Source organism: Aethalodelphis obliquidens, unplaced genomic scaffold (assembly GCF_003676395.1).
Source record: "Aethalodelphis obliquidens isolate GAN/ISIS:26980383/991018 unplaced genomic scaffold, ASM367639v1 scaffold2, whole genome shotgun sequence".
NCBI classification, from domain to species: Eukaryota; Metazoa; Chordata; class Mammalia; order Artiodactyla; family Delphinidae; genus Aethalodelphis; species Aethalodelphis obliquidens.
The window spans coordinates 72,079,752-72,151,840 of NW_020837946.1; the positions used below are offsets into that span (position 1 = coordinate 72,079,752).

General features: G+C 41.9%; 1 protein-coding gene across 1 annotated transcript; it reads right to left on the minus strand.

The window, feature by feature from the left end:
* Positions 1–14,411: 14,411 nt before the first annotated feature.
* Positions 14,412–35,112, minus strand: DAPL1 (death associated protein like 1). Its single transcript, XM_027130766.1, has 4 exons — positions 35,055–35,112; positions 26,840–26,927; positions 22,424–22,484; positions 14,412–14,694 (listed from the first exon to the last, which is right to left on the minus strand). Exons 1-4 carry the CDS (start codon positions 35,110–35,112, stop codon positions 14,578–14,580), a joined length of 324 nt encoding a protein of 107 aa, XP_026986567.1. The 3' UTR covers positions 14,412–14,577.
* Between the last annotated feature and the right edge of the window lie 36,977 nt (positions 35,113–72,089).

The following is a 72,089-nucleotide window of genomic DNA, read 5'->3' on the forward strand; positions in this document are numbered from 1 at the left end:
TTCTCTATCCTACAACCTTGGTGATTTTATCAGTAATCTTGTTCCCTTCTCCAGCTTCACTTAATCACCGACCTCCGTGGCCACAGCCTAGAGCCTGCCCTCAAGGGGCTCTGACCACAACCTTCCTTACCGCCTCCCTCCTACCATGCCAGGTCACTGACCCCATGGAGACCCTGAACCCTTGAGCCTTTTATTGTCTTCTTGTTGTCAGCACCTTTTGTTTCTTAGCTCATCCAGATGGGATCGCAGTTACTCATCTGAAAATCAGGGCCAGATTAGATGACCTAGGTGCTGAAAAAACTACGGTGCCCTTGTCCTAGATGTAATTCAAAAAGTATAAAGAGGGACTTCCTTGGTGGCGCAGTGGTTAAGAATCCTCCTGCCAATTCAGGGGACACGGGTTCGAGCCCTGGTCTGGGAAGATCCCACATGCCGCAGAGCAGCTAAGCCCATGTGCCACAACTACTGAGCCTGGGCTCTAAACCCCACGAGCCGCAGCTACTGAGCCCACGTGCCACAACTACTGAAGCCCACGCGCCTAGAGCCCGTGCCCCACAACAAGAGAAGCTACCACGGTGAGAAGCCCGCGCACCGCAATGAAGAGTGGCCCCCGCTCGCCACAACTAGAGAAAGCCCTCGCACAGAAACAAAGACCCACACAGCCAAAAATAAAAATAAATAAATAATTAAAAAAAAAAGATGTTCAGCTATAAAAAGTCCGGGAAAAACAACAAAACACACACATGCACATACAAACACCCCCTGCCATGGGCTGTCAGGTTTTATTTGGCCTGGACAGCATTTGAAGCAGCATGTAACTAGTTGCCAATATTTTTGATTGGATGACTTCATCTAAAAAGTTATATTTCTGCCTTCTCTTGGGGTCTCGGTGACACTGGGCTGTGACAGTCACCAGGACCCATTTTGGATAATCCTGACTGCCCCAGTTTGCTGAAGCCCCCTCTTGGTCCCTACCACACTCACCTTATGGCCCAGCCCCTAAGGGCATTTGTAACCTCCATCCTCGACAATCGTTTTCATTTACCCTCAATGTCCTTCCTCATCATACCTCTTAAAACTTATTCCAGGGGCTTCCCTGCTGGCGCAGTGGTTGAGAGTCCGCCTGCCGATGCAGGGGACACGGGTTCGTGCCCCGGTCCGGGAAGATCCCACATGCCGCGGAGCGGATGGGCCCGTGAGCCATGGCCGCTGAGCCTGCGCGTCCGGAGCCTGTGCTCTGCAACGGGAGAGGCCACAACAGTGAGAGGCCCACGTACCGCAAAAAAACAAACAAACTTATTCCAGATCTTTGCATTTTCCTTAAACTCCCTACCCTCCCCAACATTTGTTCCCCTGCACTCTCATCAGATAACCTATTTTATTGACAAAACTGAGACCAAAGTTACTGACTCTTCTATCTGCTGTCCAACCTACAAAGTTTTCTATAACTGTCCATATCTTGCTTCCACTCTCAGAGAATGGACAGTCCTCCTTTTAGATGAAGCAACCTCTTCAGTTATGTTATTTTAAAAACATAATGTTTTTTATAATTATAGAAATGATGTACCCTCATAACCATTCAGCCAAAGTTAAAAATAAAAGTAGTCCCCTCCACAAACCCACAATGATCCTACTCCTCAAAAGTAAATACTGTTAAATTACTGTTAAGTATTTGGACGAAATCCTGGTTTGTGCACATGCGCACACACGCACAGAGACATACACATCCTCGTATATACCTAAACATATATGTATACACAAAATTGTATTGTATTTTTCCAAAACTATGATTGTATATTTTTGTGTAATTTGTGTTTCTCTACTTAACAGTGCTTGTGAATGCCTTTATGTGTCAGTACGTGTAAATCTGCTTCTAATAGCTGTATAGTGTTCCATTGTTTGCGTATGCCATGCTTATTCAAACCCATTCCAAAATTCCAAAAGTAGTGTATGCTTACTAAAAATAATCCAAATTATACAGAGTATAAAAAGTTAAAGATGCTTCCCTTCCCATATTCCCCAGTCCCATTCTCCAAGGGGTAACTATTATTAACAACTTGCTGGGAATCTTTATGAACTTTTAAAAAAGTCAGATTTACCGGAGTATAATTCACATACAGTAAAATTCACGTTTTGTAGCCTACAAATGTACAAACGCATATAGTTGTGGAACCATCACCATAGTTGAGATATGGAACATTTCCATCACCCCAAAAAAAACTTCCCTCATGCCCTTTTATAATGACTTTCTTTCCAACGCTCAGCCCTCTCAACCATTGATCTGTTTTCTGTTCCTATAATTTTGCTTTTGCTTTTTCCAGAGCAAATATATTTATATTTGTGTCATATAAACAGAATACACAATGTGTGACTTTTTGAGTGTGGCTTCTTTCATTTAGCATAATACATCTGAGATTCATCTGTGTTGATGTATGTATTATCAAGTCCTTATTTTGTCTAGTACACAGAAATAGTTTTTTTTTTTTTTTGCGGTATGCGGGCCTCTCACTGCTGTGGCCTCTCCCGTTGCGGAGCACAGGCTCCAGACGCGCAGGCTCAGCGGCCATGGCTCATGGGCCCAGCCGCTCCGTGGCATGTGGGATCCTCCCGGACCGGGGCACGAACCCGCGTCCCCTGCATCGGCAGGCGGACTCTCAACCACTGCACCACCAGGGAAGCCCAGAAATAGTTTTTGTTTCCAAAAATGGAATCATGCTATACCTGGAATTAAGCTATTTGATTTTTGCTTGTTTACTTAAATATTATAAACCTACTTCCATATAATTTACTACATCTAGATCTAATTCTTTCTTTTGAATAGCTGCCCAGTATTCCATTATACACGTGTTACAGATGTATTTAGCTGCTCTTCTTGTATTGGACATTCAGGTCATGTCCAAATTTTCACCATTCCAGGCAAGTAAAAATGTATGAACCAGTAAAACACAGACTTGTTCATAATTTCTTGTGTATGTATAGAGTATTTCTATAAGATAGATTCTTAGAAGTGGAATTGCTAAGTTAAAAGTCAGGTACATTAAATATTTTGATAAATACTACCAAATTTCTCTATAAAACTTGTATATATTTAAATTCCATCAACCCTGTTTGAGAATGTCCTTTTCTCCATAAATTTACCAACAACAGATAACAATCTTTCTAATTTTTGTTGACCTTATAGACAAAATGATGGTATCTCATTGCATATCTCTCATCTCTAATGACATTGATTACAAAAAATATATATTTATTAGCTATTTGATTTTTTTCTCTGAAATGCTAGTTTATAGCTTTTGACCATTTTCCTGTTAGGCTGTCATTTAAAAATGCATTTGAAGGAATTCTTTATATATTAGGTAGACTAGAAATGTTTTTTTTCAAGTATCTACTTGATTATGGGGCCTATAGAAACTGTATATTTTATTATCTATTCTGTAATACCTTTCTTTATGATGTCTGTAAATCATATCATACACAGGGAAACCTTTCCACTCTAAGATTTTAAAGCTATTCTCAACTCCAGAGCTTAACTAATCCTTTGCTGATAGACAAGTAAGTTGTTTCCAGTTTTCCCTGTTATAAGCAATGTTGCCTTGAACACTCTTGTACATCTTCTGCCTTTGAAGAATCTTGTACATTTTTTCCTCTTATGTAAGCATTTTCATAAGATTTTTTTGTAAGATAAATTCCTAGAAGCTGGATCAAAGGATAGGCCTATTTCAAATTTTGTTTATCTGTGCTCTTGGAGTTCATATCCTTCAGCCTATTTTGGGACCTCATTCTATCAGGTATTCCCACTCTTGCACAAATATTTAGCCTCTCCCACCTTTGGGCTCTTCTGTGCAGCCCACAAGCATACTCCAGACTCAAATCGTTTTAGAAACAAAGTAGAATAAAACAAAATAACTTCCACTGAGTCTGCACTGCTTTCTAGCTGCCATCAGTTTTTCCTTCTCCCATTCTTTTTCTTTTTAACGTCTTTATTGGAATATAATTGCTTTACAATGGTGTGTTCATTTCTGCTTTATAACGAAGTGAGTTAGCTATACGTATACATATATCCCCATATCCCTTCCCTCTTGCGTCTCCCTCCCACCCTCCCTAACCCACCCCTCTAGGTGGTCACAAAGCACCAAGCTACCTTCCTGTGCTATGCAGCAGCTTCCCACTAGCTATCTATTTCACATTTAGTAGTGTATATATGTCAGTGCTACTCTCTCACTTCGTCCCCACCTTTCCTTATTGCCCATTACTACTATCCACTGCCATCTGTTTTCTATCCCTGTACTCCACTGATGGAGAAGATACCCAGGGACCTCCACATGGTTTATCCAGCTTCACCTGCAGCTCTTGACTACTCCCTCCTCCCTATTACTCCAGGCTCTCCCGTCTCCCTGACACTAGCTCTTTCCTGGTACTGCCCTTCTTGGTCAGACTTCCTTCTCCATCTCCTTTGGGTTCCTTCTTCCAACATTCACTCCTTTAACTTTGATGTTCCCAGTGCTCTCTTCTTGATCTAATGCTCTTCTCTCCATACACATCCATCCCATTGATTGTACATACTCTCGTGAACTTAATGCCAACAACACATATAGTAGGCTGAATAACTGCCCCCCAATATATCCAGGTTCTAACCTTTGGAACTTGTGAATGTTACCTTTTTTGGCAAAAGGGACTTTGCAGATGTGATTAAGTTAAGGATCTTGTGATGCAAAGATTATCCTGGATTATCTGTGTGGACCCAGTGTAATCACAAGTATCCTTATGAAAGGGAGGCAGAGGGAGACTTGACTATAGCAGAAGAAACCAATGTGATGCCACACACACTGAAGCAAGATGCCACACTTGTGGCTTTGAAGATGGAGGAGGGGCCACCAGCCAAGAAATGTAGGTGGCCTCTAGAAGCAGGAAAAGCAAGGAAAGTATTCTCTCCTAGAGCCGCCAGAAGGAACCAGCCCTGCTGACACCTTGACTTTAGCCCAGCCAGACTGATTTTAGACCTCTGACTGCTAAAACTGTAAGAAAGAAGTTGTATGGTTTTAAGCCATTAGCTTTGTGGTAAGTTGTTACAGCAGCCTCGGGACCCTAATACAATGCCCAAATCTATAGCTCTAACATCAGAACTCTCCTCTGATCATCAGTCACAGTCATCTGCCTGCTATCTTCAATTCAACGTGACCCAAAAAGAACTCATCACCGTCTCCCTCCTCCTTCTGTGTTTCCCTGTTTCATTTAATGGAACCACCATTCCCTGAGTCACGCAACTCAGAACCCATGGGTCTTCCTGGCCTCCTCCCACCCACAACCAATAACCATCCAACCCTACAGAGTTTGTTGTCCAAACCTTTTTCAAATATGCTTCCTCCTCTCCACCCTTATGTCTCTCTGCCTATGGATTGATCCCCTCCTCCAAACCACCCTCCATATCAAAGTCAAGAGGAAGATGAGCCTTCTAAAAGGCAAACATGCCAAAGCTCCTTCCTTTAACAACCACCCAGAGTCAAGTCCCAGCTCCTTGGCAGACCATACAAGAGCCCCCCCTTTCCAGCCACATCTTCTGCTATTCCCTGCCTTGAGTTATAGTGGCACTGAGTTGTTTGCCATTTCCCTGCCTATACTAGGTACTCTCATGTCTTCATGGACACAGACCCAGACGCAGGAGTTTGGTCTTCCTGTGAAGGATACCTGTTAGGTAATTATAATAGCTGTGGCCTGAGGGTCAGGCTTCTAATTAAACATGCATCTAGGGGTTGACTCTAATCCTTTCCAGAGACCTTAGAGGAAAGTGCTGTCTTTGCACTCTCCCTCCGTTATGCTTCAAAGCACCAGTGTTCCTTCCCTAAAGGGGAGATTTGCATGCATCTGGCACCCTGGTTTTTATGTCTGTTGCCCCAGGTTTTGTGGTAATTGCCCAGGGAATGTACCTTGATTGCCTTGCTCTGGTGGCCAGAGGGGCTTGCGTTCCTGGGTCCTGCAGGAACTGGAGTGATGATTCTTGGCAGGCTGCCACCCGCAGGATACTGTACAGACAGCAGACTGGGTCACTCCCCACCATCCTTCTGTGAAGGAGGCCTGTTTGCCTGTGCTGGAGCTCTGGCCTGAGGGGCAGGCTTTGTGTTGGGCACACATCTAGTAGCCTACAGAGCTGCTCTCAAGGAATGTAGGCTGTAGATGTGATCTTGGCCTCACTCCAGCTTGCTGGTATCGTCCAGAGAAGAACTTATATACTTGTCTGGAGCCCCTATATTCGTGACTGCTGCCCAGAGGATACGTCCAAATTGCCTGTCTGTGGTGGCCAGCAGGGCTTATGCTTGTGGTCCTACAGGATTGCATATTTTGTATATATTTTTGTGTGTGTGGTACGTGGGCCTCTCACTGTTGTGGCCTCTCCCGTTGCGGAGCACAGGCTCCGGACATGCAGGCTCAGCGGCCATGGGTCACGGGCCCAGCCGCTCCACGGCATGTGGGATCTTCCCGGACCAGGGCATGAACCCGCGTCCCCTGCATCGGCAGGCGGACTCTCAACCACTGCGCCACCAGGGAAGCCCCCTTGTATACTTTTAAAAGCTGCTCGCTGAAAGTCTGGCTTTCAATCAGCCTGAATCTAGGTGCTGAGAGCCTCCCCTCTTGAACACTGAAGTCTCGGCACATCCTCAATTACTGGGAGCTACTGAAAATATAACAGGCTGCTTAAATAATTACCAAAGTCTGAGAGACAACTATGAGCTAGGGGAGGTGTGAATGACAAGATTCATCTCCTACAGGAGGCCACTCCTTCAAGACTGGAAGAGGTGGTTTCTTTATCTACTGCATAGAAACCAAAACAGAGAGTCAAGCAAAATGAAGAAACAGAAGAATATTTCCCAAAGGAAAGAACAAGATAAAACCTCAGAAAAAAACCTTAATGAAACAGATGTCATTTATCTGATAAAGAGTTCAAAGTAATGGTCATAAACTTGCTCACTGAACTGGGGAGAAGAATGAAAGAACACAGTGATGGAACAAAGAGATGGAAAATATAAGAAAGTACCAGTTGAAGTCACAGAGCTGGAGAAGACAATAGTAGGATTGAAAAATACACTAGAGGGGTTCAAAAGCAGATTAGATGAAGAACGAATCAGTGAACTTGAAGACAAGGCATGGAACCCACCCAATCAAAGTAGCAAATAGAAAAAAAAATTTCGGGACTTCTCTGGTGGCACAGTGGTTAAGAATCTGCCTGCCAATGCAGGGGACACGGGTTCAAGCCCTGGTCCGGGTAGATCCCACATGCCACGGAGCAACTAAGCCTGTGCACCACAACTACTGAGCCTGCACTCTAGAGCCCACGAGCCACGACTACTGATCCTGTGTGCCACAACTACTGAAGCTGGCATGCCTAGAGCCCGTGCTCTGCAACAAGAGAAGCCACCACAATGAGAAGCCTATGCATCGCAATGAAGAGTAGCCCCCGCTCGCTGCAACTAGAGAAAGCCTGTGCACAGCAACGAAGACCCAATGCAGCCAAAAATAAATAAATAAGTGTATTTATTTTAAAAAAAGAATTAAAAAATTGAAGATAGCTTAAGGAACATATGGGACAACATCAAACAGACTAACATTTGCATTATAAGGCTCCCAGAAGGAGAAGAGAGAGAGAGGGGCATAAATTTTATTTGTAGAAATAATGGCTGAAAAATTTTTTTTACTTTGTTGAGCATTCTGCTATGCAAGGGAAAATTTCCTACAAAAGCCTCCTATTTTTTTTTTAATTAATTTATTATTTATTTATTTATTTCTGGCTGTGTTGGGTCTTCGTTGCTGTGCAACGAAGACCTCTTGCTTGCCATGCAAGCTCAGTAGTCATGGCTCCTCTTGCTTGCCATGCAAGCTCAGTAGTCATGGCTCGTGGGCTCTAGAGCGCAGGCTCAGTAACTGTGGCACATGGACTTAGTTGCTCCGCGGCATGTGGGATCTTCCCGGACCAGGGATCAAACCCGTGTCCCCTGCATTGCCAAGCATATTCTTAACCACTGTGCCACCAGGGAAGTCCCTATGTTCCCTATTCTGTCCTTATAAAGAGAGTGGTGTCTAGTTCCCAACATCTGCCCTCTTTCCTTTTTAAATGATCACTGGCTCCTTGTTTCCCTGTACAGGTCACTTCACCTTCCTCTCAAGTGTATGCTGTGGAAAAGTGCGGTTGGCTAGGTTTTTAAAAGCTTGGAAGAACTGAGCAGCATGTCGGCCAGACCCAGAAGTGTGTCCTTGCTTCAAAATCTGCCTCCCTTAGAACCACTTGACCCATGATATTCTCTGTCAGATGGCTTGTTTCTTCATCAGCCCACAGCCAAGCTCATCGCTCAATCTTTCCTTACACTTGATGAGTTTGGTTAAACCCTTCCATTATCTCTAGACTCTCTTTTGGTACCTTATTCTGCCCATTTTAATCTTGCAGCAATCCTCTCTCTTCTTTAGCTTTCAGAGGGAGTAGTTTTGTTCTTCTGTGACCTTTTTCTGCTCTCATCGTCTCCATTCTGTTTTATCTATTCTTTGATTTCACTGTTCCTGCCCCAGTGTCTTTACCTTGATTTTAGCTGTCTGTGCTCTCCCCTAAATGCCTTTGTGACAATATCTATTTTACTCTTGAAAATCTTTGGCTGTATTTCTTTGGAGAGCTCTCTTTATGTCATTAAAAAATGTTTCACTTTTCTGAAATCTTTAAAGGGAAGCACTACTTTGGTTCTTCACTTCTCTACCCAATTCCCTAAGTTTTAAGAAATTAATTTCAACCTCAATCATTGCATGAATAGAAGTGATAAAATCTTTCACTTCAATTTTATGACCTCTAGCATTTTTGCTTGTGATACTCAAGTCTACTATATTCAGATGGCTAGCCAGCATGGACAGCTAAACAAATCTCTCTCTCTCCAATCTAGTAATTTTTAAACTTGAATAATTGACGGACCCTTTTTTTAAAAAAAGAAAAATTTTCTTGACCTACAGTATTGATCTAAATTATTTTATTTATGATAAATTGCTGTTTTAATACAGATATGGTTCTGGCTAGTGTGGGTAGTTTCCTGACTTTAGCAAGCCTACGAAAATTAATTCTCTCACATTCTTTTCTTTTCAAACTATCCTAAAACTTTTGTTCATGATGAACATTTATGTGGTAAGGCTTCCTTTTTTTTTTTTCTTTTCTCATAGGTCTCTGATAATTATAGTAGTGATATGATCGACCCCAGTGAGACTGAGGTTGAAAACACCGGCGCAAACTTGTGCCTGAGGTCTTGTTTAACACCTGCTGATAAAGCGGGCACACAGGTCATCCAAATACGCTTTTGCAATTATTCAGATTGATTTGGAAAGCTCTTATAGAAGACATTCACATCTCTGTATCTACCTCTTATGGGCTGATAACAAATACTTCACTGAAGGGGTCACCTTTTGTTTATCTACTGCCCCAGCTCCTTTCCCAAGATGCATGTGGCATCTCCCCCAGCCTCATGCCTTTTCTGCACACTGGAGAGGCATCCTGTGCACATTTTCCTTTTTTAGCTTTCATTCTTTCTTTTGAGGGTTCAGATCTAAAAACTGTATCTTTTCTCCCAACCTGGTTGACTTCCATGACCTTTCCAAACTTTTAAACAAAAATCTGGAAATCTGAACTTAGGTGGCTCTTCTCCCACTGAGGAACTTGATTCGTCCCCAAGCAGTCCTTCCATACACCGATTTCTCTCTTCAAATTCAGCTCTATTTCTTAAGCCCAAGTTACATTCAGATCCTCTCTTTGTGGAGATTTCTAAGCTTTAGCTCCAGCCTGTGTTCTTATGGGGTAATGGAGACAGTGCTAGATTTGAGACGACAAGATTCCCAGAGAAGTTCCACCACTTAACAAGCTATAAAACCTCGGGGAATCTCTTCACTTCCATAAGACTTATTTTTCTCATCTATAAAATGGGATGATAGCTACCATCCCTCATGATTGTTGTGAGGATTTCATGAAATACTGTACTCATTTAGTTAAAGCGCTGCTCACCTTAGTCATGTGTGTGTGTGTGTGTGTGTGTGTGTATGTGTGTGTATGTGTGTGTGTATGTGTGCGTTTTCTTTTAGTCTTCTAATGTTTCCTTTGCAAGTTTTCCTCTTTCCTTTGGCGCTTCATTTTTCTTGGCTCAGGTTCTCTGTCACTTTGCTTTTTCTAATTAACTAATTAATTGATGGATCATTCATCCATTCTATTGTATCTGGATGAAAATGTTGACCTCCTGAGAGTTGATGTCAGACTTGCTGGAGGCAGGGAGATGATTTGGAGGTAAGGTGACTCCCTAAGGACGTAGTTTTTCTGGAGTCGAGACAACTACAGAAATACTAATTGCTGATTTGGGATGGAATAGAAATCAGGAGGAGGGGGAGAGGAGAAGAGTGAGGAAAGGGAGAGTGGGAGAGAGGAAAGCATCCAGGAAGATGGTGTGAGGAATAGGAGACTGCCAAGGGTGCAATGAGCAGTGAACAAAATCCAGGTTGCGGGAGAGTGAGAAGTGAGTGGGGCTATCTAATACTCTATTGGAAGCTGTCTGGTTCCTGTGATGTAAATCTATGCCAAATCTTTGGTAAGGCTTATCGTGGAAAAGGGCTAAGTCCCAAGCCAAGAGCAGGGTGGTAGGATATGGGGACAGCAAGTAATGAACAAATCTATTGGAAATCAGAAGTGACCATGACAATGTAGCCCCCTAGAGGCTCACAGATACCATGGGGAGGGCTTTGAACATCCAGTAGAGGCAGGATGGGCATCTGAGCTAATCTTACTTGAAGGGAGTGGCAGTTCCTGCTGACATCTAGACATTCATTTTATTTTTTAATTAATTAATTAATTTTTGGCTGCATTGGGTCTTCGTTGTTGCACGTGGCCTTTCTCTAGTTGCAGCGAGCGGGGGCTACTCTTCATTGCGATGCGCGGACTTCTCACTGCAGTGGCTTCTCTTGTTGCAGAGCACGGGCTCTAGGCGTGCCAGCTTCAGTAGTTGTGGCACGTGGGCTCAGTAGTTGTGGCACATGGGCTCAGTAGTTGTGGCTCGTGGGCTCTAGAATACAGGCTCAGTAGTTGTGGCACACAGGTTTATTTGCTCCATGGCATGTGGGATCTTCCCGGACCAGAGCTTGAACCTGTGTCCCCTGCATTAGTAGGCAGATTCTTAACCACTGTGCCACCAGGGAAGCCCTAGACATTCATTTTAAAACATAATATGTACAAATGCCATAGCCTCTTTGGACTTGGGTTCCAACTAAAGAAAGTCTATCGCACAGGAGGAACTTGATCGATGTTTGTTGAATAAATCGACTTTAATTTTTACTGCCATTTATTTACCCTCCTTTACTCCTATCATACTCTGTTTTTTTTTTTTAATCTGAGTGACCTCAGAACTAGCTATGTTTAAGTGTTCTCTTTATCCTCTTCCTCAACAAGAACTAATTTCCCTAGTGCTTCCTTCCTGTACCTCTTGTTAACCCCTGACAACTGCATGTTATCTTAATTTTCTACTTTCCCTCCAGAAGTTCCACTTCTCACTGTTTTCTCAAATTCCACAGCAGTCATTTCTGTGGCTGTTCCTGTCTCAGCATTCTCTCTCTTGCTCTCTCTCTGTAGTGTTTTGGTTTTGGTTTCTGGCTCTTGTGGCTAGCCAGTCTCCTTTTTATGGTGAAAGATTCTTAGATGGTTTACATAAATACTCCCTTTTGCTCCACCATATTTGTAAAATTCAATTTAGAGAGAGACAGAGACAGAGAGAGAGGGAAAAAGAGAGAGTGTGAGTGCACACTCATGCACACATGAGCACTTATCTCTTGGGGTGACATACTGAAGTATTTCTAGATGAAATTATTTAAGGTTTGGGATTTGCTCTAAAATAATCCAGAAGAAAAGAGGGAAGAGGGAGAAAAAGTGGCAGTGGGAGGTGGAGCGGGGTGTTACGGATAAACAAGATTGGCTGCATTGTTGAAGTTCTGTGATGGGTACCTGACAGTTCAGTATGATATTCACTGAACGTTTTTGTAAGTTTGAAATTTCCAAAATAAAAAGCTCAATTAAAGTCTGTTTATTAAAGATCTGCATGGGAGTCATTGATCTCCACAGCTAGCACATTTTTTTTTCCTGTACGTGACCTCATCCCCAGCACATCCCTCGCCCCCCACTGAGCCATTTCTAAACTTTCCATATTGGTTTGTTGGCTTGCCAACTTCCCTTTGGCCTAAGAGCTCCTGGTGGGCAAGGGCTAGTGTCTTACTCATCTTGGTAGTGCCTAGGATGCAGCCTGTTGAACTGAGGAGGAATGAGCTAAATTACCTGTCAGTAAACCCCCAGCCCTTCACTGACGGATGCCCCCTCCCCCATCGTCCTGGCTTTTGCTGGGTCTGTGACCACATATAGGGGCTTCTAACTGCGTGGGGTCACAGCCCACTGGTGCAGGGCTGCATTCCCCAGGAGGGAGAGGGAATAGCCCCTTTGGCTTTCTACGTGCGCAGCCCTATCACCACAAATTTCTCTTATCAGCCTGGTTCTTCTTCAAGATATTTCCAGTCATTCCAAGACAGTCTCCAAGATAATTCCAGTTTCCTTTCAGATCTGGAGTTCACATCAAACTTCCTCCTATGATTCGGTGATTCAAGTGACTGCAGTTGTGGGCCTAGGTTAATGTGCGGGTCCTCGCTGCCTAGCGTCATTCTGAGCAGCCTCTATTCCCCTGCAATTCACCTTCTGTCTCAGGACACAGAGAATGTCGTCCTTTTCTCTTTGCATTTCCTTGGGGTGGTTGGCCCTCATATCACCCTCTGGAAAGGCAAATGTAGCAGTGCTGCCATCTTTGCTTCCCATGTGTCTTATCGTCCTCCCCAGTTTCCTCCCTGCTGTCATCTAGCCCAAATCTTCAGCTTTCCTATTCTAGGTTCAGCTTGTATCATCTCTCATAGTTCTCTGCAACTACTACAGTTCTGGTGGCTTCTAGGACAATCATCCTGGTATCACCTTGCTCTCAATACCCTTTAAATGGCTTATTACAAATCCCTGTGTCCCTTTTGTCTTCTTCCCATTATGCTACTCCGAGGGTTCAACTGAGGGGTCAGATGTTCTTATGCTTGTATGACAAGGATCAGAAAGGTTGAGTGGCTTGCTTGAGGTTTATGACCTAGTAAGTGTCAGAAATAGAACCCCAGTTTCCTTATCACAGTCCAATGCTATACCTGGTACCCACCATCTGGCTTATACTTTGCTACTGTCCCCTGGGAAGTGATGGCTGACCTTGAACTTCTGTGCATTTATTTGCCTTGCAACATTTACCTTTTTGGAATATTTCTGACAATAGTCCCAGAGGACTGGGAACTGAGCTAAGCCAGCGTGGGGTGGTCAGGACTAACTGCCTTATTGATTCATGCTGGCGCTGACTGAAGCTGGCTATTGTCTCAAACAGTTCTCTTAATCCTGAAAAGAGCCGAACAATTCAGGAGAGGAGGTGGGGTGCAACATCATGACCACTGGACCTTCGCCAGGTGCCTTTGGATTTCCAGGAATTAGAGAAGGTCTTGGCATCAGGTCATACTCCAAGGGCTGTCAACCTGTAAAATGATGGGCTGGAGTGCTGACCCCTTCCTTGGGTAGAGAGAACTGCTGACTGTTGGATAGCATTATTAGTTAGAGGTGCAGAATGGTGGAACTATGAGTGGCAGCTAACTTCTGTGGCAAGAAAAATGTGGTTGTCCCCTACTGTCACCTGAGGATGCTTTGGCTATTCACCTGTGAGCATATGAAGTGTGTGTGTGTGTGTGTGTGTGTGTGTGTGTGTGTGTGTCGGAGGGTAGAAGAGCTACAGCAGGTTTCCCTCTCACCTCCACCTCCAGTTAAAACCAACTTCTATACCCCAACCACAATGTCCTGTAGCATCAGGGCCCCTCAGTTCTAGAGCATCAACTTTGTGGGAGGCCCTGAGTAAATCTCCCCTTGAAACTAGAATTCTACTTTCCGACCTGATTGCTTTGCAGAAGAGAATATGTCTGTAATAAACCTAATACTTTCATTTTCCCTCACCAAACCTTCAAAACAAACTATGTATTTATGTGGGAAACTGGAAAAGACATTTCACCTCAAGTGAAAACTTGAGCATGTTATACAAACACACTGAGAAGAATCACTCTTTACGTTTGCATAGAACGTTGGCCTTTGCAAGGCTCAGTGTACCGCTTTCTACCGCTTTCTAACCTTTGCCTTCAGGGAGAACTCACTGTGGGTGGAACCACTCGGTCCACATCAAGGAGAAAAGAGCTTATCCAGGGAGGTGGAGTGGGTAGTCCAGTATTCTAGATTCTCCACTTATTCAACAAAATTGCACGCGTAAACATCAATGGGATCCTGACTAGGACCAAAATGAGGCCCAGGAATGAACTGGATTTGCAATTTCAGATGCTTTATTACCTAAAGTCAGAAGAGAAGATATAAAAGCTGTTTTATTTACCAAGAAAGTGCACTAGGCCTGTGGAAAGTCGGTCCTTTTTGCTAAGCTCTCAGATATTAGAGGCAGTTGGCTAGACGGCTGTGTTTTACATCCCAGATTAACATTTTCGAGGCTGCTGAATAATGTAGATCCTTTTCAGTGGAGTGACCTTCTCCAGAGCAGGTCTGGGTTTTTGATGTGTCATGTGCATTATTGCTGGAAATTTATGGCTGAGCTAAAGGTGAGGAGGAAAGAAAAAAATGAGCATATTGGATCTTTTGGGTCATAAAGCATTAAAGTAGTAGAAAACAAAACAGCTGGTCAGAGGAATTTCACAGTTTTCTGTACTTCTTTGATAGTATCTTCTTTTTCCATACCACCTCTAGCTCTGTATCCATGGATATACTTGTTAACCTGGGTTTTCCCTCATTAGTGTGTTTCTAAGTTTTTAAAATTATAAAATATATTATATATAAGGTAATTATATATATATATATGTTTTGAAGTGACATTTTTAAAGGTAGAAATATCATCAGTCCTCCAATATTAGAATTTATTCTGGCACTACTATGCATATACGAAACACTATATGCTAAGAAGGCCATGGGGACACTGAAGAAGGTCCTGGGGTGGGGAGGAAGAACGCCTCAGATGTCAGAAGATCAGAAATAAAGAACCTCTGAAAGAAGTTAGGGGAGTTTTAGGTTGAAGTATGTGAAACTGGCCATTTTATAAGGTTCAAATAAACAGTCTGGTAAAGAGAAGGCTGAGGAATGACATATTAGCTTCAGGTAACAAAAGTTCTCACTGGTCATCTCTGCAGAAGACATCTATGAGGAAATGAGCTTAAATAGATTTAAATTAACACAGATTGAGACTTTGACAATAAGAGGAATTTCATATGGAACCAAGAGACCTTATGGAATTTACATTAAGGACAGCTTAAGATGGAAAGGATGCCCAATGTTGCAAGTCTTTCAGGCATAGTTTTCCTAGGAGGAGAATTTGGACCCAGAGGCCTTTCATTTCCATTCCAGTTCTTGGTTTTCAAGCCCACTGATTCAGTATAAAGGTACCTAAGAACACCTTCCCTAGCCAGCAAGGAAGGGATGCCTCAGCTCACCAGGAATTTAATTTATCACTATTGAACTTAGATGCCCTTGCCTTGACACTCAAATAAAAGGGGAGATAAACTGTTCATGACCCCAAACATCACTGTTTATGGTTTGTTTGGGCTCTTCTAAGCCAGGGAAAACAGATGTGCCTTACATCACTTCTCAAATGTCCCTGAGCATTCCCTTTCATGTGAAACTTGGCTCCAGAAAGTTCTTTCTTCTTGGTCTTAAAAAAATTAAACATACTGGAAGAATATACACTGAAGTGTTAACAATGATTATCTCTGAGGGGTAGAATTATGGGCAATTCCTAGTCTTTTTCTTTACTTTGCCTTTGTTTCTCTAAAAGTTTTCTTTTACAAAGAGAAGGTAAAAGTTATGTAATAATTAAACCCAAGGACGGTCTATGCTGGCATTCTAGTAGAAAGGAAGAAACATAATTGAGGTATTGGTTATAAGTGTTACTTTACAATCTAACAAAAGAGCTGCTGATTTATTTTTTTGTCAGATCAGATATCATTGGGCCACATGACATACATTTTACAGTGTGGTAAGGGCAGAGTGTTTTGTTTCGTTTTTCTTTTAACGTTAGAACCAGAAGGAAACTTAAGAGGTCATTGGCTTCAGTAGTTTTCTTCCAGACTAGGTGTCTTTAGTGTCAACTAAAACATATGGATTATTTCAGGTTAGCTCTAAATCACATTCAAGAGATTACAGGTAGGAAGACCTACTGGGCAAGTTACTTAAAGTCAAATGTAAGGTAAAGGGGGGTGAGAAAGGAAATGAACAAATAATTCTGATATAACAGAAATCTGGGCAATTAGCCAAGGTGAGATGGATGGGGCAAGATGACAAGGTGAGAAAGAAGAGAGAAAACCACAATGTTGATTGTTGCTCTTAAGGTGTCAGAGGAATGATGGGTGGAGGTGGGAAAGGAAAGGGGAGAGGAGAACGGTGTGTGAAGATACACTTATTGCTTAAATTGGCACTAACTCATTATTTGATCATTTCCAGGGTTATCTCTGCAATTCAGGGGCTACAATATTGATCATTTAAAAAATTGCAATAAAATACATAAAACATAAAATTTCCCATTTCAACAATTTTTAAACACACAGGTTAGCAGCAATACATACACTTACATTGTTGTATAGCCATCACTACCATCCATCTCCAGAACTTTTTCATCATACCAAACTGAAACTCTGTACCCATTAAAGAATAATTCCTCATTACCTCCTCTGCCAGCCTTTGGTAACCACCACCCTACCTTCTCTCTCCATGAATTTGACTACTTCATGTATCTCATAAATGTGAAAGCATGTAATACTTGTCCTTTTGTGTCTGGCTGATTTCATTTAACATAATGTCTTCAAGATTTATCCATGTTGTAGTATGTGTCAGAATTTCCTTCCTTTTTAAGGTTGAATAATATTCCATTGCATGTACATAGACCACATTTTGTTTATCCATTCATATGCTGATGGACACTTGGGTGGCTTCCATCCTTTAACTATTGTGAATAATGTTGCTATGAATACTGTTGCGCCAATATCTCTTCAAATTTCTGCTTTTAATTCTTTTGGCTACATATTCAGAAGTAAAATCGTTAGATCATACAGTAATTCAATAGTTAATTTTTTGAGGAACTGCCATATTGTTTTCTATAGTGGCTACACCATTTTACATTCTCACCAGGAATGCACAAGTGTTAGGGGCTACCTTTCAACTAAGGCATTTAACTGAGGTTGTAAGAGCTCTGCTCAACTGCGTCTCAAAAGAGGAATGCCACAGATCAGAATGAATGGGAGACTGCGCCGGGGGGCTGTTGGCCATCTGTGAACTGGTCTGGCAAAATTTAGGGGGAAAAAAATCAACAGGATTGAGAAAATAGTGGAAACAATTCCGACAAGGATAAGAGCCTTAGATAAACTGCCCATAATTATTAAATTACCAATGTACAAGTTGCAGAGGGTAAGGGCTTTATAGGGACAGGTGAAAATACAACCAGAGAGTCAAGTTCTCTTTCTCAAACACCCCACCCCCTCAATCAGGAACGTCCTAATATAGAAAGACTTGGGGGTTGTGGGTGGAGAGTCTACAAAGGGTCTTCAGATGATGGAACTGTAAATAATAGTCAATCATTAAATGCCCTGATTCTTTCCTGTAGATTTTAAACCAATGGAGATAGGAACATTTTATATTCAAGTCCAGACCGGAAGTAAGTAGGAATAGGTTTCTAACCTACAACCTGTGCTTTAGTCTGACATCTTAACTTTGGGGACACTTTGGATTTTTCATCGTTAATCTTTGTAAAACGATAGGGTTTGTAGAATGAAAGGTGTTTGTCTGACTCATTAGGGTAAAAGAATCTAGGTTAATCCCACAAGAGAAAGAAGGATATGTGTAAGGATTCTTCCTGGCTGTGGCTCCATCCCATAAGGGGCAAAATATTGAACTTGAAAAGCAGATCAATAGAAACTTCCACATTGAGAATTTACCTTCATTTTGGGTAGTTGTGACCTCAGAGCCTACATTTTTCGTTTCAGAGAAAAAGTCAAAGAAGTACGGTAAAAGTCTTTATGATTAGAGCTATGAAAGAAATTCTAGAAATTAAAAAGTCAGTGGCAGGTTTTGTTTTAGAGCCTGAAGTCAGGTGGTATTAGAAGACTGGCAGCTCTTCCATTCATCTTTGAAGTGTGTTATCTTCCAACGTGAACGTTGGCACTTAGATTTCCACACCCCGTTAAGCAAAGTGCTTAAAACAAAACATTCAGCTTGAGTCAATGAAATTCAAGGATCATCCTACACAGAACAAGAGAAACCTTTTTAGATTTGCAGATGCCTTTGATAGTTTCCTTTCCCCCAGGATCCCATTTCACATAGTCTCACTAACTTTGGCCCTGGTGACATAGCTGGCAGCTTGAAAAGTGGCCCCAATTTAACTAGGCTTCAACATTCCACCCCCGTCTGCACTATAACCCAGCCCCATTACTAATGGTTTAACTGGATACTCTTATGTTGGGAGAAGCTTCACAACTATTGCCAAACTTAACTTCTGTAACTATCCAGAGAATGAATATATTTGGCAGTATCATTCTCTCTCATTCCTTGCCTTAAAATAATTAAGTAAACAAGCAATCGTAGATCTCAGGGGAGCTATGTGACTCTAAGGGGTAGATGGAACTTTGTCTAAGACCAGGTCTCCTAGATTTCTATCTTAGAGAGCTTTAGGGTTATACAACCCTTCTTCTGCAGGAATAAACACATGATGTGGCCCGTCAGTGGGCAACATGAATTCTCTCAGTATTTAGGGCTGGAAGAGGTGAGAAAGACTGGCTAGAGAAGAAGGGAGGGTCCTACCTACCTTGAAAGGCAGTGGGGAGTGAAGTCTGTGTGGAGATGAGTGGGGGAAAGAGTGGGAGGGAAAATGTTAGGCTGCTTCCCACTTAGATTTGTACAATTCCAACCTCTTGGGAATTGTTTTCCAATCTCCCAAATCTTAAACCCTTGGTTGGCTTTAAAGTAGGGTATCCAGACATGATTGGCATATGGATAGAAATTTCCTGCCATGATTGAATGGTTGCTGAGCTCCTGTGAATAGGGCTATAACTCTCACTGTTTTGGACTCTAAGTTCTTAAACTGGTATGAAAATTAACATGGGTTCTAGGAACTAGACATAATTCTAGCTGAGGGCATGAAGGAATGTTAATAAATGTAGAGGCTATGACCCTCATTTCTGCTACTATATTTCTTCTGGCCAGTTATATATTGTTAGATCTTCATGACAATATATATTGTTGGGAAAATCATTGTAATGCAGATGAAAATTTATCATCAGATATCTCTCTCTCTCTCTCTCTCTATATATATATATTTTTTAATAAATTTATTTTATTTATTTTTGGCTGTGCTGGGTCTTCGTTGCTGAGCACGGGCTTTCTCTAGTTGTGGAGAGCAGGTTCTACTCTTCCTTGTCGTGCGTGGGCTTCTCATTGTGGTGGCTTCTCATTGAGGTGGCTTCCCATTGTGGAGCACGGGCCGTAGAGCGCGCAGGCTTCAGTAGCTGTGGCCTGCGGGCTCAGTAGTTGTGGCTAGTGTGCTCCAGAGCACAGGCTCAGTAGCTGTGGCGCATGGGCTTAGTTGCTCCGTGGCATGTGGAATCTTCCTGGGCCAGGGCTCGAACCCATGTCCCCTGCATTGGCAGGTGGATTCTTAACAACTGCGCCACCAGGGAAACCCTAAATCTCTATATTTTATATGTCTTATTTTTTTATATTAGGCTGTATAGTTATGCATTTCTTTTTTTAAAATTAAATTTATTTATTTATTTATTTTTGGCTGCGTTGTCTTCGTTGCTGCTAGTTATGCATTTCTTTTCATTAAAAAATTAAGGTATAATTTATCTACAGTAAAATAGATACCCTCTTTAGTGTTTAGTTCTATGGGTTTTCACAAGTGCATACCATCTGTGACCACCACCTCAGTCAACATATAGAACCGTTCCTTCACCCCCCAAAATACCCTCCTGTCACTTTGTGGTCAACCCCTCCTCCCACTCTCTGGCAACCACTGATCTCAGCAGATCTATTTCTTAAAAGGCATTGGTCTTTCCACCCCAGGTTGACCTTTTTTATTATGAAATCCTATTATGCTCCAGGTTGAATTATGGATTCAGGGAAGATTTTTCTTAGCTGTAAGGGACCATGTGGATCCCACCAACTTCCATATTCAAGACAGTGACTTATGGTAATCTTGGGACTTGATTTTATTGCTGGTCTCTTATCCTTTGCCTGGATTCCAAGTGATGCCCTGTAGGATATCTCCCTGGGAATAGAAGCTAACACTTACTGCAGGCTAACTGTGTCCGGCTCTGTGCTGAGTCCTTTGCACATGTTCTATACCTTCATTTTATTCTCACAACATCTTCGTGAAGTGGATACTATAAACCACATTCTCATTTACATATGAGGAAACAGAAGCACAGAGAAGTGAAGAAACCTGCCCAAAGACACACATCTAGCAAGTGACGGAGTCAGCATAGGACCCAGGCACCTGATATCCTTCGCCAGAATGCCAGAACCTGTTCTAACCAGTAATCTATGCAGTCTTAGCCATAGACCTACGCCAGTAGACATGGAGCTAAGTGTTAAAGCGGCTTTAAAAAAAAAAATAGATACAATTGCTGTTAAAAATATTTGTAACAGCACACCAACTCAATATTTTCTTATGATTTCTAAATACAACTTATTGTTGTTGTTATTTGATTCTTCTGTTTATCTTTGAGATTCAGAAGTGATATGAAAGAACAATATGAAAGGGAAAGAACCTTTATGTCATAGACATATGCACATGTGTCTATAAAAAACAATAAAGGCTCTGGCATCATATCTAAAGTACAGCATCATCAACCTTTACTGACCACTCTCTTTAAACATTTTATTTTGGGTTAACATATATTCTAGAGGAATATATCTATTCCACTTAGCTCTACTTACTGTGGACATTCTATTGCCCCTGAGGAAGAAGCGTTTAGTGGGCAGGGGCCGGAGAATGTGCATGGCAGGTCATATCATCCACCCCTGCCCTTCTTCTAAAGTCAGGAAGGCAAAGAGTCACTTATGACCACACCCCTTCCGATCTATCTGATGGGAGAACCAAGCCCCCCTACGTGAGAAGGCTCTGTAGCTTTCGTCTTTCATTAAGATCTTGCCTGATACTACTTGTCTCATGGGCTTCAGACACACCTTTTCTTTTCATTGCCATGAAACAGATGTTACTAATTAGAGCAGAGAATGCAGGCAGGTTGCTCTGTGTCGGGCACTGTTCTAAGAACTTCCTGTGTGTGAACCTCATTGATTCCACTCAACAGCCATCTGAAGTATATATATATCCTCTTCCTTATCTTCATTTTACAAATGACAGATCAGAGGCACGGGATCAGTAACTTGCTCTAGGCCTTAGAGGTAGCAAGTGGAGAAGCCAGTGCTAAACAGGGGTCTCAGAAATCTAGCTGCACAGTTTCTACTCTAATCTTTTTCAGACCCCTGATTTTGGTAATAACAGCAAGTCTTCCTTCTGCAAAGGACACCCGCCCAGTCCTGTCTCTTCAATATATATGGGGGCAGCAGAAAGAGTGGTCCTTCAATGCCTGAATTCAATGCACCCGCCCCCTAGAAGTAGAATAAGGACCCTCACTCAGCTCACTTACAACATTTCAAAACAAAAGATTGAATCCAAAACTAAACCACTGTCTACGTGGGAAGAATTTTCTGAGTTTCCGGAGCTACTTAGAAAGAATTCAAGATACGGAAATAAAAATAGCAATGGTCAACCACCTTCATAAATAGACTTTACTAGATAAAGTCAGCCAGTGCCCAGGCTTCCTCCAGCCCCCAAATGGTCAACCCTCCACCACCCACCCTGGCCTCAAATCAAACATTTCCTGTTGGGAGTGCAGTGGTGGGGAGGAAGTTCAAAAAGGGCTGAATTCCCAATACACAGGCTGCCTTTTTTTTATAACAACAGGCCAGCATTTCCAATAAATATTTGGGATGGCAACGTCAAGTTCTGCCAATTTGGCATCATGATTCTTGCTTAATTTACTATCTTATTTTTGAAATGATTTATTAAATAGACACTAGGAATTTGGGAGCATCAGCTTTTCTCATCAAAACCACTTCGTGTTCCTTGAACTGAGAGCAGATTCTTTCACAAGGACATCAAACCTCTGAGTTGGAAATCACCCCAGTGGTCATCAGCTCATTCACCCATGCAGCCCGATCGCATGGGAGGCTGGGTGAATACGGGCTGGGAGCGTCACGTGATGCACCTCCCCCACGGCTCACCTTCTCCAGCGTATCGTTCAGGGCATCCATCATCTGTATTTTGGCAGCATTTGCAATGGCACTGTGAAGATGAAAAGAAACTTCACATAGAAATGGAAACTTTCCCACTAAAGGGCTAAGCCATTTTTACAGGGGCTTTTCTACTTGGACTTTAAGCTTTCATTCTGCTTGGCTACTTCTGGAAGACAAAAAAAAAAAAAAAAAAAGTCCTACTCTGTATGCCCATGTACTACAACAAGCTTTGCAGGCCAACTTATTATCATTAATATTTTTAAACTTTTCATCCAAGTACAGCATACATGCAGAAAGGTGCACATGTTATCGACATACAGGCTGGTGAACGTTCACAAACTTGTAACAGTAGTCAAACCAGTTACCCCTAAGAATAATCACTACCCTGACTTACAGCCCCATATATTAGTTTTGACTTTATTTGTATATCATAAAAGGTACCATACAGCAGGTACTCTTTTGTGTCTGGCTTCTTTTCTCGGGCCAAGTTATTTGCTGGGAGAGTTTCAATCAGGGCTGAGCTTACAGTGCAATTTCTTGAAGGGAACTCTGCGCTTGCCATACTTTTTTCTGGATGGTTTGTGTTGGTTCGTAGAAGTTATTGGGGTATGGACACAGATTGATGACGCTTAGAAATTTATTTTCTACGCTATGTTTTTCAAAAGCTATTCTCCTAGAAGATATAAGGATGTGTTTGTCCACAAAAAGGAGGAAATCCTATCCATGCAAACACTCACAAAGCAGACATAAAGAGCAGAGGTGACTCATGGGGGAGCTAGGGAAGCTTCAGGGCCTCTCACTGCACAGTCTCCTTTCAAGGCCCTGGGAGGGACCCTAGCCATTTCATATTTGCAATTTTGTATGATTTTTCCTTAAAATGGTCCTCCAATTCGATAAGATTCAGCTTCCACATACCTATATCTATCCCTGGTAAACAGGACAAAAGAGCTATTTTTCTGCTGTTTTAAGTTCTGTAGTGGGCCAATTCCCATCTTTTAATGACTATTAGAAAACAATTGATTTTTTGTTTGTTTGTTTGTTTTTGCGGTACGCGGGCCTCTCACTGTTGTGGCCTCTCCCGTTGTGGAACACAGGCTCCGGACGCGCAGGCTCAGTGGCCATGGCTCACGGGCCCAGGCGCTCCGCGGCACGTGGTATCTTCCCGGACCGGGGCACGAACCCGTGTCCCCTGCATCGGCAGGCGGACTCTCAACCACTGCGCCACCAAGGAAGCCCTGAATTTTTTTTAAGAGGGTTCCAATCAGCACTTTATGACTCTCTAGGCAGCTCCTCTTCCTGCAGTGTTCACCTGATGTTAGAATTAACAGTAAGTCCCTTTTGCTGAGGTGCAAAGAAACGGATGACTTGTCCATGGCTGTCAACTAGAAGGTCATTTCCAAGCTATGACTCTAGCTCCTGAGCCCCTGGCCCAGGCGTGTTTACCGGTGTCACACTAAACAGGGCTTACACTTGAGTCAGGTTTTAGTAGCAGGATAGGTTTCTGAAGTTAACCAGCTGGCAATTCAATGACAGTGTGACGTCATTTACAGAGTGCTTTCTCTGTTCTAGGAACTGTCCTAGATGCTGGGTCAGGAGATAAATAATATGTGACTCCCACCCTTGAGGACTTATAGCTTTGCTTTAATTATGCGATAGTTATTTTCTGATTCAGAAGAAACAAAAGCTTAATGCCAAAGGGGCAAATTTTTAAAAATTGAGCTATAGGGCTTCCCTGGTGGCACAGTGGTTGAGAGTCCACCTGCCGATGCAGGGGACACGGGTTCGTGCCCCGGTCCGGGAAGATCCCACGTGCCGCGGAGCAGCTGGGCCCGTGAGCCATGGCCACTGAGCCTGCGCGTCCGGAGCCTGTGCTCCGCAATGGGAGAGGCCAGAGCAGTGAGAGGCCCGTGTACCGCAAAAAAAAAAAAAAAAAAAATTGAGGTATAGCTGACATATAATATTACATTAGTTTCAGGTGTACAACATAATGATTTGATATTTGTATATACTGCAAAATGAGCACCACAATGAGTCTAGTTAACATCCCTCACCATACATAGTTAAATGTTTTTTCTTGTAATGAGAAGTTCTAAGCTGTACCCTCTTAGTAACTTACAGATATACAATATGGTATCATTAACTATAGTCATCATGCTATAATTTCATCCCCAGGGCTTAATTATTTTATAATTCTAAGTTTGTGCCTCTTGATCTCTTTCACCCATTTTCTACCCCAGACACCAATCCCCTCTCCCCCGATCTTTGGCAACCACTAATCTGCTCTCTGAACCTATGAGCTCGAGTTTTTGCTGTTGTTGTCCTGTTTATTTTTCTTCTTAGATTCCATATACAAGAGAGATCATATGGCACTGTCTTTCTCTGACTTATTTCACTTAATATAATGCCCTCAGTGTCCATCCACGTTGTTACAAGTGGCAGGATTTCCTTCTTTTTTATGGCTGAACAGTATTCCTCTGTATATATGTGTGTGTGTGTGTATCACATTTTTTTATCCATTCATCTGTCGATGGACACCTGGGTTGCTTCCATGTCTTGGCTACTGTAACAATGCTGCAGTAAATGTGGAGGTGCATGTATCTTTTCAAGTTCGGGTTTCCTTTTCTTCAGACAAATACTCAGAATTGGAATTGCTGGATCACATGGTAGTTGTAGTTGTAATGTTTTGAGGACACTCCATACTGCTTTCCACAGTGGCTGTACCAATGTGTATTACAAGCTATCAGTGCACAGAGGTTCCCTTTTTCCCAAGTCCTTGACACAACTTGGTATTTCTTGACTTTTTGTTAATAGCCATTCTGACAGATGTAAGGTGATATTTCATTGTAGTTTTGATTTGCATTTCCCTGGTGATTAATAATGTTGAGCACATTTTCATGTACCTGTTGGCTATCTGTATATCTTCTTTGGAAAAATGTCTATTTAAATCTTCTGCACAGTTTTAAACTGGCTTGTTTGCGTTCCTGCTACTGAGTTGTATGAGTTCTTTATATATTTTGGATAGAGTATTTCATTTTTTAAAAATTTAATTCTTATATTTTAATTTTATTATATTTTATTATTATTACTTATTTTATTTTTGGCTGTGTTGGGTCTTCGTTGGGTCTTTGTTGCTGTGCATGGGCTTTTCTCTAGTTGTGGTGAGCGGGAGCTACTCTTCATTGCGGTGCACAGGCTTCTCATTGCGGTGGCTTCTCTTGTTGCGGAGCACGGGCTCTAGGCACGTGGGCTTCAGTAATTGTGGTGCACGGGCTTCAGTAGTTGTGGCTTGTGGGTTCTAGGCACGCTGGCTTCAGTAGTTGTGGCTCGGGGGCTGTAGAGTACAGGCTCAGTAGTTGTGGCGCACGGGCTTAGCTGCTCCACGGCATGTGGGATCTTCCCGGACAAGGGCTCGAACCCATGTCCCCTGCATTGGCAGGAGGATTCTTAACCACTGTGCCACCAGGGAAGCCCAGAGTATTTCATTTTAAAGTAGAAAAATCCTCAAAAATTTTCCTTCCCAGAAACTGAGAAGAAAACTTTTAAAGTGATCTAAAAAGTAATTTTATACAGAAAGAAAAAGCCCCGAGAAATTCCATAGCCTATTTCCCTCCACACTTTCTTTCTCAGACTGTTACCATTTTAACTCTTAAGGATGTATCTGAGCATCCTCTATTTCACTCCTTTTGAGTCACTCATGAGCTCACCTATGGAAACCATCCTGAAATAGGCTCTGAAGCGCCTCTACTTGGAGGAGCTAGTTTCACATGTTCACTTCTTTTTGAAGGCACTATTTTTCTTACCCAAGGCATAGAGGGGCTGGGCCACTTGTACATGAGATCCAGCCCATGGCTCTCTGCTTAGCTCTGAGAAAGGTGCAGTGTGTCAAGGTTACTGCAGAAGGAGCAGGGAGAAGACAACCTCCATATCCAAATTCCTTCCAGATGTGCCAAATACAGTGGCCATTATTTTCTAAATAATTGAGTGAGGAATTTAAAATAAAAGCACATTTATTTTTAATTCAGATTTGCTTCAGCAGAAAGCATATTACAAACACAAGGCCAGCTTAGGGACAGTACTTTAAAGGCTAAGGTGAAAATGAGATCCAGGGATGTGAGTCCTGTTTGGGTGCATTCAGGACCTTGCTTTTTAAGCAGGAGGCAGTTGCGCTGGCTGCAGGGAAGAGGAGGATGGGCAGAGAGAGTCCTCCAGAGGGTAGCTAACCCCCTCTCCCACGCTGACCCCCACCCCTACCCCACCCCACCATGCCAGCTGCCTCTAACTCTGGTTAGTAAGTGCCTAGGGAGCCTTGGTTTGTCCTAAGATCCGGCGAAGCCTCTGACTTCTGGCAGTAGGGTCACTTAAAAATCAAGATGAAGAAGGAAAAGAAATTAAGCAGTCCCCTACCTTGTTTTCTCGAATCCCGTTTTCTTGGTGTGTCTCTCCAAGAGGCCAATTTCTTGTTTTTTGGAAATTCGCTTTCCTCCAGCTTTCACTATAAACAAATAAGCATCAACAAGGGAGTCATATTTAGGGCAGCAAGAGAAAGTTTGCTTTGTTATTCAAGGTATGAATTTACTGTAGATTTGAAGAATTTCAGAACTTTTTGTAGAGCTAAACTTTAATCTAAAACAACATGATCAAAAGGTACCCTGAACTAGCATAACAGAAGAAAAAATATTTTGGGCAAACAAGGTGGGAAGGAGAGAAGGGCTAAGGTTTTTGCTTGTCTGTGTTCGGAGAGGGGGACCTGAGGCTAAAAAAGGCAGAGGTGTTTACACCTTCGATTTGGGGAGGAGATAACAATTTATTCCCTTAGGCATTTTACTGAAAAACATTTTTTCTTATTAGCAAACCAGTTACATTCTTCATGACAGCAACTGACAATTCCAATGTGACCCTTCTGTTTTCCCACAAGATTAAAGTGCAAAGCTTGCAAAATTTTTTTTCAACCAAAGCTTTCAAAAGCTAGATTGAAGAATGAGCCAAAAGTCAGGGCATGTGGTGGTAACAGGCATTTAATTCAAGAGAGATGCTTCTGATCCCACCAGATGCCCACCTTCCATCCCAGACCCCAAACCTCTGATGTTGGAGGAGCTCAGATGTTCTAATGAGTAATTAAACTGCATTAATAATCCTGCCATTCAAGAGATCAATTAATGTTAATTAGGCTACAGATGACCTAACAGCAATTCAAGTGTTTAACAATGTCAGATGAAATCAACTTTTGAAAAGGAGCAGCCCATTTCAGACTGCAAGTCAAAGCAAATACTTTTTTCTGTTCCCAGGAAATTTGCACATCTGAAATCTGACAAGCTCAAATGAGAAAAAGCTAAATGGATGTTGATTTGTTTGAACCTGTTAATTCTTTTTATGGAAATGTCAGATTGGCAATTTTCTAAAACTGGCTCCAACAGAGTGAAAAATAGGAAAACCTATTTCTCAATGCCCTCGTGAATTGACTTCATCATTTTTCTTTTAAAATTATTATTAATTAATTTTTTGATTCTGTAATAGTACATGCATAAGGCACACAATTCAAAAATCATGGAAAGGTCTGCAGTCTCCTTTCTACCATTATTTTTAAGCCTCCAGTTCATCTCCCTAGATACTGCTATCGATAACAAGTCCCTATGTATTCATCGATAGACATTCTATACACATACCTATATATTTTATTAAATGGCAGCATACATTGTTCTACATCTTGTTTGTTTATACTTTTCATTCAGTCATGTACTTTGGAGTAAGTTCCCTATCGATATATATAGAGAGAGAATGTCTTTCTTTTTTAACATCTGCTTTAAAATTTCTTTATATGAACATTCTGTGTTTACTTAACCAATTTCCAACCGCTGCACATTTTAGATGTTTCTAATCCATTGCTATCACAAACAATGCTGCAGTGAATATCCTTTGCATATACATAATTTTGCACAAGTGCAAGTATATCCATGGGATAAATTCCTAGAAGTGATCCTGTTAATTCTTAAGAGTATGTGCATTTGAAATTTTGCTAAATCTTGCCAAGTCACCCTTCACAGTGGTTGCACCAGTTTACAATCTCACCAGCCACAATGACAGTGATTGTTTCCCTATATCTCAAGCAACAGTGAGAACTAGAAAATGTTTGGCTTCATCAACCAATAAGAAAAAGAAAGGTAATTTGCCTTTCTAATATTTTATTAAAAGTTGAGCTTATTTCTGTGTTTCAGAAGCCAGTTGTATTTTCTTTTATAAACTGTTCACATTTTTGGTCCATTTGTCCTGTTGGACTTCTGTTCCATTAATCTCTCTGTTTATATGCCATTACAACTTTATTTTAATGATTGTAGCTTTATAACATATTAAAAAAAATTTTTTTTTGGCCACACCATGCATCATGTGGGATCTTAGTTCCCTGACCAGGGATCGAACCCATGCCCCCTGCAGTGGAAGTGTGGAGTCTTAACCACTGGACCACCAGGGAAGTCCCTAACATATTTTAATTTTGATAGTCCTTCTTTGCTACATTTTCTTTGCAGAATTTTATTAGCTATTCTTATTTATTTTTCCACATGAACTTTTGAATCAGTTTGTCAATTTCCTCCAAAAAATCCTGCTGGTAGTTTTTTAATGGTCTTGCTTTAGATTTATAGATTTTTTTTTAAAGGGAAAATTCGTATCTTTATACTCCTGGTTGCTCTCTATTCAAGAACATGGTATGCTTTTCCATTTTCTACATTTTCTTTTGGGTCCCTCAGTAACTTGTTCACATAAATCTTACACATTTATTGTTAGGTTTATTCCTTAAGTATTTTCTCTTTGTTGCTGCTGTTGTAGTTGTAGAGACGGTCTATTCTTCCATTATAGCTTTCACAGATTGTTGTTCTTATATTAATATCATTGATTTTATACCCAGATCTTATTGAATTCTCTTATTATTTATAATATTTTTGTTGACTCCCTTAGGTTTCCCAGGTAAAAAAAATTTATATAATCTGCAAATAATTATAATATTACTTTCTCTAGAATAATATTAAATAGTGGTGATGATGGACATCTTTGTCATCCTAATTTTTTTTTTTTGTCATCCTAATTTTTAATGGATTGCTTTTAGTGTTTTCCCATTAAGTATGATGTATATACTTAGTTGGGTATACACACACATATTTACAATATATATAATGTATATTCAAATATATTTCTTTCATCATATTAAGGAAATATCTTTCTATTACTGTTTCATTGGGCTTAAAAAATTACAAACACATGTTGAATTTTATCCAATGCCTTTTTATCATCATGTATACAATATGGTTTTTCACCTTAATGAAGTTAATTATATTAATAGATAAAAATTTTATAAATATATATTAATGAATACTTTACTATCAAACCATTCTTGCGTTCATGGAATAAACTCCACTTGGTCATTTTGAATCACCAAGTTTTTTTTTATTGATTTTAAAGGTGTCTCACTAGAATTCTGTATATTAGATACAGTCCAGGAAAAAAATCCTATTTTCATACATGGTCTGCTTTAAATTCACACACATACACACACACACACACACACACACACACACACACACACGAAAAAAAGGCATACAAAATAATCAGCGACAGAAATGAAATAATGTGGAAACACCTTCTGAATAGCCCTGGAATACAGAGATGAAATAAACCAAGGGGTGGCTTTTTCTGGAAGACTGCTTGAGAAGGGTGTGCCACTGTATGAGGAGTGGTGTGGTTCATAGCCTCTTCTACCAAGAGGAATCAAATCACAATAGGTCTAGACCTAGAGCTTGGGCCTTCAGTATCTCTCCCAGCAGTATCTTTCATCCTCCTTGTGACAAATGCTTTTAAAACATGGAGTGCTGTAATTACTTTCTTATTAGTGTTCCTTTTGTTTTCTCTGATGCTTTTGTTTTTGCACGTTTTCTTCCACTGGTTATTATAGCCAACTATAGAAGCACACTTGTTATAGTTAAAATAAGCAATAGTTAAAAGTGAGGAGACCTTTGAAATGTTGAGCTCTGTGCCACTCACTTGAAAGAGCACAGACAATTTAGAGAATGTCCAGATGAGAGCAACCAGAGTGGAGAAGGAGCCGTGTCAGACAAGGAACTGGGAAAACTGGAAAGATGGCTTCTGAGGAAGCAAAGACTCAAGGGAAGCTTATAGTACCATCTTCAAGGAGTTTAGGGGCTGTCTTGTGGAGGAGGAAGGATTTACTGGTAAGGAAATGTTATCTAGGGTCAGAAAGCTCTACCCCCTCCTGTGCCCTGTGACCTTGGGCAAGATAAACTCCTCTGAGGCTCAGTTTCTGCATCCTTCAAAAGGGAATAATACTGATTGTTTAGGTTGTCCTAGGGAATAGACGTGACATAAGCAGCTGGCACATGGTAGGCACTTAATAATTAGTAGTTATTATTATTTATATTTATGTTTTTCCAGAGGAGAGAATGGAAAGCAAAGAATGAAAGTTCCAGAAAGGCAGAGTCTGGCTACATATAACTGTGTTAATCAAAGTGAAGAAGATTGTGTAGTACAATAGTATATCTCTGGTCCCTTAGTGTGTTAAAGTAAAGAAAAGAAGTGTATCTGCCATGAATATTTTAGAAGGATTTTGGGGAATTTGGTAGAAGTTGAACTAGATGATTTTTATTGTAAGGTCTTTACTATGATTCTAACTCTTCCCACCTACCTACAAAAGAAAATCTATCATGTCCCTCCCTTTTGAAAAAATATAGTGTACTCAGAGAAACAAATCCCAAAAGAAATGTAAAAGGAATGTAAAGGACTTTCCTGGTGGCCCAGTGGTTAAGAATCTGCCTGCCAGTGCAGGGGACATGGGCTTGAGCCCTGGTCCGGGAAGATCCACATGCTTCGGACCAACTAAGCCCGTGCACCACAACTACTGAGCCTGCACTCTAGAGCCCGCGAGCCACAACTGTGGAGCCCGCATGCCACAACTACTGAAGCCCGTGTGCCTAGAGCCCATGCTCTGCAACGAGAAGCCACCGCAGTAAGAAGCCCACACACCACAAAGAAGAGCAGCCCCCGCTCGCCGCAACTAGAGAAAGCCCACGTGCAGCAACGAAGACCCAACGCAGCCAAAAATAAATAAATAAATTTATTTTAAAAAATTTGTAATCACATAATTCCATGTTTAGGTCCTTTCAATACGCAAAATGAACTAGAGATTTTAAAATGTTAAGAGAGAGATGTTTTGGATAGTTTTGTTAGAAAATCTACATTGATGTGGAGAAAATGAAACTTTGCTTTCCTATCTCTGAGTAAGAGGTATAATTTTGTGGCCGCTTTTGTAGTTTATAACTTTTCGAAAGTTGACCCTTGAGTTTAGAATGCTATATCGCACAATTTTTCTTGCAGGCTTATCTTTCTTTATCTTGACTACCCTCTACCAAACACTGTGCAAGAGCTTCTTTCCCTCATTAATCAGTGGAGAATGTGTGTGAAAAAGCTGACCACCACAGAGGTTGGGGCAAACTCTGCCTTGTGACTTAGAACGTTCATTTGAAGATTTTAATTAAAAGGTTAGATGTTTGCAAAACGCTTACTTTGCATTCACCGTTGAGTTTTTGGCATATTCTAAACTGTCAGTCAAGACAAAAGACTCTCATCAGGAAAAGCAAGGAGAGAGGGCTTCAGAGGGAGAGGGCTTGACCTGGGCCCACTTTACTGTCACGTCTCTGCCCCTTCTCACCAGCTATGTGGCACTGGGCATGTCCCTTGACCTTGCTGATTTTCAGTTTGCTCCTCTGTGAAACAAGGATGAGGGTTCATCATCAGTCTGCAGTACTGGTGCTGTGTCTAGAAGGCTCTGTGCAGTGCCAGTCACACAGGATTGAGTGAATGGCAGCCGTTCTTGCCATCAAACCCCTGTCCCTGTGACCTGTGGGGTAGTGGGTCTCGTAACCTCTCTGTTGAACCTCACAGATTGACTCCCAGAAGTTGACATGAGCAGACTGGAGTTGAGAGAATTAAGCCTCTGGTGTTTGCTTTTTAAAAAACCATACTAACCCTTCTGCAGCTATGGTTTCCTCCCCATTTTCTGCATTAGTTTCACCCTTGGGGATACACTCCCCAAACTTCCGTCTCTTTAATGAGCCAGAAAATGGATTCTCTCTGGGGGTTCTCAGTGGTGACCCCTTTGATGGCTCTGACTCATTTGCCTTAAAACAAATTAAAGTGCAAGGAATATACAAAAACTCATGAACTGCTGCTTTTTCTGGTTCATCACATATGTACTCGGTCTCCTTGGATTACCTTCGACTCACACATTTTTGACTGTTCAGGTAATGGAGTTCTTAAAAACTGAGAGCGAGGCAAACCAAAGCAGCAGAAAATCCTTAGCAGAAAAGCTAAGCTTCCTAGAGCCCAGGCCGCCTCATGTTTAATGTAGTCTTGTTTTACAGCATAAATTTATAGCCAGGATCCACAGAGGTACAATATGTTATATTAATATACATAAAAGAAAAACCACTAAGCACCCCCTGTGTAGGTGGGAAAGTTACAGCTGGCCGACTTTGGAGCGGTTTCATTTTCAACCATGATGGAGCAGGCATGTGTATCTTTCCCACTGCAATTTTCTTCTGCTCTGATGACTGCAGTAGTGCCGAATGCAGCCTGCAGACATCAGGAGGTCTTGCAATTGAGGAGAATCATTTCTTTTGATGGCTATGTGTTTTACTAGGCCTGCATTTTACAGGGATTCACATTCATGTGCTGGGTACCTTACATAGGCTATCTCCTTTAATAGTCATAACCACCTTACACTATCAATGTTATTTATTACCGCCTGCTTTAGAGATGAGAAAACTGAGGCTCAGAGAAGTGTAAGGGAAGCGGGGTTTAAATCCAGGACTGTCTGATTCCAAAGGCCATGTCAGACCTTTCACAGACCTTTCATCATGTCTGTGTCCTACTTTCATGGACCTGTCCATTGCCTATAAAAATCAGGTGAAATTTAATGGAATTCTGGCAATGAATTATTTTTGTTCTATAAATACAATTTTGTACAGTAGCTATCTGGTTCAGACTTAAAATATATAGCGAGACAAGCTGAAGGATGAGGCTTCTTTGCTCCCTTGTTCTCAGTGGGGAGGCAGAAGTCTTCCTTCATCTCCATTCTAATTACCCCCAACTTTTTATCTGTAGTGTCACAGTTCATAATAATTAATTGTCATACCAGAGGCATTGTGACATGCCTGATGGCGTCACGGTGGGCTATGTACACAGAGTAATTAGCAATCATTAGTGGCGGAGACAGAAAGTTCCTGGTGGTTTCATTCAAACTTTCACTTGGTGAAGTTTATCTCTGTGATCTTTGTGTATAAACGTCATTTAGCAAATCAAGTGTTAGCTGAACTGTTTTATGAAGGATGGGGGTGGAAGTGGCGGGAAGAGAATGGCGTTTTCTTTTGTCCTTGTGTAGAAACTTCTAATAATTTGCATCGATAGTTCTTGATCATTATTTAGCATCATTAATTTTAAATATAGATAATGTTACATATTTCTAAATCCAATGACAAACATAAAAAGTCAGGAGTCTGCCACAGGAGACCAGGACAGGGTGCTGAGAAGTGGAAACTCAGAATTAGTAGTAACAATTCTGACTTTGGCTGGGCTGCTCACCAGAAAGCCACTGAACCTTGTGTCAGTTTTTGATGCTTTGTGAAGTTTATACCTGCCATCATCCTCTGCAGCAAAGATGACTGAAATAATCTTGGCTCAGAGGAGCCAAAGAATGATACCAGTAAATGAATTTTATTAATGGAGAAAGGCAAGAACAAAGAGGTCAAGTTGCTGAGATATTTCTTAAGGAAAAAAGAAGAAAGGCAGTTAAAAGAGCATCAAATCAGCTAAAAATAGGCCTGCATGCCTCAGCCAATCTATATGAACATATGGTTAAGTACAATAAAACTAATTTCCATATTCCAGGGAGTGGATATAAATAGCATACCTTTTTTACAAAAAGAAAAGCACTGTAGATGCTTTGCAAAATGCCTTGATAGCTACCTTTTCCAGTCAACCCCTCCCACACTAGTGTCCTTATTAAAAAGTGCTCCTCAGCTTGGTGACAGACAAAAGACATTACTGATCACACTGCCCGACCCCAGAGCCTGAGAAGGGAGAGAAAAATTGGGTTGCTCTCTTCAGTGTGGAAGCCGGATTGGCTGGGTATGAAGTCGGATGACGTACAGGCATCTCCGGGAGACTGAGTCCGAAAGCTGGGACCTCTAGGGAGGAATGTTTCCATGGCAGTAAATTACCTTCCAGGTGTGAATGGGTCGCTGCTAACCTGCAGCCAGGGAGGGAAGGTCCAAGCTCACCACCTGCTCCTTTCCACCAGCGCCCAATCCCTTGTACTCCCACATAGAATTAGGTTTTCATTCAACCGGGCCTGACAAATCCCCAGGTGATTTTTACACAGAAGCCTAAAAGGATCAAAGACAGGAGGAACTCAGGTTGGAGGAAGTTAAAGGAACAAGGGGAGGTTGAGAGCCTCTGCTCTGTTGGGGCACCTCTGTGGAAGGCGCAGCGTGGAAGGAGGGGCAACAGCAGCTGAGGGGGTCTTGCTGTCTGCAGGACAGAGGGTAGGTGGGCAGCCTACCTGCAGGAGGATGCCCCCCTTTCAATGCGGAGAGCTGGACTTGCACTTCACTTGCCATAGCGCGGGCCAGGGCCAGGGTCAGTGCCGGCGCTCTGGAGGCTGAGTGCGGCTGCCCCACTGCACCCTGGCTTTATATGGGCTGGGGGCGGGGTCCCTTAAGGGCTTTGCTGAGCAGCAACAGGGCTTGTCATCTAGCTTTTCTGGGAACCTACATATTGGGGGCAAGTTTTCTCTTAGAAGAAAACTTTCTTATTATTCCCTTCATCTGAGAAGTCAAGGTAGACAGCTAAGGGGACTCTTTCTTTCCCAGGAGGAAGGGGAAAGGACCAAGCTCAGTGGAATTCTTTTTCTAACTATTTATCCATCGAGTTTGTATGGTGCACCTACAATGTGACAGGTTTTGTCATATACTCGCGTGACAAGGAGGGCAAGACAAGATCTTTGCTTCAAGACATCAGCTGTTTTTCTGAGGAGGCAATTATAAGACAAAGTGTGATGCCTTTGTCTCAGTCTTTGCAATGTCAAGCATCTATACTAAGAAAGTAAAATTGGGGATGTGCACAGAGATTTCTGCAAGGGATGGTAATCATACATTTCTCTCTCTCTTTTATTTTCTTTTTAGTATTGATTGGAGTCCACATAAACACCCCCAAATAGAGAGGGATAGTTAAATTAATTAAGATATAGCCATGAGAGTACTATGTACTCATTACAAATTGTGTTTTTGAATAATATTTAATGTTGTGAAAAATATTCATGGTAAGACAGTGAAAAAGCAGGCTATAAACCGAGAGATGCCTGCTTTGTTAGAGAGAAAAAGTACAAATGCAAGCTTAGGCATTATTGTATCTCCAGTGCTATCAAAGTTCAGCAAAAGGCAGGTGCTTAGAAACGTCTCTTTGTTCTTCAACACAATTAAAAACTTCCACTCTTCAAAAGACATTGTTAAGAAAATGAAGACCAGCCCCAAACTGGGAGAAAATATTGGAAGAGCATATTTCTGACAAGTACTGGCATCTAGAATATATAAAGAACTCTTACAACTCAATACAAAGAGAACAACCCAATTTAAAAATGGGAAAAAGGGGCTTCCCTGGTGGCGCAGTGGTTGAGAGTCCGCCTGCCGATGCAGGGGACACGGGTTCATGCCCTGGTCTGGGAAGATCCCACATGCTGCAGAACGGCTGGGCCCGTGGGCCATGGCCGCTGAGCCTGCGCGTCCGGAGCCTGTGCTCCGCAACGGGAGAGGCCACAACAGTGAGAGGCCCGTGTACCACAAAAAAAAAAAAAAAAAAAGGGAAAAAGATTTAAACAGAAACTCCACCAATAGAGATATTGACAACGTGTAAGCACATAAAAAGTTGCTCAACATCATTAACTATTAAGGAAATGCAAATTAAAACCACAATGAGCTACACCACATATGCATTCATATTAGAATGGCTCAACTAAAAAAATTGGAAAATATAACATGCTGGTGAAGATGCAGAGCAACTAGAACTCTCAAACATGGCTGATGGGAATGCAAATTGGTAAAGCCACTTTGGAAGTCTGGTATTTCACATAAAATTAAACATATACTTAGTACATGACTAACAATCTAATTCCTAGGAATTTTCCTAAGAGAAATGAAAACACATGTACACATAAAAACCTGTGTGCAAATGTTTATAACAGCTCTATTCTATAATTGCCCAGAGATAGAAACAACCCCAAAGTCCATCAACTGTAAAATGGATAAACGGTGGTATATCCATAGAATAGAATACTACTCAGCAATAAAAAGAAATGAACAGATATTTGCAACAACATGGGTGAATCTCAGAAGCATTATGCTAAGTGAAAGGAGACTAAAAAAGCCACATATACAAGTCTATTTATATGACTTGAAAAGTCAAAATTACAGAACAGAAATCAGACCAGTGACTGCCAGAGGAGGGGGTGAGGAGAGAGGTGTCATCATAAAGAAGCAGGAGGGGACTTTTGGGGGTTGACAGAAATGTTCTGTATCTTGATTGTAGTGGTGGTTACATTCATCATACATCATACATACATCACACGACAATGGTGAATTTTACCGTATGCAAATTATACCTCAGTGAATAAAAATATCTATTTGTTAAATAAATGAATGAGAATACTCCAAAATGTTGAGTGGTTGTCTGTAGGTGAGAGTATCACCTGTTGATTTTTACTATCTTTTCTCAGTTTTTCTGTATTGTTTTTAAAATCAGTAGAAATCAATTAAATTGTTTTTTTGGGAAAAAGTATGCTATAGCATTGACCAAGGTAGGTACATGCTATGGGAGCAAAGAGAAGGGATCATCCATGTTATAGGCAAATATTCTGTGAGTGGCCTTCCCTGCAGCGCCCTGGACTAGCAGCTGGGTATCAGAGGTAACACAACTCCTTCCTTGTTGTCAGAGAATCTCACGGTCTCATGGGGGATGTAGAAGGTGAGGTGAGAAGGCTAAGAGGATTGCTTTGATGATTGACAAGGGTTATAGCAGCAAGGTTCAGTAGAAATTTCTGTATCTGCTCTGACCAAAAGGGTAGCCACAAGCCACATGTGATGTGAACACATGAAATGTGGCTGATGCAACTGAGGAACTGAATTTTTAATTTTAATTAAAATAATTTAAATATAAATAGCTACATGTGGCTTGTGGCTACTGTTTAGAATAGCTGTAGCATAAAAGCTAGACATGTGACTGTCACCCAGATCTCACTGATTACCCTCTGCTTCTACAGGTTACAGATGGCAAGGAGGACATCAAAGGCCAACCACCTCTTAGGAGAGTCTGTACTGAGGACAGCCCAACTGATGGGGCTAAAACATAATGCATGCCCAAGCTAGGAAGACTTCTTCTGAGCACATGCTGCTTTATTTAACCATGATGTCCTATCAGATAACTTTCCTTTTCACCTCATTCATATGCAAAGCCTTCGAGAGTAGACATATGTTGTGAACCTCCACAGGGGGAGTTAGTAGGCAACATTTCCAGAGTTGTTTTCATTATGAAACCTTTGTTCGCACGGCTCTGAATAACAACTCTTAGAGGTCGTGCTCTTGAAACCCAAGTAGGAAAACTCTGATCTAAGGGACGGGAGTGATGGTGTTCAGGAGGTGACGGTGAAAGAGAAATAAAGGAAGAAACGGAAGAATTGATTAGAATCCACAGGGCGTCCTCTATTCTCCTCCCAACACTACACATTAAACATGAGCCTCATGGAGTAATAGGTGGTAGGCTAACTTTTGTTGTTCCTTTTACCCCAACATGGAAAATATGTATAAGTTAATAACATGACTATAAATGAGGATATATGAAAGACAGCATGACCTCTAATGAGACAAACAACTGTTTTACTGTAGAAACATCCATAGAGGAGGGGGAGAAGGAAAAATGAGGCCACCGTGGTTTTCCTGCTGGGTGGCCCCTTCTAGCACGTTCCTCCCCACTCTGCCACCATCTGCTTCCACAGGAATAGGAAGCCCAGAGTCGCAATCCTGACTCCCTTGGTGCGTGTGTACCCCACGGGGTAGCCCTCTCAGGGGGTGGGGCTTCCTTGCCCTGTCTTATATTAGTCACTGAAAGTCCAGCCCTGTTTTGCACACAGTGAGGTGAGTCGGATTATTTACTTTGGGGATATACTAGAGCCTCCATTAGGATGAAAGTCTCATCCAAGGAAAGCAATATATTACCCTTTAAATGGGCTTGTAAACCTCATTTTAAGAGAGGCATTAGTCTAATTAGCTGCAGGGAGAGAGTAGTTCATGCTAGGACCAAAGTATTTGGGATTATGCTTCTTAACGCTAAAAGCCTAGTGAAATGGCTTCTCAGGATGCTAAGGTTGCCAGAGAGCTTTCTGTCTTTTTGAAATGAAAGGACAATATAACTCTAAAGACATTAATAATATTTTAAGATTATACACCACTTTCGTCATACAGTACTTTCTTCTTTTAATTTGTGTGTGGGGAGCCATTATTTTATCTTCTTCAAGCACTTGAAGCTTTGTAGTCTGTATCTCATGTTTGTTTGTTTGTTTTCCAGTACGCGGGCCTCTCACTGTTGTGGCCTCTCCCGTTGCGGAGCACAGGCTCCGGATGCGCAGGCTCAGCGGCCATGGCTCACGGGCCCAGCCACTTCGCGGCATGTGGGATCTTCCCGGACCGGGGCACAAACCCGTGTCCCCTGCATTGGCAGGCGGACTCTCAACCACTGCGCCACCAGGGAAGCCCTCATGTTTGTATTTTACTTCTTTTTCTTTTAATATTAGTTACATACTGCATCTAATCCCCAGGCATGATCAGCAAGAAAGCTAACCAGGAGGCCTGTGACTTTCACGTGAGAGCGTGTTTTAGCGGGAAGCCCCCTGCAAGAGGCCCTGTCCCCTGTTTTGAAAGATGTCTCTGGGCTTCCAGTGCCTGCCTGGGCTTACCAGCTTCCTTTGTCTGTTTTTAAGAAGTAGCATGGCTTCCTCTCCCCTCTCTCCCCCAAACACTGGGCTTTTCCTCTCCTCCAGGCACATTTTTAATTCCTGGTATTCTTTAGCGTTAAACTTGCTCTGTTTTCTCTCTCTACTTGTCAGACCCGAAACAAAGAATCCATGAATAATTGAGATGTATGTAGGGATCTTTCTTCTGAATTGTCACACGGACACACACCTTTGCAGATGGGGGATTTCCCCAGCAACAAAACAAGTCTTGGCTCTGTGTACAGGATGGCATAGAGGCATAGATCTGGAGTGAGTCGACCTTGATAATGACGTAAACAGTGAAGAGTATACTTCCTCTTGCCTTGGGCCTTGAAGTTTTAGTGGTAGGTGTTAGAGCAAAGAGGCAGATAGTCTTCATAAGAAGACAATAATAGTGACTTGTTTATAGAAGCACACTTGAGTAGATAAGTGAAAACACCTCTTTCTGCAACCCCCAAACTTCCCCAACTCCAAAAAGGTAAAAATGTAGTTAGCCCATTTTATAGGTGGGAAAAGGCCATGAAAAGAGATAAGAGGGGCAAATTAGTTGTTAAATATTACTAAATGGCAGAGAAATGATTGGAAGCTTCTACTGATCCACTGTTGGCCTAATCTTTATTATTGTTCAGGTGCTTGACATGACCATCAAGCATGTGAAAAGTCCTACTGGGAATCTGTATCACACACTGGGGTAAGCAAACAGCCCCAGAGCAGCATTACTCTCTGAGCAGCAGATGCTAGTAATAGGTTATACATCACAGGGATGAGTGGTCCTTCCATGTGTTAGAAAGTTCCAGGTACCAAAGATTCTGAAAGAAGTTCTAACTGTGGCCAGACTGGCCACGGGAAAGAGATGTCTTGTGGGGTTGCCAGCCACCAGGCTTCTGTGGGCCAGTGTTTGACTGTATCTGCTCTGCTGATGGCATCCCTCCCCTCCTGCCCAAGGCCCTCCCTGCCTTTCCTGTTACAGGGAAAACTAGAGCTGGAAATTCATAGACATTGCTGTAATTTTTTTCTTTAGTCTGGATTAGTTTTAGTGCTTTGTTTTCTCTTTTGATTTCATTTAGTATTTTCCTGCTGTTTCCCCATTAAATGTGCTCTAGGTGGGAAGTGGGGAATGGGGGTGACTTTATGGAGAAAATGTTCACTTGGTCCTTTGGCTTAAAGGGCTGAGACATACTTGCCTACGGGGGCCTTCTCTTCGTGCCACACAGGGTAAGGAGTGGATTTCTGAGCCTGGGAATCCCTTCACATGAATTCTGAGACCCTTCAGTCATGCGATGGGCCCCTCTGCTCTGTAAGTCCCATCCTACTGTTCAGAAAAAAACCACCACTCAAGTAAATATTTATTGTGTGTCTCTTTATTGACAAAGTCCTGTCTTAGGTCTCCTACAAATTAGTCATCTAACTTAACACCTCCAAAGACTTTTACACTTTTACTTATTGAACAAGTAACACATCCCTGTAATTCAAAACTCAAAAGATACAAAAGGGTATATAGTGAATCTATATGCCTTTCGTCCCCTATCCCTGCCCACCCCCACCCCCCGGTCTCTGAGAGCAACCAAGGTTATCAGTTTTCCTAAGGCATTTTATACATTTAGAAAAAATTATATATATATATATATATATATATATACACACACACATATATATTTCTTTCTATAACACATATGGCAATAGGTACATATACCGTGTACCTAACATTTTTCACTTGCAGTGTATCTTGAAGATAGTTCCCTAATTAGACATAAAATCTCTGCTATTATTTAGTGATTTTTATAGCCTTCCACTTTTTGGATGAATCAGAATTTATTTAACTGGTACCTTTCTGATGAAGATTTAAGTTGCTTCTAACCATTATTATTCCAAATAATGTTACAGTGAATAATCTTGTACAAATGCAACTTTGCCTGTGTATGCCAGTTTATCTGTAAGATAAATTCCTGCAAGTAGCTTCTGTATCAAAAGGTACATGCATTTGTAATACTGATATTGTCAAATTGCCTTCCATAAAAGTTGGAGGGCAATTCCCACCAGAAATATATGAGTGCCTTTTCTCCCACGGTCTTGCCAATAGGCCCACTTTTGATCTCTGTCAGGTTGAGAGGTGAAATATAGTATTTGATTTTTTTTTAATCTGCATTTCTCTTAGTATGAGTGAGATCAAACATCTGTTAATGTTTAAGACTGACTGGTATTTTCTATGTTGTGACTTGTTTGTTCATAAATTATGTTGATTCTTCTGTTGGTTTGTTGATATTTTGGTCATTTTTCTTATTGCTTTTTAGAAGGTTTTACATGTTGTTATGAGTATAGCAAGCAACACTTTGATAATTTTCTTGTATAAATTAGAAAATACATAGATATTATTGATGTATATGTCAAAATTCTCCTCTAGAGAAAATTATTTTTAGTCATTAAATAAAACATTTTTATTACTGATATTTTCAAACATAGATAGAAAAAGAGAATGGCACAACAAATGACCATGCACCCATTACCCAGCTTCAGCAATCATCAACATACGGCCAATCTTATTTCAACTGTAACCTCCTCCCATGCCCACCCTCCCACACACACATACACATTCCCCTGCCCCTTGGACTATTTAGATGGAAAAATCCCTGGTGTTATATAATTTCAACATAATGATTTCTATTATTTTAAAATATTACTATTAGGTCTCCTAAACAAAATCAATAGTCATTCTTTAATTTCATCAGATATTTAGTCAGTGTTCAAATCTGCCTGATTCTCTTGTAAATTTTTTCCTATAGATGGTTTGCTCAAACCACTACACACATTGCATTTGGTTGATGTATGTCTGTTAAGTCCTTTTTAAATCTATAGGTTCCCCTCCCTTGACTTTTTTCTTGCACTTATTTGTTGAAGAAGCCGGGTCTGTAGTCCTGCAGAACGTGCCACATTCTGGATTTTGTTGGATTTGCATTTGGCTGTTTACCATGTTTTCCTGTAAACTGGTGTTTAGATCTAGAGGCTTGATCTGATACAGGTTTATTATTATTATTTTGGCAAGAATACTTCACGAGGGTTATCATGCACCTCCTCCTGAATCATGTCAAGAGGCACGTGAAGTCTGGTTGTCTCTCTTTGTGCAATGTTGAGGTTGGTGTCACTTTCGCTGACATTCTGCTTTTAAAGAACTGTATTAGATCCTGAAAACAAAACTTGTGTCTCTATAGAAAATGAAGTGCCAAAGGAGAAACCCACACTTTCATTTTGGGAGGAGAGAATACGAGACGTGGGGAGCTTTCATGTTTAACATGGTGAAAGGCTCAGAATGAAACTGTGTTCTTTTGGTCCAAGTTCCATTTAGTTTTACATTCAGGTATTTGTGGGACCTATAGGCTGGCTCACTGTGTTGAACGAAATGTATTTGGGTTTCAGGCATTTTTATACCTTCTTTTCCTTTTCATCTGACTTGGAATAAAAATGTCTTCATCTCGCTTATTACCTCTCACTTCTAAAACTGTTTCTGCCAGCTACCTCTAAAATGTTAATAAAAGGTTAGGGGGCTTGGAAGATGTCTTCCCAGGAGGACTTGATGTCCGAGGTCTCAGCTGCGAGCACAGTGGCTTTCAGTTTCTAAGTGCCTATTGCTTACCCTGTCTTCCTTGCCTCTGAGCTTTCACTTTCCTTTCTCTCTACAGCCCCCTGCTTTGGTTGACCCCCAGCCTTCCATGATCCCATCAGTCCATGAGATGTTCCTGCAATCATCCCACTCTCCCCATTCATAATGTTCTGTGGGTTGATGAATGAAATTTCATTGTATCCTAGATTTGAACCAACCTGTAGGTCCTCAAGAAGTACTTGTTTAAAGGCAATCAAATTTCTCTGTTTTATGCTACTTTTAAAATTGCGTTTCTTCAAAGACAATTAACCCATATGGTTTCTCAATGGAAAATTACTTTTCTCAAAGCCATTCTATAATATCTGTTTCTAAGTACTTACATGTTTAGATTAAGTGAATATCAACTTTGTGGTCATCTTGGGTAAGAGATAATTCTTTATTATTCAAATAAAGTAATAGAGTATGGAGACACAAAAGGCCCCGAATAGTCAAAGCAACCTTGAGAAAGAAAAATGGAACTGGAGGAATCAGGCTCCCTGACTTCAGACTATACTACAAAGCTACAGTCATCAAAATAGTATGGTACTGGCACAAAAATTGAAATATAGATCAATGGAACAGGATAGAAAGCCCAGAAATAAGCCCACACACCTATGGTCAATTAATCTATGACAGAGGAAGCAAGAATATACAATGGAGGAAAGAGTCTCTTCAATAAATGGTGCTGGGAAAACTGAAAAGCTACATGTAAAAAAATGAAATTAGAACATTCTTTAACACCATACATAAAAATAAACTCAAAATGGATTAAAGAGCTAAATGTAAGACTGGGTACTATAAAACTTTTAGAGGAAAACATAGGCGGAACATTCTTTGACATAAATAGCAGCAAAATCTTTTCCAAGCCATCTCCTAGAGTAATGGAAATAAAAACAAAAATAAACTAATGGGACCTAATTAAACTCAAAAGCTTTTGTACAGCAAAGGAAACCATAAACAAAATGAAAAGACAACCACAATATGGGAGAAAATATTTGCAAATGATGAGATGCACAAGGGATTAATCTCAAAAATTTACAAACAGCTCAGGCAGCTCAATATCCAAAAAACAACTCAATCAAACAATTGGCAGAAGGGATGGCAGCCATCTTGCCTTCCATCAAAGGAGCCCTGTCGTGCCTGGGAAGGAAGACAGAAGATGAAAGAGGCATGTGAAACAGTGGCAGGGACCCAGAAACCCTCATACCCTGTTCCTGTATTGTGCTTTCCCTAGAGCGCCGGGAATGTTATTCCATCTGTCTTGCCTCGTTATGTGATATGAACCTAAAGAGGAGTCGGGTAGTTGTTTGCCTTGTTGTTGTACTGAGCAGACATGTTATTAAGATCTTTGGGACTTTTAAGAGACTAATATTAGATGATGCTAAGTGTGGGTCAGTATCTCTGGAGCGGTATTCAGAGGCATTTGTACCACTTTTATAAACGTAAAAAGTAACCTGATTAAAATAGCTTGATGCTTGTCAATATTAGATGTTCAGAATGAAATTCAACTTAAAAAGGGAGGAAAAAGCCCTACATGTTGAACAGTATTCATATTATTGCAAGAATAAAATTACATCTTTGTACTTAAGGAAAAAAAAAAAAGGGCAGAAGACCTAAATAGACGTTTCTCCAAAGAAGACATACAGATGGCTAGGAGGCACCTGAAAAGATGCTCAACATCCCTAATAATTAGAGAAATGCAAATCAAAACTACAATGAGGTACCACCTCACACCAGTCAGAATCTCCATCATCAAAAAACCTACAAATAGTAAATGCTGGAGAGGGTGTGCAGAAAAGGGAACCCTCCTACCTTGTTGGTGGAATGTAATCTGTACAGCCACTATGGAGAACAGTATGGAGGTTCCTTAAAAAACTAAAAATAGAGCTACCATATAATCCAGCAATCCCACTCCTGGGCATATATTTGGAGAAAACATGGTTTGAAGGGATACATGCACCCCAGTGTTCATGGCAGCGCTGTTTACAATAGCCAAGACATGGAAGCAACCTAAATATCTATCGACAGATGAATGGATAAAGAAGATGTGGTATTATACATATATACAATGGAATATTACTCAGCCATTAAAAAGAATGAAATAATGTCATTTGCAGCAACATGGATGGACCTAGAGATTATCATACTAAGTGAAGTAAGGCAGACAGAGAAAGACAAATATCATATGATATTGCTTATAGGTGGAATCTAAAAAAATGATACAAATGAACTTATTTACAAAACAGAAGCAGAGGGCTTCCCTGGTGGCGCAGTGGTTGAGCGTCTGCCTGCAGATGCAGGGGACACGGGTTCGTGCCCCGGTTCGGGAAGATCTCACATGTCACGGAGTGGCTGGGCCCGTGAGCCATGGCCGCTGAGCCTGCGGGTCCAGAGCCTGTGCTCCGCAACGGGAGAGGCCACAACAGTGAGAGGCCCACATACCGCAAAAAAAAAAAAAAAAAAAAAAAAAAAAAAAAAAAAAAAAAAAAAAACAGAAGCAGACTCACAGACATAGAAAACAAACTTACAGTTCCCAAGGGGGAAAGTTAGGGGAAGGGATAAATTGGAAATTTTGGATTAACAGATACACACTACTATGTTTAAAATAGATAACTAACAAGGACCTTCTGTAAACCACAGGGAACGCTGCTCAATATTCTGTAATAAACTATATGGGAAAAGAATTTGAAAAAAGAATAGATACACGTATATGTATAACTGAATCACTTTCAATACACCTGAAACTATCACAACACTGTTAATCAACTATGCCACAATACAAAATAAAAATTTAAAAAATAAAGTAATAGGAACACAACTGTGAATAATCTTATTTTATGAATGTTTTTTTACAATGCTCTTAATCCTATTAGTTAATTCCTTTTTAACCATAAAAAATGACTTTTCTAAACATATCTTATGGTAATCCTTTTATGAAACATGACAAACTGATGAAACTATAAGCAAAGTGTCTTCTTTGAAAGGTTTCCACAGATGCCCCTGCTTTGGGCTGTCCCTTCCTTGTGGGTATGAAAGAAACTACAGTAATCTGCCTTCAGTAAAAGATGTGTGCTTGTGTGGGTTGGGGTGTGGGCAGGCTTAGAAAGGAGGCACATGTGCTCTGTTCTCTCGGATATTGTGCTGTGGGTGTATGTGGTAATTGATGTGCTTTTGAAATTGAAAAATTGATGAAAATCTGAAGACACTGACGGGTCTTATAGAATTTTGATGTCAACTGTGCCTGAAGAGAAGTTGTGAGAGAATACCTACTTTCCAAAAATCATCTGCTCTTTAACAGTTTTGGTCGGAGATTACAAAAATAAGACACTCATGTATATACTAAAATTTTTATAGTATATCATTAATAAATTTAGTGTCTTATATCACCCAATAATCTGATTTCTGAATAAAATACCTTTTCAGGGTGGATAATGCTAAAACAATTCCTTTTTTCTTAGATGACCACAACAAAACAGAGATTTAAAAAAAACAGTCCCTTCATTTTCTTTGCTTTGCTTGGGGTATATACTATTTGAAATCTGTGTCTGCATGTAGGTGTGGGCAATACAAAGTCATGGATTTTAAGATGCAGAACAGTTAGGACAAGAATCTTGACTCTGGATTCTGGGTCTCTTCAGCCCCTGGATGAATTTTAACACAGGCTAACTTGCAACATCAGCACTTTTATCTTCACGTGTGCTTGGAAGAGGGTGGGATGGGGGTTAGGAGAGTGGAATCTGTTATTCAGATCTCATGGCATGTGGTTGGCACAAAATAAACGTATGTTACTGATGCTAAGAATACAGTCATCCCCCCATCTGTGGTTTCACTTTCTGTGCTTTCAGTTACCTGTAGTCAGCCGTGGTCTGAAAATGTTAAATGGAAAATTCCAGAAAGAAACAATTCATAGAGTGGTGTGATGAAATCTCACGATGGCCTGCTCTGTTCCACACAGGATCTCCAACCATTGACAGTGTCACTGCTCGATGATCCAGGATCACCAGAAGCAGATGATCCTCCTTCTCATGTGTGCTCAGCAGGTCATAAGCAGCCTAATGCTACGTCACAATGCCTACGTCATTCACCTCACTTCATTTCATCACATAGGTACTTTATCATCTCACATCATCAGAAGAAGGATGAGTGTAGTACAATAAGGTATTTTGGGACAGAAGGATGAGTATAGTACAATAAGATATTTTGACACAGACCACATTCACATAACTTATATTACAGTATATTGTTATCATTGTTCTATTTTATTATTGTTGTTGTTAATCTCTTGCTGTGCCCAATTTATAAATTAAACTTTATCATAGGCATGTGTGTATAGGAAAAAAACAGTACATAGAAGGTTCAGTACTGAAACCCAGCAGGACCCTGTGGGGCTCCTAGGCAGGGAAGCCTTTCAAACAGTTGCTAATCAGGGAGTGGAGGAAATGCAGAGACAAGGGAGGAACGGCCAAGAAACAACAGCACAGCCTTTGGGCAGTGTCCTGGTTCCGCCTCAAGGGATACACATAACAATATCTTTGAGCTCTTTACAGAATTAAACCCCCAACAAATGGAAGATGCTAGCATTCTTTATTCCAGAGAAGATCACAGTTTGATAACCTTGAGAAGCTCATCAGGAGACCACCGGAGGCCAGATTAAAGGAGTGCAGGCCCTGCACACAGCCTGATCCTTATCAGCAACCCCGCCCTTGAACCACTGCTATAAAACTCCTCACCAAACTCTTACACACTTTTGAGAGGCACGAGCCCACCGTGTCCCCCTTTGCCTGGCAAAGCAATAAAGCTATTCTTTTCTACTTCACCCAAAACTCCGTCTCTGAGATTTGATTTGGCACTGGTGCACAGAGGCCGAGTTTTCAGCATCAGTACTCTCCTTGGTTTCAGGCGTCCACTGGGGATCTTGAAATGTATCCGCCACAGATAAGGGGGGACTGCTATACCAGGAATGACAATGATGAGAAGTGTTCGGATCTTAATTGTGTGGTACTAGTAACAGTCAGCAGAAAAGTTGGCTGCTCCAACTTCTAGAATTCCACTTCAGAAAGGGAGGGCCACCAATCCAAGGTCACCAAAAAATCTTACTGATACACTTGGAAGACAATATGACAAACAACTGTAATAAATGACAATTTTAAGGGTTCTCCTCTGTGACCAGTATGTATTCCATGAAAATAGAAATGACAAGAAAAGCGTCTTAAGCCTATGAACTGTGGAAAAGGTCAGAGAATAGCCAAGGTAGTGGATGAAGAAGGGAAATGTCAAAAATTGGGCAGAAGAGAGGGAAGAAAGTAAAAAAGAAGATGCAAAGAATACCTTATATAAAATGACAGTTTTGTGATGAAGTGTTGGTGTCAGCAAGGGGAGGGGAGCTGGTTTCAGCAGCAAAGCCATGGAGGTAACTGGGTCCTACTTAAACACCAGCATTCTGTTTTAAGCCAGCAGGAAATGCTTCAGAAAAGCAGCAATATCCTTTGCTGACCCCCATTCAGTTTAGCAGTGGCAATATCAATAAGGCTGTGTACGTGTGCTTCCCAAGCAGGGGCATCTTTATGCTTGTGTTGGGGAGTAGAAAACAGAGGCCTGAGGTCTCAAAAGAGTATTCCTTTTAAAAATAAGCCTACTGAAAACAAATGTTATTAAATTTTCTTGCACAGTCTAAATGCATTCTGGTTTCATTCCCAGTATGCCAGATGTTGCTTCATTTGGAGAGAAAACCAACCCCATTCTAAGCACCCCTTTCATTGTTTTCTATCTCATGGACTCCATGTTCTGAAAGATTTCCTCAGCCAGACTGCATTTGATAAGCAAGTCATATTTTGATTTCATCAAATGTATGGACCAAAGCTTTTCATGGGCATTTTCTCATTGCTGCTAAAATTCCAGCACATTGTGCCTAGATAGGCTAGGAGGCAGGGCTGCAGTTTGGCCCTCTGACTGTCCAAAATAACTCAGAGACTATATGGGCAGGGTCTTTTAAAGCCTATTTTATTTTATTTTATTTTGGCTGTGCCACCGCACAGCTTGCAGGATCTCAATTTCCAGACTAGGAATTGAGCGTGGGCCCCTGGCAGTGAAAGTGCAGAGTCCTAACCACTGGACCAGCAGGGAATCTATGGGCAGTTTGATTAAAATGGACTTTGAACATTTCAGGTGGGACAAATGTTCTCTAGTCTGCCAAAGGCTACACCACTCCCCAAGGTGTTGCTTCTGCTTCATGCATTTGGGTGGACGATCTGGCTCCTGAAGATATCTTCTGGGAGAGTACGTGATTTCCCTTCACTGAAAATACCTCGAGATCCCGACTGCTAATCTTTACAGTCCCCAAGCAGACCTGAGGTCCCAGAATGGGGACCATAATTGTTCCTACAAGCTAATCCATGTGGTTTCTGTGTGGCATGATCATGTCCTAAAGGCACCTTCATCCCTAGCTACCTCTTAGAAGGATGAGTTGTTTCTATCAACTTTTTCATACTTTGCTTAACTTTTGTGCAAACGATCACTCAGGCAATATAGAAGCTCTCTTATCACAGGTCTTTTGTTCTCTGTTTGCTTACCTGTTTCTTTTCATCTTTCTTTGATCTTTAGGTGGCAATAGAGAGAAGAACCAGCTCTACCCAGAAAGGAAATCAAAATAACCTTTTAAAACATACAGTAATATCCTCCCCTGCTAACCCCTTGGGTTCAAAAAAGAAAAAGGAAATTTGATCTGAATATTAGAGAAAAAATATACTTTAAACTCTGTCTGCCTAAAAAAATTCACACCTGTTTGGTGCTGTGGCTACCATTGTACAATAAATGAAAATGTTTTAAAAAAAGTGAGCTCCCATGTTATAATCTTATTTGCTTTTCTTTTTCTAATGGAACTTGTTTTTTAATTATTCTGGTATCAGAACATACATCCCAGCTTTGTTGCTGAAATTCTGCCTGGATTCCAAATGAGGCAGAAGAATATCATTTCGTGTAAGGCATTCATCACCACAAGAGGAAAGAAAACAGCAAGTAGTAATAACGTGGAAGGAGAACCACAGACTCTCGGGGCAGGAAGAGCCCTTAGAAGTCAAGTAGATTAACCAACTCATTTAATTTTATTTTGGATTACAGTATGATTTCTGCAATACCTCCAAACTTTTTTTCGTAGGTTCACTCAAGATTGAAAATACCATGTATTTTTTTTTTGATATAACTGAAACCGAGCAGGACCCCATGGGGCTCCTGTGCATGGAAGCCTTTCTGTGTCCCCGGTTCTTGTTTGTAGGAAATAGGCTTCAGCATCCATGACCTTCCCTGAGTTCCAAAGGGCAGGTTCAAACAGTTGCTAATCAGGGAAGGGAGGGGATGCAGAGACGAGGGAGGAGCAGTCAAGAAACAACAGTGCAGCCTTGGGGCAGGGTCCTGGTTCTGCCTCAAGGGATACACATAACAATATCTCTGAGCTCTTCTGGAGAACTAAAACCCCCAACAAATGGAACTACTTGATGAAGTTAACTACTTGATGAAGCGTTCTTCATTCCAGAGAAGGTCACAGTTTGACAACCTTGAGAACCAGAGAAGCTCATCCGAAACCACCTGAGACCAGATTAAAGGAGTGCAGGCCCTGAACACACACCCTGATCCTTATCAGCAACCCCGCCCTTGAACCATTTCTATAAAACTCCTCACCAAATCCCCCGGGGTTGGGACACACAGTTTTTGAGGGCATAAGCTCACTGTGTTCCTCTTTGCCTGACAAAGCAATAAAGCTATTCTTTTCTACTTCACCCAAAACTCTGTCTCTGAGATTCAATTCAGCACTAGTGCACAAAGGCTGGGTTTCTGGCATCATAACTAAGAGTTCAAAGCTACAACTGAAAGAAAAGCTCACCCTCTTCTGACCTTAACTCATAAATTTGAGCATAATAATTTAAGAGGCAGGATAGCACATGGGTTTTGACAGCTGAAGAATTTGAATACTGCCTCCCTCACTTATTAGCTATAGGTGTTGGGAGATAGTTCTCTATGAGTCTCTCACACTTCTTCACTTGTTACAGTTTTTATATCAGATAATCTTTTCAAGGATGTCTGTATAGCGAACAGTCTTAGAAGATATAGTGTCTCCCTCTGGAGCACTGGGCAGATTTGTTTGCTATCCGTGATAATAAAAATAACGTCACTCTTAGGGCAAAAGTTGGGCACGTTTACTAACAGCTTCCTTGTAAGATTGGGGGTTTCCTAAGCCTGGGGTTCCTCAGCTGTGAGTCATCACACCCCAGCTGCTCCCCAGTCCCTTCGTTGGACTTGAGGGACAAGGGGAACTAGAGCGACCAACTGTTCTCATTTGCCTAGGACTTTCAACGCTAAAACTGAAACAGTCCTGGGCAAACTGGGATGGCTGGTCACCCTAGTGAAGTAGGAAACTGATGTGTATAGGAAGCTCCTGCTGTCTGCTATGCCAGGAAAATAAAGTCCTTTGTCTCTGACCAAGAAGTTTTGTGTCTTCTGCCAGCATGCATGAAAATGGGGCAGACTAAGTCATTAGCTGGCAAGTAGGGTAAAATTTCAAACCTTTCCTAGTTCTTGACAGTAAGATGTTTGGTGAGTACTTCCCTATGCCTGGGTTTTCTTTTCTGTAAAATGGAGATCATAGCATCTGCTTCAAAAAGTTGTGAGGACGGGGCTTCCCTGGTGGCTCAGTGGTTGAGAATCTGCCTGCTAATGCAGGGGACACGGGTTCAAGCCCTGGTCTGGGAAGATCCCACATGCCGTGGAGCAACTAGGCCCGTGAGCCACAACAACTGAGCCTGCGCGTCTGGAGCCTGTGCTCCGCAACAAGAGAGGCCGCGATAGTGAGAGGCCCGCGCACCGCGATGAGGAGTGGTCCCCGCTTGCCACAACTAGAGAAGGCCCTCGCACAAAAAAGAAGACCCAACACAGCAAAAATAAATAAATGAATTAATAAACTCCTACCCCCAACGTCTTCTTTTAAAAAAAATTTAAAAAGTTGTAAGGACAAAGGAAATGGTGCAGGTAAAGCCTAAGCATCCCACCCAGGACATAATAGATCCTCAGGAGCGAGTGACAGTTCCCACTTTATTACCGTAATTCCTATTAGTAGATAGAATGAGTCTAGTGCAATCACTGGTTGGGTTGTGTGTATGGTTTGCATGTGTGTATCTTCCTCTCAGTGTTTTCACACAATAGAACAGAGCAGATTTTTAAATGTTCAATTAAGTATTTTTGATCATTTTTATCACTAAGATTAGACTGATTCGTGGTTGAATCTAGTTACTGACTAAATTGTTCCCCAACTGGATGATTCAGTGACCTTATATAGTTGTTGCACATTTTGTAAGGCTTTTTTTTTTTTTTTTTGTGGTCGTGCTGCGTGGCTTGTGGGATCTTAGTTCCCCGACCAGGGATTGAACCTGGGCTATAGCAATGAAAGCCTGGAATCCTAAGCACTAGGCCAGCAGGGAACTCCCTGTAAAGCTCTTTTTAATCTGGTGAAACAATATCTGATGTTATTTAACAAATGACCTTTGATCTCCTCCCTTAAATCTCTCCGGCAGATAATAAAATTAAGCTCCAGGTAACATCCTTCAGAGATTATTTGCTTGGCGTCATATGGAAGTGTTCCACTGCTGTCATATAAGGTAAAGTAAATGCCACATCCACGTGCGTTGATCTCAGCTGCTATGGCAAACGGTAAGCTGAAAAATAGCATTCCCATCGTTATTTGTATTTCCAAAGATTTTATAGATATTTTTGTTGAGAATATGTGATATATTTGTGGTCCTTTCCTCTAAGCGTCAGAGACAGTTTTCTTCAGAAGAAAAAAGATCCACAGGTTTTCTTCGAATTGGAGGATTCAGAATAACAAACATCTGGGAATTCTTTTGCTCACTTGGAGACGTGGATAATGTTCATATTTTGTGTGGCGGAGGAGTGTAACATCCCTTTTATGGGTTACGAGGAAAGCGTATTTAAACTGAATGTGGTTATGAGATGATTTGAAACTCTCTAGGAAAATGGATCCATTTGGGACACTATGATTATACCTCACTTAGCTAGTTCATTTATGTGTGGGTAAGGCAAGAATGACAGAAAGGAAAACCCAGTGCCTCTGCCTCTACTCAGATGTGATCAAGAGTGGGTAGAGTTCATGCATTATTCTATTTTTGTTCTGAAACACTAGCTTGTCTTTCACTTGCAGGCTCAATTCAGTTCTAGATGTTTTGCAAATGTAATATGAGACTCAGTTAATTCCCTCCTAGGCCATCAAACTATCTTTTCTGAACTGGCAACTGCTTTGGTATTTCCCTTGGATCAAACATGCGATTTATGGCTTGATGTTTATCTGTAGGAAATATAAAACATTCAGCAATGCTGCCTAAAAGAGCCAGTTACGGTCTTGGTGTGATGTAATCATACAGACATGGGGTATCCCTCTCTGGCCAGACCTGAAAATCCTTCAACAACCTCAGGTGTTCTATTGGTTTCTGTTCATAGTAAGGAAACTAGACCCACCAATAATGAATAACACACATTTTAATTTTGTATCTTGTTTATTTTTTTTAAATTTATTTATTTTTGGCTGTGTTGGGTCTTCATTGACGCTCGCGGGCTTTTTCTAGTTGTTGCGCACGGGGGCTACTCTTTGCTGTGGAGCACGGGCTCTAGGTGCGTGTGCTTCAGTAGCTGTGGCTCGTGGGCTCAGTAGTTGTGGCTCGAGGGCTCTAGAGTGCAGGCTCAGTAGTGTGGTGCACAGGCTTAGCTGTTCCGCGGCATGTGGGATCACCCCAGACCAGGGCTCGAACCCATGTCCCCTGCATAGGCAGGCGGATTCTTAACCACTGTGCCACCAGGTAAGTCCTGTATCTTATTTTTTATGGAGGTAAAGTCAACATATCATAAACACATTTTTATTTTTGAAGAAGTCATTGTTCCTGTTTTCTGTCGGCCCAATTGCTTTGACTGTGGTCAGGAACTTCTTTCTTCCTTTCTGAGTGGCTTAAATCTCTTGGCTCTGAACGTGAACCCCCAAGCCCTATCTTTAGGCACTGTCTCCTTTATTCCGTAGGCCTGAGATCTGGCTCTTTTGTCTTACTCCTGTGCTACAGGGGCGGTGTCTGTTGGAAGTTCTCCCCACAGGCCTAGAGTGGCAGCCCCATGACTCTGACCAGGCTTTCATGCAACCTGCTTTTCCCTCCAGAGCTGGCCTCCATTCTCCCCTGTAGGTTTGCAGTTCTACAACCCTTCCTGAGGCTCAGTTTTGGCTTCAGCTACACGGTTTCCACAGCCCTGGAGTCAACTTTGGGCAAGTTGTAGCCTCTGTTGAATCCAGGCCTCCCGGTCCAGGTCACGCTCAGAGGCTTTGTTTTCTGCTGCAGCCCTACTGTTGGTCCCTGTAGGAGTCCCTAAGACTGCTGTAACAAAGCCACAAACTTGGTGGCTTGACAGCAGAGATGTATCATCTCACCATTCCGATGGCCAGAAGTCCAAAGTCAAGCTGTCAGAAGGGCCACGCTCTGTCTCTCTGAAGGTGGGAGAGAATGATCTGCTCCAGGCCCCGCTCCTAGCTGTTGGTGGCCTGGGATGTTCTTGACTTGTAGATGACCTTCTTTTCCCTGGATCTTCACATTGGCTTCTCTCTGGGCTTCTATCTCTGTGTCCAAGTTTCCCCTTTTAATAAGGATACAGTCATACTGGATAAAAGCCCACCCTAATGACCTCATGTTAACTTGATATTTGGTAAAGACCCAGCTTTCAAATAAGGTCATGTTCATAGGTACCGTGGGTTAGACTAGGTCATGTTCATAGGTACTGTGGGTTAGACTATCTACATCTTTTGGGGAAGACATAATTCAACCCATTACAGTCCCATCACCTTTATATCGCTACACTCTGCTTTTAGTGTAGGACCAGAAGAGCCCATCAACAAACTGACCTGAGGCTCAGGCCTCGGGATGGCCCTCACCACGCCATGTACCCTGGGGCATGCCTTCTTTTGCCTCAATGCACAGACATGTTCCCCAAGGTTTCAGCCCCCCCAAAGGGGCTGCCTTTTTCTAATTTGCACAAGTTGCTCTGCAAGCTAGCTGAAGTCCCATGAGGTCAACTTCTGATTTATTCATGGACATTCACTATACTGAACATAGATTTTTTCTCCAATTCAGTCATTCTGTACTCATATTCACGTATAAACTGTGTTGTCTGTTTTGATTTTTAAAAAGGGCATAGCCTTTCTTTTAGCAGAAATAGCCTCACTGTCATCGTTTATTTTCTGTAAAATTTCAAGCTTCAGAGGAAGGAAGCATAACGAGCCTATACTATGTCTCAGATGAATTAGGATCCAGATAGGTGTCTCAGCCTTGATTCCTGCCTTCCCTTTCTTACTGGTTTCACAAGTTTCTTACTGGTTTTCACAAGCCTCAGAGGCTCGGCATATGAAAATCTGGAAGAAACAATGATTGCCCTATTTTCTCACAGCATCCAATTGTGGAATGAAAATTGAGATCTGGACTCATTATTTGAGAAGTTTCAAACATAGTTCACTAGTGGTTTATAATTAAAACAGGAAATTCCATCTGCCACAATGAGCACATCCTCTTCCGAGAGCATGACTGAGGGCTGAGCACATCTGAATCACCTTCAAATCTCGTCATTGTCCATTAAATGCACTGGACAACAGTAGCCCAGGCTCAGCTCTCTAATTCTGTAGTTTGGCAAGCAGGGACAGTATTCCGGTTGCTCACTGGGGACAGGACCGCCAGCTTTGGAAAGACCAGTGTGAACAGCATCTGCCTCTGCATTTAATGCTGACTCTGTGCTCTGCCTTCCCATAGATTCACCTGCCTGGGCATCTTTGCCTATTTCAGTAGGGTAAATCTGAATGGGACTGGGGAGTGTTTCCCTGCCCATGACCTCTCCAAAGAGCTCAAAGGCACAGGACTCGGAGATAATGACCTACTGATTTAGCAAGGTCAGTGGCTACCGTGTAAATCCCAGGTTGTGCACTGTCCTGAGGAGCTGGACAGGGTCTGTGACAAATTGCTCAATACGAGCCATAAAAAAACAAGGTATATCAGAGTCTCCTGTGGGGATAGATTTAGGGGTGGATTAGTGATCTTTCTGTCAGTATGTACTGCTTTTCTAAATAAAGTCTGAGCACATCTCTGTAATATTTCTAGATTAAATTGAGGATTTTTACGTTACCCTTTTCTTCTTTATCTATAGTGATGGTTTATAGCTTTACGGAACAGCCTGTTTTGTGCTCATTAACTTAAATGTTCTTACAAATATTGGAATAGAATAATCCCAGACGGTAAAATCAGAGACCCAGGAGCTCCAATGTAGATGAGACTCCACAGAAGCAAAGTAAAAGTAAATATTCAAGAGATGTGTGCAAATGACCTAAAGAAGGGGTGACCTAGAGCTCCACTGTGTGGAGTTGCCCTGCCGCCTAAAGAAGCAGAGTCGTGGAGAGCCCTCAGGGCAGTGCTGGCTGCAGCAGGGTTGCGTCCTGGTGTTTGCAGTGCTGCCAGTTGGGGGGCGAGGGGAGGCACAAGGGCACGGCGGTAGCTTCCACCACCAAACCACTTCTGCACTGTGATTTTGGATCTTGCCCCAGAGGCCTAGCTCCTGAGCATGGCTCACCAGCTTTCCTGGCAATGTTGGATGAGCCACCCCCAATCCTAATAAATTCATTCTCTGCCTAAATTGGCCAGCATCAGCTTCTGCACTCTTGGCTAAGAACCCTAACTGATTTGGGCACTCTGGTGGGGAAGCCAGAACTTGTTCCAAACAGTTGGACCCCAGAACCCACATTCTTTTTTTAGAAAAATATTTATTTTCCTTCCTTCCTTTCTTCCTTCCTCCCCTCCCCCCTCCCTCCCTTCCTTCCTTCCAGCTGTGCCGGGTCTTAGTTGCCTCACGTGGGGTCTTCGTTGAGGCATGCGGGATCATTTGTTGTGGCGTGCAGGCTTCTCTCTAGCTGTGGCCTGCAGGTTTTCTCTCTCTAGTTGTTGCGCACAGGCTCCAGGGTGCATGGGCTCTGTAGTTTGCAGCATGCGGGCTCTCTCATTGAGGCGCACGAGCTCAGTAGTTGTGGCGTGTGGGCTTAGTTGCCCCGCGGCATGTGGGATCTTAGTTCCCTGACCAGGGATCGAACCGGTGTCCCCTGCATTGGAAGGTGGATTCTTTACCACTGTGCCACCAGGGAAGTCCAGAACCCACATTCTTGAGCCCTACAGGCACCACCTCTACTTCGGGCAGACATTGCATTGGGCTCCAGATTGTGGGTGCCTCGCCCAGGTGGACCATATGGATTATTGCCCAAAATAGGACATTTTTGAGAATGAAAAGGGCTTCTATTTATAATTATGCCAGGACTGTCCTTGGCAAATGAAATGGGCATAGGCCCTACTAAGGAATTATGCTTTTTCCTTATGCTATAGACGGGAATCCATCTGCCAGAAATTATATGTGTAGTTTAAGGCCCAGAGCTAAGGGTCAGACTCACTTGATCCTATTTTGAACTTGCTAAGATAAAGTCAGTATTATCCATTCTGCTAAATGTCCATTTAGTTTCTTTACGAATATTCTTTAGCAAATATTAAAACCTAAGAGGAAGTACACTTTTAGAAGGATAATGTGTGCCTGACTTTAAGTGCATATGCAGAACTCTTGTAGGCCATGCTCACCATGAAGAGTAAGAGTAATTTTAAGAAAAAATAAAGCAAAAGGGAAAGAACTGCATTCTTTTCAATGAGCCTATGAAATTAACAAAATATAAAATGAATTGATAATTGAAGATATACCAAGGTTAGATTAGTGGTTCCATGGAAATCCATAGGGCAGAAGCACATTTTATTCTCTTAGCTGCTGGTAGATTTCCCCTTGAGAAGGGCATTATATTTGTTTGGAAGAAATACTCGTGATAAACTTGAGAGAAAGGTGAGGCCCCAAGGTGAGGTCCAGGTGACAAGAGGAAATGGGTAAACTGTCTCCCAAAGAGGATTTCTGTCAATTTACAGGTATTTGTTTAAGCACCTTGGGGCATCTGAGTCTGCAGAGACAGGCTGTGAAAAATGGGCTCAAATGCTCCTCACATAAAAGGAGTAGGAAGTAGGGAGGGAGAATCAAGGAGGGAGAAGCCAGAGGGGTGGGAGCTGCATGGGGAAACCTTGGAGAGAAAACTCCAGTGACAATGCTACTGGAGATGAGAAATATCTAACGTGCTGCTTGCTTTGACCTCTCTCTGTGACCCACAAAGCTTCAGTAAAGACCAGAAAAACAAAGTCAAAGTGCTTGGAATAATGGTGTTCCTGTGATAATCAGTGAAGGGTCTGTGTTCTGCCTCCAAGTTGACATGGTATCAGGGTGTAATTAATACACCTTGATGGAGGGATGGCAGACCAGTGGGTGTTCTTTTCTAACAAAAATGTGCTCATTTCACATCTTAGCAGAGAGGCAGGAGAGGTAGGGAGAGAAGGAGATTATAACTCTGGGAGAGTGAAACTGAGGACATGAGGAACAACAGAGGGGAAGACAGCAAAGGTTAGAATTCTAGAGAAAATTTGAGCAGGGAGCTCTGTCAGGATTCTAGCTCAAGTACAGACATGGAGTGACAGAGGATGGCAAGGAAAGGGACAAGTGAAACAAAGATCCTCGCATCACTGAAGACGTGCGTAGCTCACACCATGAGTCCTAGAGAAACATGGTAAAGAGGCCCAGTGAAGCAAACAGCTTGGGACACCTGGGGACAAATCCCAGCAATACTGTCGATTACCCTACTGAGATTTGGGGAAGCCATACGCTGTTTTCCTCCACCTGCTTTCACTTTTCTTTCCTGAATTATGCCAAGTAGGTTAACCAGGTGGATCTGCAAGGTTGGAAACAGTCAGCTCATGCTGATAGGGACAGATAAAGGGACAAAGTAGGTCATTAAATAGTTAATCCCACTAGGGGACTGTAAGTAAAGAAAAAAGTATGGGAGACCCCTGTAAGTTAACGATCACTCAAAAAACAAAAAAAGCAGGTTTGCTTAACCACAAAACCAAGCAGGCTGGCTTAGCAACAAAACCGTGCAACAGAAACATGAGACATGCCCCCAAACAATAAAACAATGGTGGCATGAGACCCACATCCTGCCCATTGAGCTCAGGAAGCTAATGACCCCCAGGACACGCTCTCCACACACATAAAAAACAATAATTTATGGAAAGGTGACATTTCAAAGTGAAAGACCTTCATTTACTAAGACCTGAAGTAATTTTTCCAGAGTGCCATGATGGTCCTGGCTTGACTATGTGGGAACAAGAAAACTCCCCCACCCAGCCTGGAGGAGGAGCTGATGACGGAAGTGCCACATCTACTCAAGAATGAGGGAAAAGGTGGTCTCTTTCCCCTCCCCACTTTTCCTTTGATTATAAAACTGTAGCCCACTAAGTTCTCCGGGCTCAGCACCCTCTTGCCCGCCCACTTGTAGGCCTCACAAGCGTCCTATTCTAATAAATCAGGTTTTTTTAACATCTTTATTGGAGTATAATTGCTTTACAATGGTGTGTTAGTTTCTGCTTTATAACAAAGTGAATCAGTTATACATATGTTCCCATATCTCTTCCCTCTTGTGTCTCCCTCCCTCCCACCCTCCCTCCCTATCCCACCCCTCTAGGTGGTCACAAAGCACCGAGCTGATCTCCCTGTGCTATGCGGCTTCTTCCCACTAGCTATCTATTTTACGTTTGGTAGTGTATATATGTCCATGCCACTCTCTCACTTTGTCACAGCTTACCCTTCCCCCTCCCCATATCGTCAAGTCCATTCTCTAGTAGGTCTGTGTCTTTATTCCTGTCCTGCCCTTAGGTTCTTCATGACCTTTTTTTTTTCTCTTAGATTCCATATATATGTGTTAGCATATGGTATTTGTTTTCCTCTTTCTGACTTACTTCACTCTGTATGACAGACTCTAGGTCCATCCACCTCACTACAAATAACTCAATTTCGTTTCTTTTTATGGCTGAGTAATATTCCATTGTATATACGCAAATAAATCGCTTATCTATTACTTTGCCTTTTGCTGAATTCTTTCTGTGCTGAGACACAAACGACTGGAGCTCCTTGGAGCCCCTGCAACGTCACCTAGTAGTTTCAGTGTGACTCTTCCACTCCAGCTCCTTCCTCTTCACTTCCAACTTCTTCCCAACTTCCAGAGCAAAGTATCCCAATATTTTTGAGAATAAAGATTTTTTTAACATCAAAAGTCTCTAGAAAAACTGCAACAGCAGTTGCTTCTACTGATTAAAATATACACACTATCAAAAATATTGCTCATGCACTAACATTTCAGTTGGATATTTATCTTATTAATTTTAAGAGCATCTAAATGCAATGGAAAAAATAATAACATATACATTTGTTGAGATTAGCTCTAACTAACAGAGACCTGAAAAACAGTGGCTTAAACAGCAAAGAAATTAAGATTTTTATCACACGAAAGTCTGATGTGGAGGCTCCCCAGTCATTGGCAACCCAGGCTACTTCTCCCTTGTGGCTTCACAGTCACTAAAGTATGTCTCATGTCCTCGTGTTCCAAGATAGAATTCTAACATTTCCACATTCGAAGATATAGGGTGGAAGGAGGGGATGAAAAAGCCAAGGGCACAAGTCTCAGTTTTCTCTTAAGGAAATTTCTGGAAACTTCCATGTAATTGTTCCTCTTACATCCCATTGGTCAGATCTTGGTCCTCTGGCTACATCTAGCTGCAAAGAAGGCTGGAAAGTTGAGTCTCTGTTCCCGGCTGTCATGCGCTCAGATAAACTGTGGACATTCTAAAGGGGCAAAATTAGCACTTTCTGCCCCAACAGATGTGTGTGATTTACCTACAGCTGCACAGCAAGTTAGCGTAGAGTCAGGACTAGATAGAAGCCAGCTCTCCCAGGTTTCCTGTTACTTGTTGTTTGGTATCATTTTTATTCTAGCTCCTTAACTTGCCCACTGAACTGCATACATCTCTCTACCATGGGCAGATGCCTCTCTGGTGACCTACCACGTTTTCTTGAATTACCATTTTCCTCTCTATGTGTGTGTGACATTCTGGCAATGTATGCGATGCTGTGTGTGGGTCCTCTTGTCCCAATATCACATGGCAGAATATTCTCAAGTCACACCAGATGAAGGATTGGGATCTTGGGTGGTCTCTTGGGCACCTAAGAAAGTGCAGAGAAAGCAATGAGGCAGATAAGAATTGTTTGTAGCACATGGAGGAATTTTCAAGATAATCAAGAGAGGCTGCCTTTGGCAGAGACTGAAATGAGACCCTTGGGGGTATGTAAGAGGGTGAAATTATCTGAATAATAAAGGAAGTCTTAGTGCTTGGGAGATCTCTTGTGTAATATACTTTCAGAAGGTGGAAAAATATTTATGATTACTATGTTGTTGTTGTACCCAGCTCAAGACTAAAGACGGGAGCCTTGCCGTTTAAACAGCATAAAACCCATGGCTTCCAATTCTTTTTTCCTTTTCCTTTGTGCACTGTTGTGAACTAGCTGGTAAAATTGGGGCCTCTAGATTTGCAGAAAGCTGGTGCTCACCCTACCTAGCACTATCTTAGGAATCCACAAAGGACAAGTTAAAACTACTAACTTCTTAGCTCTTTTAAAGGCCAGGTCTTCATTTTACATCACAAGAAAGAGGATTTACATAGAATGTCACCTTATATAATTCATGTTGACTTCTGCTGAGAATTATTAATGGATATTGAGTTTAGCTGTGAACACCTTTCTGCAGGAATGAGTGTGGAGGCAACACTTAACTCTGCAAAATCTCTTTGGCTGGTTGGTTGACTCTAACATGGTGAGACAAGGTACTCAAGTCAGGGCTTAATCAGGGAAGCACAACTACTAGGTATATTAGGGCCGTAGCAACTCATTACACAACGGTGGGAGATGCTGGGGAAGTGAGGGTCTGAAAGGAGGAGTTGGAGGACCAGAGAAAAGTTATTAATCTGTCCCCTGAAGGGTTAGTGTGGTGAACAGAGTGGAACTTGCAGGGGAATCTATCTGGAAAACCAGATACATCCAGTTGCCAAAGTAGGATCATGAAGGAGACCTGGTGAAAGGTGTGATTTCTGCATAACTATTGCTTCCGAAAGTCTGCAGCCAAGCTTCATGAAGGGGGGTGTGGGGGGCTGTTGGTCAGCAGCGCTGTCAGTTGGGAACAGCTGGACCCAGAGTGGGAGAGAATGAGGAAAATCTGGAACTTGCCTGCACCTCTGTGTCTGTCACCTTTGGAGAATAATGGCCATGTTTTCTCCTGTCTTCTAAACCTTACACAAATTCCTCTTTTGGCGAACTCTATTTCAGAACCGTAAGGGGATTCTGGGAAATGTAGTTCCAGCTAAACCAAGTTCACACAGCACACATCCCCACTAAAACGGCCAAAAGGGGAAATCATGGTTTGTACATTTCAAGAAAATTATTGAAATTCTAATATTAAATTACAACATTAATGAATCCCCAGTTGACTGGTTCATATATTTACAAGAACAAAAAATAGAAAGTCATGGGAAATTAACCAGTTATAAAATATCACACTATGTTTACACTTTAAGTGTGGAACAGCTATAAAATTCGGTCCTAAAAAAAAAAAAAAAAAAAATTCGGTCCTTAAAATTCCCATTATAGATACAGCTTTGGTTTCCAGTAGCCACAGGGTAGAATGTCCAGGAGAACTGGTTGAAACACTGAATGCTTTCCTGGGTTTGATAGAGTATCAAGAACAGAGGGCTGGACTCTCTGGACCACAAAGTATCCCTTGCCATTTAATAAGGTGATTTATCCCAGTAACAATCCCACTAATAGTTTCACACTTGGTGCTTACTAATGCTCATTACAGAGTATTTCCCTCAGCTCCATTAAGCTTTAATCTTAGCTGTTTTTTGGCACATTAACAACATGGCAGACCACCAAAGGAAGACTGGTCACAGACTTCATGTTTTACACACAATAATTTGGCTAGTGAATTGGATGGACTGGAAAACTAGAGCAGGATCCCACTCTACTCAGAAGATTCCAAGGGGCTGTGGCATCTCAAAGTCTGACAGTGTTGCCTTCTTGACAGAGTAGCTGCCTCAGAGAAATATTAGGTTGGGAGCCTCCAAAGAAGCTGCCTCTCCAGTCTTGGGAATCTGCATAGTATGGGAGAGCACACTGAAGCATTTCAGCCTTGGCACCATCTGTTCTCTCCCAGGCAAAGGCTAGGCTGGGAGGCACTGAGAGGCAGTGTCCCTTTTTCCACATGCTTCCATTAGTTATGCTCAGGGCTGGCCCAGGGCCAAACCATGGAGGAGGCCACTCCCTCTCTGGTGCCTCTTCTTCTACCCCCGTGTGCCTTTTAGATAGTCCTTCACTTGATTTTGGGGTCCTCATTAAACCTTGGTTGTCCAAGGCCACTCAGTGTTGTTTATTCCTTAGGCCAGACTTTTTTTTTTTAACATCTTTATTGGAGTATAATTGCTTTACAATGGCGTGTTAGTTTCTGCTGTATAACAAAGTAAATCAGCTATATGTATACATGTATCCCCATATCGCCTCCCTCTTGCGTCTCCCTCCTACCCTCCCTAACTCACCCCTCTAGGGGGACACAAAGCACCGAGCTGATCTCCCTGTGCTATGCGGCTGCTATCCGCTAGCTAGCTATTTAGCTCCTCCCCGTGTCCTCAAGTCCATTGTCTATGTCTGCGTCTTTATTCCTGTCCTGCCCCTAGGTTCCTCAGAACCATTTTTTTTTTTTTAGATTCCATATATATGTGTTAACATACGGTATTTGTTCTTCTCTTTCTGACTTACTTCACTCTGTATGACAGTCTCTAGGTCCATCCACCTCATTACAAATAATTTTGTTTCTTTTTATGGCTGAGTAATATTCCATTGTATATATGTGCCACATCTTCTTTATCCATTCATCTGTTGATGGACACTTAGGTTGCTTCCATGTCCTGGCTATTGTAAATAGTACTGCAGTGAACATTGTGGTACATGACTCTTTTTGAATTATGGTTTTCTCAGGGTATATGCCCAGTAGTGGGATTGCTGGGTCATATGGTAGTTCTATTTTTAGTGTTTTAAGGAACCTCCATGCTGTTCTCCATAGTGGCTGTATCAATTTACATTCCCACAAACAGTCTTAGGCCAGTCGTTATTGGCCAATGCTTTATGCTTCGGACTTTCCATTTTCTCTGCCCGCATAAAATATACCCTTCCGGTGTCCCTCTGAGACCTTCTTTCACCTAATATCACAATACTGTTAATGGGTCCAGAAAGAATCATCAAGTCTCTTTAGTAGTAGCAATTAGGTGTGTCAGGCTTCCCAGATTTCCCTGCAAGTTCCAAATTAGGTGGTCTGACAGAAAGCGAATTTGGGCAAGTCTTTGGCAATTTCCACTGGCCACCTACTCCACCTCCATGCAGGGTAAATCATAGACATCAATGTCTGATTAATTATTAACTTGATTGATGGTTACTGATTGCTCAAACTCAAGGTCATAAATGTTTTGCATCTCTTAGGTGCTAAATAAATGCTTGTTGGCTGAAGTAGTCTTTGATTAGACTTTGCCCAAGGATTTTGCTCTCTTAAATTACAGGGACAGGTAGGGCGCCAATATTCCAAGAGAGACTGAGCAGTGGTTCCTGAGGAGGAGGAACAATTATGGATGGGTGTATGACCTGGAGGGTGGATTGACAGAAGGACATCTGTGGCTCTAGGCCAGGTTTGTCAGCACACCTGAGCTTGTGGCAAGATTTGCCACAAAAAGGAGGTGAGTCATTGCTGGGGTCTACCATGGAAAAGGGTGGAAAAGGCCCAGGTACAGCCATGCCAGACAAAACAGTTGGCTGAGACCAACTCAGTCAGTGCCTGCAAGGGGTTCAGACCACTTGGAGGAGCTCATCCTTTTCTAGAGGCTCTTGGATTTCCCAAACTCCTTTCACAGTTCCTGCCAGGGTGTCAGTACTATACCATGTAGGTCCTGCCTGCTCGTGTGCTAGAAGGTGTAGGACACTTTGCCTGTTGCATTTACTGCCTGTAGGGTGTATTTGGTGATTGGCATATGCCACTTCTTATTGACTAAATTCTGCCTTTCTCACTGAACTCTCCACTGAGGGCGGGGACTAAGTTTTAGTACTCTAGGGCCGGCTCCAGATCCCCCACACAGTAGGAAGCCGAAGTGGTAGCTGCTGATGGTGTCTGGCTAATTGCTTTGACAGCAAAGGGTAGTAGAAAAAGCAGCCTTGGAATGAATCTTGGTTTTCTTGATTGGTTACCTCTAACTTTGGGCCACACACAACCTCTCTGGGCCTCAGTTTCCTCATTTATAACATGGAGGCTTGACAATCCTGTCTACCTCCCAGCATTCTTGGCAATATCAAATCAGATCATGCTTGTTAAAGTACGTGGCCAGCTCCAAAACACTATACAAATGTAAGATGATACATACATATTTATAACTGGATGTAAATTTGTATTTTTTATTTACCAAAATATATTCTGAGTGAGTACTTATTTGAAAAGAACTTTCTGATAAGTCTGCTTAGGGAAGAAGTTGAGATTCCAGAGACTCCAGTATTTCAGAGAAGGGAGTGAAGATTCATACTCTACAGAAGATGAGTTGTGTTGTTTGTTCGTTTGTGTGCACAGGGAGGGACAAAATAAAGTGAAGACGAGAGAGAGGATATAAAAACATGAGAAATTAACATCTCTAGGCTATGTTTCTAAAGCTATATGGGCCAGACTCCTCCCACTAAGAATTTTAAAAACACAACATGAGAAATAATTTCCACCCTCTTAAGCTCATTGTCACCCTTAGAATGCTATCTGCCAGGACGAGGAAATAGGCCTTTTATTTGCTCCGTATAGAGCATGTTGGCACACTTGAGGAGTTTTAGGTGACGATAATAGTGAGTGCTGGTAAAACCAGAAGTCAGGACAGACCTGTAGGGTTAAAACCTGGAGGGATGAGGTCAGCCAAAGATGGCCATGCCTGGGAGAGCTACGCAGAAGGTGCTGTGCGTGCTGGATGTGGCAGAGGGACCAGCTGCTGAGAGAAGGGGAGCGTGAGGCTCAAGATGGAAAATCATGAACCAGGTGACACCATCAGGAAAAAGTTAACAACTTGTGATATCATAACCAGAAACATTAGCCAAGTTCCGGAAGATGAAATGGATCTACGTGAACATGGGTCAACATGTCTTGGACTTAATGCTATGCTCTGTGGCCTAAGAACAGTCTTTTTAAAATTATTTTAAATAATAATTATTTTATTATAGTAATTAAAATTAAAAATTTATCATTTTAGCCGTTTTTAAGTATAGAGTTCATCTCCATTAAGTACATTTGCATTGTTGTGCAACTGTCACCACCGTTCACCTCCAGAACTTTTTCATCTTCTCAGACTAAAACTCTGTACCCATTAAACACTAACTCCCCATTCCCTCCCTCCCCCAGGCTCTGGCAACCCCCCTTCTGCTTTCTGTCAGTATAAATTTGACTACTTTAGTGACCTCATATAAGTGGAATCATACAATATTTATCCTTTTGTGACCGGTTTATTTTACTTAGCATAGTGTCCTGAAGGTTCATGCATGTTGTAGCATGTGTCAGAATTTCCTTTCTTCTTAAACTGATTAATACTCCATTGTGTGTACATAACACATTTTGTGTATCCAATTGACAACTTGGGTTGTCTCTGCCTTTTGGTTATTGTGAATAATGCTGCTGTAAACATAGGTGTACAAATATCTGAGTCCTACTTTTGCTTCTTTGGGGTATAAACCCAGAAGTGGAATTGTTGGGCCATGGTAATTCTGTGTTTAATTTTTTGAGGAATCACCTACGGTTTCCACAGTGGGTACATCATTTCACATTCCCACCAGCAATGCACAAGGGTTCTAATTTCTCCACATCCTCATAAAAAGTCTCTTTTGATGTGTCTCAGGTGCAACATGGGTTAGAATACCTGCTAGGTTACCAATGGCAGTAATCTCATTTTGGACAGTGCATGTACCTTACAAAGATTTTGTAAGTTTACCTTTGACTGCAGGTGGTTTGAACTGTGGTCGCTATACTGTAACATGGTATATCCCATGGTTGATCTTGGTTTTTGGTGATCTGCTTCCTCTTTTCTTGGCTTTACCTTTGAAGGGTGGCTTTGTGGCCAGATATAACTCATCCCTGTTCCCAGAGAAAGAAGTAGCTTAACTCACTGGATTAGAATTTCTAACCTCTCTTTACGAAGATGTTTTCACTTCACTCCAGACTGCGTTTGCTGCAGACCCTGGGCCTAACAACATAAACTGTTCAGAAAGCCCTTCTGTTACCTGAACCTGGCATAGAAATTTGCTGATTTTAAGCAAATATACAGACAAAGATAAAATAGTAAAGAGAGAGAGAGGGAGAGGGAGAGGGAAAGTGGAGAATGAGGACACTGTAGTTGGCAGTGGTGGGAGTAGTCAGGCAAGCCCTTTGATGGGGGCGGTAGAGGGTGGAGGTGATGGCGAGGTGAGTGGGCAGGGAGGAAGCTTCTCAGGCTTTCTTCCTAACAATCTCCCCCTGCCTCGGGCAGGTGGGGCTCTTGCACCAGGGCTATTGGTGATGTCACAGGATGTAAAGGAAGCCCCTTTCCTGTTTGGGCTGCCTATCATTGATGTTGACATTCTCAGTTTCCTAATATTTAAAGAGCATCAAAAATTAATAGAGAGTATAGGCATACCTCAATTTACTGTGCTTTGCAAATATTGTGTTTTTTACAAATGGAAGCTTTGTGGCAACCCCACCTTGAGCAAGTCTATATTGGCGCCATTTTTCCAGCAGTGATTTGCTCACTTTGTGTCTCTGTGTCACATTTTGGTAATTCTTGCGATATTTCAAACTTCTTCATTATTATTATATTTGTCATGGTGATCTGAGATCAGTGATCTTTGATGTTACTACTGTAATTGTTTCTTTGCTTTGTATATTTAAATTAAGGTATGTACATGTTTTTTTGACATAATGCTATTGCGTACTTAATAGATTACAGTATAGTATAAATATAACTTTTATACACACTGGGAAACCAAAAAAATCGTGCGACTCGTTTTATTGCAACATTTGCTTTATTGCGGTGGTTTGGAACCAAACCTACAATATCTCTGAGGTATGGCTGTATATTGTTTTCCAAGTTGATTTTTATGTTTCTTTAATTTTACTTAATTTCTTAAATTCTCCAAATGAGAATTTTTAAAAATCTCTGCCCTTAAGAAGTGTTTTCTGAGCTAGTTAGTCCTGATTCCTCATGGTTTCTTCTGATTTTTCTGAGGAGGCGCTCAGGATTTATGCTCCAAATGGCCTTTCCCCAGGCTGGCGGGGAAAATACCTCAAGCAGTCAGGAATCTGGCTCTTGCCAAGGGAAAAAAGTCAGCCCAGAACATGCATCCACCTGCCTTCAAGCCAGGGACAAGCCAGTCTTGATTAGCCTTGATCATTGACCTGATTATGAATTTCACGTTAGCTTAGACTGGGGATGATAAACCTGGGTCAGGCTGGGCAAAGAGTATCAAATTCCCCATGAATTTGCACTAAGTAATCCAGTGCCTGGTCTTACTTCACGAGAGTCCTTGCAGCCAGTGACCCCTACATTTACCATCATGGTAACTCCCTTCTCCTACAAACATTCTCCAGGCAAGTTCTTACCTGACCTGGGCGAGATGAAGGGAGACTGACAGGCAGGGGTTCTAGGGACAGGAGGCTGCCTCTCCTTCAGTCTGAAACTTGTACTGACTTGGCTAAGAGCACCGTCATGAAACCACGATGTTCAGTGATGCATGTTCGCACACAGGCCTTGGAAGGCTATTAAACATTGGGCTGTCCTCCTATGATTGATTTAAATGTTCAATGCTTTTTGAAAAAAGTTTTATTTGAAAATTAATTTTCTTGAAAAAAAGCAAACTATATGGAAGGGTAAAACGTAAAAGTGCTGCACTCCCTCTTCCTCATTCTAGCTTCCAGTGTTGGGTGTATATTCTTTCAGGTATATTCTATACACACACACACACACACATTTATACATCCTTGAAAAAAAAACTCAGGTCATACTATAATACAGCTATACAAGCTACTTTATAGCAGAGATACCCTTCGATGTCAATTCATTGTTTTAAAGGAAAAGGATATAACAATAAGTAATCTACTTTCTGATAGGTTCATATTCAAATCAGGTTCTGAACCTCAGCTCAACCTGAGCGATTAGCTGAGAATCACTGGTACAACCGACCCTGGGCTGGTGTCTCCCGTGGCCGCCTGCCCCATGCGCTCCTGTGTGTGCCCCCACTTACTAAGTGCCCATGGAGGTGCAGGCAGGAACTTGTGGCGACGGAGAGTGAGTGTGTGGCCAGTTTGGCAGGAAAATTAGAAGACCAGACGGCCTCTGGGCTCCGTGGTTATCCAAGGGTAGGCGGGAGGACTTCAAATGTTGTCTGGTCCAGTGGAGGCTGGTGCTACTTCTGGGTTTTTTTGGTTTTTTTTTTTTTGTGGTACGCGGGCCTCTCACTGTTGTGGCCTCTCCCGTTGCGGAGCACAGGCTCCGGACGCGCAGGCTCAGCGGCCATGGCTCACGGGCCCAGCCGCTCCGCGGCATGTGGGATCTTCCCGGACCGGGGCACGAACCCGTGTCCCCTGCATCGGCAGGCGGACTCTCAACCACTGCGCCATCAGGGAAGCCCCTGGGCTGGTGCTATTTCTCATCAATGGTCCAACATCGGCTGCCAGCCAGAATCTCCAGAAACTTATGGTTGGTTTGTTTATGACCCAGACGTGCCAGGGGAGTCAAGTTTCTGGAGTCTTCCTCATTTTACCCTCCGGGTAGCGTAGAGGCGCTTGCCACTGTTGTTTGGGGGTGTGGACACTAGGGGGACTGCGCTGTTCTTGGGTATGACACATTCTTTTGGAGGATCATAATTTGAGCAATTTCTGGCATTTCAGAGGCTAATTCTCTCGACAAACACCCTCTCTTCTGAACTGCATCTTTGTGATGATGACTTCCAGGCCCTCCCATCTTTTGCCCTGACCACTTTCGTGAGCTCCTGGTCTGTTAGACCAACTTCCTTCCAAAAAGTGCACACTGGATTCCCAGGCCCACATCTAATTTGTTCAAAGTGAAGCCAATATCTTCGCCTGAAAACCTGTACGAATTTCTTATTTCCACTTCTCTGGTCACCCTAGAGATAAATCGCTTAAATCATTCCTTTTTTTTTTTTTTTGGTACGCGGGCTTCCCACTGCCGTGGCTTCTCCCGCTGCAGAGCACAGGCTCCGGATGCACAGGCTCAGCGGCCATGGCTCACGGGCCCAGCCGCTCCGCGGCACATGGGATCCTCCCAGGCTGGGGCACGAACCCGCATCCCCTGCATCGACAGGCGAACTCTCAACCACTGCGCCACCAGGGAAGCCCTTAAATCATTCTTAATTCTTTTTTTAACATCTTATCGGAGTATAATTGCTTTACAATGTTGTGTTAGTTTCTGCTTTATAACAAAGTGAATCAGCTATAAGTATACATGTATCCCCATATCCCCTCCCTCTTGCATCTCTCTCCCACCCTCCCTATCCCACCCCTCTAGGTGGTCACAAAGCACCGAGCTGATCTCCCTGTGCTACGCAGCTTCTTTCCACTAGCTATCTATTTTACATTTGGTAGTGCATATATGTCAATGCCACTCTCTCACTTCGTTCCAGCTTACACTTCCCCCTCCCCATGTCCTCAAGTCCTTTCTCTATATCTGCATCTTTATTCCTATCCTGCCCCTAGGTTCTTCAGAACAATTTTATTTTTTTTTAGATTCCATATACATGTGTTAGCACACAGTATTTGTTTTTCTCTTTCTGACTTACTTCACTCTGTATAACAGTCTCTAGGTCCATCCACCTCACTACAAATAACTCAGTTTCATTTCTTTATATGGCTGAGTAATATTCCATTGTATATATGTGCCACATCTTCTTTATCCATTCATCTGTTGATGGACACTTAGGTTGCTTCCATGTCCTGGCTAATGTAAATACAGCTGCAATGAATATTGTGGTACATGACTCGTTTTGAATTATGGTTTTCTCAGGGTATCTGCCCAGTAGTGGGATTGCTGGGTCATATGGTAGTTCTATTTTTAGTCTTTTAAGGAACTATCATACTGTTCTCCATAGTGGCTGTATCAATTTACATTTGCACCAACAGTGCAAGAGGGTTCCCTTTTCTCTACACCCTCTCCAGCATTTATTGTCTGTAAATATTTTGATGATGGCCATTCTGACTGGTGTGAGGTGATACCTCACTGTAGTTTTTATTTGTATCTCTCTAATGATTAGCGATGTTGAGCATCCTTTCATGTGTTTGTTGGCAATCTGTATATCTTCTTTGGAGAAATGTCTATGTAGGTCTTCTGCCCATTTTTGGATTGGGTTGTTTGTTTTTTTGATATTGAGCTGCATGACCTGCTTGTATATTTTGGACATTAATCCTTTGTCAGTTGTTTCATTTGCAAATATTTTCTCCCATTCTGAGGGTTGTCTTTTTGTCTTGTTTATGATTTCTTTTGCTGTGCAAAAGCTTTTAAGTTTCCTGAAGTCCCATTTGCTAATTTTTGTTTTTATTTCCATTTCTCTAGGAGGTGGGTCAAAAAGGATCTTGCTGTGATTTATGTCATAGAGTGTTCTGCCTATGTTTTCCTCTAAGAGTTTTATAGTGTCTGGCCTTACATTTAGGTCTTTAATCCATTTTGAGTTTATTTTTTTATATGGTATTAAGGAGTGTTCTAATTTCATTCTTTTACATGTAGCTGTCCAGTTTTCCCAGCACCACTTATTGAAGAGGCTGTATTTTCTGCATTGTATATTCTTGCCTTCTT

What these genes read in the sequence shown, in the direction of transcription:
- DAPL1 (XM_027130766.1), bottom strand. Translation starts at nt 35,112, where the DNA reads ATGGCAAGTGAAGTGCAAGTCCAGCTCTCCGCATTGAAAGGGGGGCAT. An exon ending in ACGGGATTCGAGAAAACAAG is followed by an intron (nt 22,485 to 26,839) that starts GTAGGGGACTGC and finishes TCATCTTCACAG; the next exon opens with TGCCATTGCAAATGCTGCCA. An exon ending in TGAACGATACGCTGGAGAAG is followed by an intron (nt 14,695 to 22,423) that starts GTGAGCCGTGGG and finishes CCTCACCTTTAG; the next exon opens with CTCAGCCATAAATTTCCAGC.